This window comes from Phoca vitulina, unplaced genomic scaffold, assembly GCF_004348235.1.
Source record: "Phoca vitulina isolate PV1807 unplaced genomic scaffold, GSC_HSeal_1.0 scaffold102, whole genome shotgun sequence".
Taxonomy (NCBI): domain Eukaryota; kingdom Metazoa; phylum Chordata; class Mammalia; order Carnivora; family Phocidae; genus Phoca; species Phoca vitulina.
In genome coordinates this window covers 828,895-899,592 of record NW_022589805.1, presented here as the reverse complement: position 1 = coordinate 899,592, position 70,698 = coordinate 828,895, and the positions used below count along the sequence as shown (strand labels likewise).

General features: G+C 47.9%; 3 protein-coding genes and 1 non-coding gene across 5 annotated transcripts in view; 2 read left to right on the top strand and 2 right to left on the bottom strand.

Moving 5' to 3' along the window:
- The window catches only part of HMOX2 (heme oxygenase 2), a 29,094-nt gene extending 8,368 nt beyond the window's left edge, over positions 1–20,726 (bottom strand). The window contains exon 1 of the mRNA XM_032397686.1: positions 20,605–20,726. The gene's annotated coding sequence lies outside the window, so the exon portion shown is untranslated. The remainder of the gene's footprint in view (positions 1–20,604) is intronic.
- A 2,841-nt stretch (positions 20,727–23,567) lies between these two features.
- On the top strand, positions 23,568–35,658 carry NMRAL1 (NmrA like redox sensor 1). Its single transcript, XM_032397748.1, has 6 exons — positions 23,568–23,939; positions 24,091–24,721; positions 28,454–28,692; positions 30,691–30,940; positions 32,023–32,213; positions 33,513–35,658. The coding sequence occupies exons 2-6, from the start codon at positions 24,253–24,255 to the stop codon at positions 33,690–33,692; spliced, it is 1,329 nt and encodes a 442-aa protein (XP_032253639.1). The 5' UTR covers positions 23,568–23,939; positions 24,091–24,252; the 3' UTR covers positions 33,693–35,658.
- Positions 35,659–39,967: 4,309 nt separating this feature from the next.
- DNAJA3 (DnaJ heat shock protein family (Hsp40) member A3) lies at positions 39,968–67,753 on the bottom strand. 2 transcript variants are annotated; one of them, XM_032397729.1, is made up of 12 exons: positions 67,475–67,753; positions 64,053–64,186; positions 60,054–60,137; positions 59,092–59,292; positions 57,900–58,052; positions 51,394–51,541; positions 50,280–50,344; positions 48,642–48,770; positions 48,003–48,118; positions 47,068–47,165; positions 40,957–41,072; positions 39,968–40,316 (listed from the first exon to the last, which is right to left on the bottom strand). In XM_032397729.1, the coding sequence occupies exons 1-11, from the start codon at positions 67,683–67,685 to the stop codon at positions 40,969–40,971; spliced, it is 1,443 nt and encodes a 480-aa protein (XP_032253620.1). In that variant the 5' UTR covers positions 67,686–67,753; the 3' UTR covers positions 39,968–40,316; positions 40,957–40,968. The 2 variants fall into 2 exon arrangements, with proteins under 2 accessions (XP_032253620.1, XP_032253621.1); XM_032397730.1 differs by lacking the exon at positions 40,957–41,072 and having other exon boundaries at positions 67,475–67,750.
- Positions 57,032–57,137, top strand: LOC116627828. Its single transcript, XR_004298545.1, has one exon. It is a non-coding gene; the product is annotated as a U6 spliceosomal RNA (small nuclear RNA).
- Positions 67,754–70,698: the final 2,945 nt, after the last annotated feature.

Genomic DNA, 70,698 nt, shown 5'->3' with positions numbered 1-70,698 from the left:
AAAACAACAAAAAAACATTCCACTCTGGGAAATACACTTGAAGATGTATTAATAGTAATCTGTAACAAAATGGTAGGTAGCCATACTATGATGTTACAAAAAAAGTCACACAGCCTAACAATACAGGGTAGGATTGCTCGAACGACCGTAAACAATAGAATCTTGGCACAGATGGGAAAAGTTGATAGGCTGCATCCACTATGGAAAAGTCTACATACACTTGTTTTACCTAAAAGACTCAAAATACTGACTACAAGTATGTGCAAAAGTATGTAAGTAAAAGTGGCACCTGGATGGCTCAGTCAGTTAAGCATCCGACTCTTGATTTCAGTTCAGGTCATAATCTTAGGGTTGTGAGATTGAACCCTACATGGGTGTCTGTGCTCAGCCGGGAGTTTGCTTATGGATTCTCTCTCTCCCTCTCCTCCCACTTGCACACGTGTTCTCTCTCAATCTCTAAAATAAATAAATAAATCTTTAAAAAATATATATATCTATATATACAAAAATGAAAAAACAAAGTATCTAAGTATACCGATAACAGGAAGGTAGTTTGGAAAGGTATAAACACGATTTGTTTGACTTTTTAGCTAATTGGCTCCTTCTTTTATATAAAGTGGCCCAATTCTCTTGAAAAGGCGGGGGGAAGACAGGGAGAGAGACAGACAGAGGAACTGGACCAAGCAAACCAGCTAAGGTAAGATACTGCACTAACTAGTCCATAGGAAGTCACCTGGGCCTTTACTTTGCTCTTACAAATTTCAGAAAGGTCCATCTGCCCTCTGTATTTTAATTCCAGAAAACTGTGACCCTCTGTTTATAAAATCTACCTCCATAACTCCCGTACTAGCTGTTCACCTGACACAGGTTTTTACTCCCGCACCAGATATGATAGAAGTAACAACAATGTCCCGTCACCAATGTTCCTTCCAGCAAAGGAAGTTCCTGTGGACCTGCCCAGCAGATCCACAACACTTACTTCAAAGCCTTTGTTCCTTGTAAATTGCAGGCTCAAGGCACTAGGGCTCTTGAAAGAACAGACGTGTTCAGGACTTTTTTTTATTATAACCTCCTCCATGGACACGTCCTACAAACTTCAGAAAGTGCAGTGCTGCCAGACAGGATTACATTATCACTCATTCCCCATTTGGTAATTCAAAAAGCCACAGGGGCGCCTGGGTGGCTCAGCTAGTTAAGCATCTGACTCTTGATTTCGACTCAGGTCATGATCTCAGAGTCGTGAGACCAAGCCCTGTGTCAGACCCCCACTCAGTGGGAAGTCTGCTTGAGATTCTTTCTCTCCCTCTCCCTCTGCCCTTCCCTGTGCTTGTGCTCTCCCTCTAAAATAAATAAATCAAAAAACAAAACAAAAAGGCACAAAAAAGATTTAATCTATAATAATTCTTTTCCATTTTGATTCTTTTTCTTTGCCCTGGAAAACCACTGAAGAAGGGAGCAGGTTGCTGAGCTCAGCCAGCACTAGACAGCAAGGTGGGGGAAGGGGTAAGAAAACGCATGGCAACCAGCTCCCTGAAATTAGAACTACCCTCCCACTCCGGAATTGACAGTGACCAGCTACAGATGCCCACATGAGCTAGTGTTGTTATCCTAATGTGCAGAGGAGGAAACCGCCACAGGGAAGGCGTAAGCAGCTGCTCAGACTCCTGTACTGGGTCGGCCATAGCTCCCACCCCTCCCCACTAAACAGCCTGTGGTTGGGCACCAGGAGTCCCTGCCTGCTTACCAGAAGGCTGTTCCCAGCTCAGAGTTTACTCCTGTATAGAACTGGCATCACATTAATAAGAGGTGATTATTCTTCAGCTTTCACAAGTGCTGTCATCGTGTTTCCCCAGTTAAACCAGAAGCTTCCTACAAGACAGATCATCAAAACTCCCTCAGACTCAGTTTCTCAGAGTCCAATGCCATGTTCCAAATTACTTACAAGTCAGTACCCTGGGCAGTCTCCAACTTGAGTTGTAACTGATGTAGATGCACAAACAGAATGCCCACTGAGAATGCTAGCTAAATGGAGGTGGGACAAGAAAATATTGGTTAAATTCTAAAATACCGGGGGTGCCTGGCTGGCTCAGTTGGAAGAGCCATGAGGCTCTTGATCTTGGGGCCGGGAGTTTGAGCCCCACTCTGGGTGCAGAGATTACTAAAAAAATAAATAAATAAATACCAAATAAAATAATAAAAATTTTAATTGGGGAAAAATTTTTTGATTGGGTATTAGGCCTCTAACTGGTATGTAATCTGGTTTTCTTTCTTCATATCTCCCTCCCTTCCTCCTTCCCTTCCCTCTCTCTCTTTCTTATGGTCTGAATTTTCTACCTGATGACCTGTTTGTGTTTCCCATGCCTCTAAGCTGGCCAAGGCCATTCTCATCCCAGAGGGCCCAGTTAGGCTGGGTTCTGCATTTACCCAGCTATGTTGTGTTTTCTCTACTGCTCCCCTCCCGGGGCTCCAGAAGGCCTAGGGTCTCCCCTGTCGTCCCTGCCTCAGCTGTTCTCTTCACATCAGAGCTAGGCACTGGCTCCCTGGACCCCTCTAAGCCCTCTGAACAGGCCCAGTTCAACGTGCACTCCCCCACCCCGGGAGGCTGCTTCTCACCCAAGTGCCTATGAGGGTAGGCACTCCACTGGCCTCTGCTTACTTTTCTTAGCCAGCACTAGAAGTAATGAGGACTCCAGTTTCTTTTCTTTCTTTCTTTTTTAAGATTTTATTTATTTGAGATGGAGAGAGAGCCACAAGCAGGGGGAGCAGCAGAGGGAGAGGGAGAAGCAGGCTCCCTGTTGAGCAGAGAGCCCAATGTGGGGCTCAATCCCAGGACCCTGGGATCATGACCTGAGCCGAAGGCAGATGCTTAACGGACTGAGCCACACAGGGGCCCAGGACTCCAGTTTCTTTTATCTGAAGGCCTACCTCTGGTCACTGGTACAGGTTCCTTCCCACTGCCCATGGTTTTGTGTGTGTTTTCTACTTTTGCATTCAATAAATACCTTTCAATTGTATACATCTTTGTCTATGATCTCACCTAACCCACTTATATTGTGACATTCAGGAGGGTCACAGTTCAAAAATAATATATTACCTCTCACAGAAACCATGTTCATTATGTGCCCCATAAATGTTAGAATACAAGAATCCCAGACTCTCTCTTTCCTGGATTATAGGATCTGTTCCTTCTCTATATGCCCTAAAGGCTTTTCATATTTAAGTGAGAGAATACCTGTTCCCATTTACCAATACCATAAATCAGGCCATGTCAATTCTTAATGATGCCACATAGTCCCATGGGGCCTCAGCAGATATAAATAAATAGATTGTTTACCTAAAAATTCTTTTCTGAATATGTGTCAACATAAAAAGAGTAAATTCTAACATCCTACGTATAAACCCTTTATATGATCTGGGAACAAAGAACCCTAGAGCTACTATTGAGAGAAGAAACCGGGGACAGGAAGGTACATCTCTTCAGAGCCTCCAAATCTCTCTATTTTTCACCTGTAGGAATGAACACTTGCCCAGTGTTCCATACCAAAAGACCACTGGGAGGATCAAATAAGATGATGACTGTGAAAACACTTGATAATAAATGTTAAATTATACAAATGCTACAAAAGGAATTGAGTATGAACCCAGAACTATTTACTAGCTGGTCTGCCCTAAAAGACACTCCAGGTTGAGCTTTTCAAACCTTACTAAGACACCAAGAAACTCTCAAGAGGAGGAAAAAGCCCTGTTCCTGGATGTGGTGTGGACAAGAATTTGTTCTCCTTGGCACGGTTTACAATCCAGCATTGATAAGGGTAAACCCCGCACCAAGGGCCAGTTTTGCATGCCATTCAATGAATGGACATGCAGAAGTGCCATCTGCCTTAGGTAAACAGCCACTTGACTGGCCCTGCTCTGCTCCCAGACCTCAGGGAAGCTGGAATGTAGAGAGGGGCAAGGGAGTGACACTCATGGACCTGTCAGTTTACTGGGGCACTTCTGGGCTCCTGCTAACTACTGATTATTGCTATAGACTCAGCTCACCTTTGGGAATGGAAAGGCAACTGGGCCTTGCACAAAGGGCATGGTCTTTAGAGTTTTAAAGATTTGGGATTGAGATCTGGACTCCCAATGTTTAGTAGCTGCATGGCTGTAGTAAGTCATAACTCCTTGAAGGCTGAGTCTCCTCATCCATAAATAGGGTAACTCCCTTTGCCTCACATTTTCAAGTGCGCTATAAGGACTAAATGAGCTAATGTGCATATGTTTCATGAAATGTAAGGCTGCCCCAAATGTTGATGGTCTCTTACTGAAGAAGCTGCTGAAGAAAATGAGCAGCTAAGGGGTGCTTGGGTGGCTCAGTCGGTTAAACATCTGCCTTTGGCTCAGGTCATGATCCCAGGGTCCTGGGATTGAGCCCCCACATCGGGCTCCCTGAGGGAGCCTACTTCTCCCTCTCCCTCTGCCTCTGCCTGCCACTCCCCCTGCTTGTGCGCCCTCTGTCAAATAAATAAATAAAATCTTTAAAAAAAAGAAAGAAAGAAAAAAAGAAAATGAGCAGCCGAGTGATTATGAAACACTGAGAAAGATAACAAAATCCCAGTGAATCAACAGATAATTCTGAGCAGGTCACACCCAAGGTCTTCTGAGTTGCCCCTCATTCTCTGGCAGTGCCAGAAAATGGGAATACCTGTTCTTTCCAAGGAGAGACATGTGACCACTGCAGCTAGAAAATCCTCATTGCAGATGCTGGCTGAGCCAGATGCTGGGAGCAGTGGATGGGGGTGAATCCGCTCTAACCCAACAAGGCACCTGGTAAGAGGTGCCTCCCAAAACTCTGAGGAAACCATATCATCTAGGTCAACAGCTTTTTAGTTTATACAAGGAATGGCCTGGAGTCTCTGCTGAACTCTGGTGCTGCCACTCCTTAGGAAATCTTAAAACCTTCATCCCTTTCATTTTAATCACTGGGTGAATTCAATCCCACAGTTCACTGACTGGATGATTATTAACCTCTTGATAAAGAGCGAGTTTCAGACAAGGAATCCTGGGAAAGTATAGGCTCCAGGGACACAAAACTCTTGCATCAGATTTACTAAGCACACATTTGCACATCTGCACAATAAGCAACCCGAAAACAAAACAACTACTAGTCCAAAGGCACTAGCCTCTTAGTAACCTCAAAAACTGACCGCTCAGGAAGTCCAAAACTTCTTGGGCAAGCTCTCTTTTTACCGGGGACGGGGGTGTACTCATCTCCAGCGTGTTAAAATACAACTGAGCAAGCATTCAAAAGCAGACATTGGGGATGAAACCTGAAGCACTGAAAAGAGCTCAGAGTAGGGGCCAAGAGTCTACTGTTGCTGCTGCCAAAGAGAAGTCCTGGTAAAAAGACTTCCTACTATGAATGAAATAAGTATGAGACTCTCCTGTTCCCTGAGCGTCACCCCACCTCATACGAGAGGACCAGGACTCAGGGCTGAGAAGAGGAAGACTTTCCCATGAGAAGCACCTGGGGTGGGGGCTGAAGCCCTGACTGAATTCTAAAATGGATAGGACCACATTTTATAAGAATAAAGCCTAGGCACCAGACATCCCACAAGGGGCTGGTTTTATTTTTTTTATTTATTTATTTTTTTTTTAAGATTTTATTTATTTATTTGAGAGAGAGAGAATGAGAGACAGAGAGCATGAGAGGGAGGAGGGTCAGAGGGAGAAGCAGACTCCCCGCCGAGCAGGGAGCCCGATGCGGGACTCGATCCCAGGACTCCAGGATCATGACCTGAGCCGAAGGCAGTCGCTTAACGAACTGAGCCACTCAGGCGCCCAAGGGGCTGGTTTTAATAGAGGAAATGCCGACATGACCATGAGTCACCCCTAGGTACCATCAAGTGAAAATTATTCCAACTTTGGAACAATCCTGCAAACATGTCCTGTGCCTTAAGCGGAGTCATTATTCCCTTTTTTTTTTTTTTAAAGATTTTATTTATTTATTTGACAGAGAGAGAGAGAGACAGCGAGAGAGGGAACACAAGCAGGGGGAGTGGGAAAGGGAGAAGCAGGCTTCCTGCCGAGCTGGGAGCCCGATGTGGGACTCGATCCCAGGACTCCAGGATCATGACCTGAGCCGAAGGCAGTCGCTTAACCAACTGAGCCACCCAGGCGCCCCCATTATTCCCTTTCGCTCAGGTGTAACAGTTGTCACATGTGGCTTCAGCTTCTCTCATAAATACGATGACTACGAACAGCATTTGGGGGTGGAAGGAGAGTGGCTAATTAGGATGCTTCTGTGGAATCTTCATTTTGGAAAATGAGGTGCTATCGGCTCCCAGGTGCTTTCCTCTCCACAAAGAGACTCAACAGAGGCTCAGCAGCACCCCTGTAAGAACAGAAGGTCCTCGAATCCACCCTGGGAGGATGGTAGAGAGGAAGAGCGCCAGACTGAACTCTTAACAGACCTGGGCACACCAGGCTAAGTCACTTTCAAGCAGTGTCCCAATGACCGGGAAGAAATGAAGATTCAGAGATTTAAGTAATATGGCCAAGGTCACTTAGAAAGTTAATAATGGAGTTGGGACCAAGTCCTTCCTGAATTCAAGCTCATTCCTCCTGTGTCCCAGCTAACATGCACGTGCAATTAGTATGATGTCACCACAGAATACTAGCAAAATGGAAAATGAGGCTATACTACACTGCATTTACGTGTGCAATGGAAGGGTTTTCTAAACCACTGAGTGCCATTTGTTTTTTAGTATGAAAGTTAGCTCAATCCTATGATTTCTGAGAAGTAAATGCTCAGCCTCCCATTTGAAGCTTCAGAAGCTGGTGCTGCCCATCCCACAACACTCACCTTCACTTGCTCAGATTACACGGCAACCCAAGAAGATTGTTCCCTGGCGAGTCCTGCTTTTGTTGACTAGCAGGGCAGGCCAAGGCTGGAGATAGCTGGTCCCAGAGGCGAGGACAGCACCTCTACCACTCAGTGCATGAAGGGAAGCAGCCAGATCTGCCAGGCCTTGGTGGACAATGAAGCCAGAGACTCACGGCATCCCTGCACCAAGGAGAGGTCACAATAGGATCTGCACATCTCTATAGCATCTATCACCATAGTAACTACAGAGAAATAGAAGATCTGGTTTCAAGAATCTAAAAGCATGTTCTCCATGTGCTGAGTGTTTAAAATCTATTCAGTCCTGGGGTGCCCGGGTGGCTCAGTCGGTTAAGCACTGGACTCTTGGTTTCAGCTCAGGTTGTGATCTCATGGGTCGTGGGATGGAGCCCCGCTTCTGGCTCCACCCTCAGCAGGGAATCTGCCTGGAGACTCTCTCCCTCTGCCCCTCCCCGCCTCATAAATAAATCTTTAAAAAAAATCTATTCGGGGGTGCCTGGGTGGCTCAGTCGTTAAGCGTCTGCCTTCGGCTCAGGTCATGATCCCAGGGTCCTGGGATCGAGTCCCACATCGGGCTCCCTTCCCGGCAGGAAGCCTGTTTCTCCCTCTCCCACGCCCCCTGCTTGTGTTCCTGCTCTCGCTATCTCTGTCTCTTTCAACTAAATAAATAAAATCTTTAAAAAAAAAAAAAAATCTATTCGGTCCCATCTTTGCCTACTAAAAATATATGTCTAACTTGGGAACAGTAGTGCAATGGATATGAAGTATGTCAACATAAACTTCATGTAAGGTTAGGAACTCCACAGGCCAAGGTACTGGTCAATTTAACAAGGTGGTTCCTATATCTCACTTTGGACCTGTAAGGGATCTTAACATGTTCCCACAGGCCTACAGAGTTAGGTATTATTCCCAGGCTTTTTCACAATGACTGCCTAGATTCTGACAGCAGGGGGGAAGGGGTGGGTGAGTGGAGTGGGGGCAAGGAAACAAGCCCGGCCTCAGAACCGGTAACTCCAAGAGGCTGACTCCATCCTACAAAAGCTTTGTCTATGGCAGCAGAGGACCAGCAACAGCAGCTATTGGGACTTTGTCTCAGAGTAAGGAGTTCAGCTTTCCCAGTGAGCCCTACCTCCACTGGTAGAGGGGTCAGGGGCACAGAGCAGTCTAATAGCAAGCATATGCATACAAGTCCTTTCTGCACAACACAATGCTGATATGCTGATGTGACACGGGAGGAGGCGAGGCAACGGCTGCACTGCATGGATGACCTGTGGCAGGCACCCAACAAATGTTACTTGAACTGAGCTCAGCCAAGAAAGAATCCACTGGCCACACAAGCCAAAAGGAAAAGCAGGGAAGTGGTTAAGGCCCAAGCTCTAGTCAGGCACAACTGAGAACAAAGCTTGGTTCTGTCACACACCAGTTGGGTGGCCTTGGACCGGCTACTTCTCAGAATCTCAGTTTCTTCACCTGTAAGGATAGTAGTAACAACTCTGCAAGGTAGATATGAGAATTTAATGAGATAACTTATAGAACCTCAACATATTGTATAATGTTAATTGAAGAAAGTGTCCCTTAAAGTTTGAAGTTAACGAATGTTCTCATATACTTTTATTTTTATTTTATTTTTCTTTAGATTTTATTTATTTTGTCCGAGAGAGAGAGTAAGCAAGTGCACAAGCAGGGGGAGTGGCAAGCAGAGGGAGAAGCAGGCTCCCCGTTGAGCAGGACCCTGGGATCATGACCTGAGCCAAAGGCAGACACTTAACTGACTGAGCCGCCCAGGCAACTCCCCATATACTTTTAGACAAGAAATGGAAATACCCTTGTCTCAATGAAAACCCTTACAGGCAACATCAAATCTGTACTGGGGTCCCACACTTTGTGTTGAAGGCTCACCGTGAAGAACCTCTGTTTTCATTCTGATAACACCAGATACCAAGAAAGGAATAGAAAAATCTTGGAATTTCTAACAAAATAAATTTTGCAAAGGATCTAAAGGAAGATGATCACCTAAGTTCAAACTCTTTCAGGGACACTGAACATGAGTTAGATGAAGGTCCCCTTCATGCTATGATCAGGATGGAGGACAGGGCATGTTGTTTTGTTTCTTTAGATTAGCTCATCACTATAAATAAAGGTTTAGGTAACTGAAAAATTTACTTGACTTTGTGATAAATCTGATTTGCACTTATATCTCATGACACTCAATCCCCAACCCAATCAATGGTTGTCAGCTGGGGACCATTCTGGCACACACCTGCCCCCATAGGTTATCTGGCAATGTCTGGAGACATGTTTGGTTGTCACAACTGGGGGGTGGGCCATTCAACTGGTATCTAGTGGGTAGAGGCCAGGGATGCTGCTCAACACCCTGCAATGCACAGAAAGCACAAACGCAAGTGCAGGTATGCACACACATACACACGTGCACTCACAGACCCACCACCACCACAAACCATTATCCAGCCCAAAATGTCAATAGCACCAAGGTTGAGAAACCCTGCTTGAATCTCAGAAGCAGCACTAACATCATTCAAGAAAGGACATGCATCTAATACCCTTCTTATCCCTTCATCAGTTTACAGAGACAAGATGAGATTTTGGCACTATGCTTCATACTGTTTGTCACACCTTTATCAAATATCCTTTACAGAGATTTCTGGGGAAACTGAATTTACACCAGAAAACAGAAGAGGCTGTTACTAGATAGGGCAACTTGGCACTGCCCACAGATGACAATGAAAGGGGTCACAGTACCTTCCTGGGAATAGGACTGATTTGTATTTGGATCACTAGGAGGCAAAACCTTTAAAGCTTCAAGCTCAGTAACAAAGCCAGGTAGAGGTAAAGCCCCTGACAGTACTGACTTCTTTGTGGAATGGAACAAAATACTGGAAGAAATCTAATGATCATTTATCAGTCTGGTGCATGACTGACAAGCAGGCTAAAAATCAGGAGAACTAAGTTTTATTACAAGGCCTGCACTGGCTAGCTGTATTATAGGACTTTCCGGAAATTCCAACATCTTCATTTATAAAATGAGAGGCAGGCGCCAGGGTGGCTCAACCGGTTAAGCATCTGCCTTCAGCTCAGGTCATGATCCTGGGGTCCTGGGATCAAGCCCCACATGGGGATTCCTGCTCATCAGGGAGCCTGCTTCTCCCTCTCCCTCTGCCCCTCCCCCATCCATGCTCTCTCTCTCAAATAAATAAAATTAAAAATAAATAAATAAAATGAGAGGCATTCCTCAGTAAGGTGCAGGAAGGATGGTATTTAACATGACGAAGAGCAGGAAAAACTGTGGGCTTCCCCCAACTGTTTCAGCCAGAGCAGCTCCCCTATTCCTTGCTACTCTTCCTTCAAAAATGGGGTTGTGCTACTTCTAAAAATAAGGTATAGAAAACAATGAGCTTGATGATCTTGGAGGCCTGATATTATATTAAGAGTTACCTAAACAAGACTTTTATGATCTATTATAGCACTCGTATCCCATTACAGTATTTATTTTTTAGTATTTATTTATTTACATTCCAGATTATTGCTCATTTACCTTTTTCTCCTACTGCCCAACACAGGGCACCCAATCAGGGTTTGCTGAGTCAATGAATGATTTCCAGAATTTGAGGTATTCTCAAAATTAAGGTATTCTCAAAGAGCAGATGACAAAAATGAGTCCCAGAGGGGTGCCTGGCTGGCTCAGTTAGTAGAGCATGCAACTCTTGATCTCAGGGTCCTGAGTTCAAGCCCCACATTAGGTGTGGAGCCTACTTCAAAAAAATAAAAAAAAAGAATCCCCAAAATAAGAAAAATGGCTGGCTAATGAGTAAGCATTTTTACTACAGAAATTTCTACTGATGGGGGTGAGGGATGAGATTGGCCATGTCGGAGAACCAAACATGTGATGCGTTGTGCTCAACTAACAGTTTCATATTTGAAGAAGAAATGTTGCATTGTATTGGTTTCAGGGACTGTGAAAGCCTCATTGGAAGCAGAACACTGCCTTATGGCATCCTCCCCCCCCCCGCCCCCCGCCCCGGGGCTTTCTTTTTAAAAAAATGGATTGGCAAAATTAATAGTCAAGGTAACAAATGCTTGCGGGCATTCCTTCACCCCAGGCAAGCACAAACCACCTGACACTTCCTGATATCTACCACTGTAAAAACCCTTTGTTCCTCCAGCTGGCTTTAGAGAGAAGGGATACACAGCAGCATTTTCATGTTTGTTACTCTAGGGAAGGGGTAAACCCAAGCAACAGCTGTAGAACCTCCTAACAAGCCCATATCCTGTCTCTAAGCACATTTTGGAGGAAATACACCAAGGAATAAGATTATCATATTACCAGGGGAAAAAGCAAAAATGCTACAGTGATCACAACTTACTGAAAGAAAACAAAGAAACAACAGTTTGCCACTGTAAAACTGAATAACTTCCTTTTCCATGGGCAGCCCCCACAAACTACATGAATTAAAGATACATGAAGTGGGTGCCTATAATTCCCAAAAGTTCCCAAGAACTGGTCAAACATCATTGTCTCTATTAATCATTATCAAGAAAAAATTCAAATAGCCCAGAACATCTACTGTTGCCTAAGGACATGATTAGGCAATAATGAATGAATAACTTTAGGAAAAAAGAAGGTAGACAAGGTGGGGAGGGCAAATATTCAACAACTTATAGGCAAAGAAAGGCAGGGAACCATGTACTCCAGGGTTCTGTGAGGTATCTCAGCCCCCCCACTTTTTTTTAAGATTTTAATTTATTTGAGAGAGAGCATGTGCACACACACACACACACACAAGAGCAAGAGAGAGGGGCAGAGAGGGAGGAAGGGAGAGAATCCCAAGCCGACTCTGCACTGAGCACAGAGCTCCATGCGGGGCTCAGTACCACAACCCTGAGATCATGACCAGACGCTCAACCAACTGAGCCACCCAGGCGCCCCTCAACCCTTTTTCTAAACCAAACCCTACACAAAAGGCCAATACATAAAGCAAATACAGTGAGTGGAGCATCCACAGTTAAAGTGGTGGCAGGGGGCACAGGACTGGCTCAGTAGGTAGAGCATGTGACTCTTGATTCTCAGGGTCTTGAGTTCAAGACCCATGGTGGGTGTAAAGCTTACTTAATTTAAAAAAATAAATGGAAAATAAAGCCAGGCCAGGTACTCAGGAGCTCAGCTCCTCCAGCATCCTTAGGAACTCTGAGCTCAGCCTAGTTTGCGGGCTGCGGTCTAGGGAAGCTAGGTCATTTGCTTTGAAACAGATGGCTTCCATTTCCTGCTGCATGTGCTAAGTGACAGTGGTTCTAGGGCAGTCTCTTAGGCTAGTGCTTCCAAGCAACAGAAAGAAACTGGTCCTGGATTAGCCACTGTTTGTGGACCTGCCCAGGGCTTTCTGGCTGCTGCACTAGGGCTCCCTATACTCTTTCACACCTTGTTTCCAATAGTCCAGAAGCTTCTTGAAAATGTCCTGACCTTCCAAAAAACCTGTGGTTTCTGTGTCCTCAATTCACCCCATCCCCAACACTCTTACTTAGCTCTAATTCTGTATCCACTACACTTGATTCTAAGGTCCCTGAGGGCAGACCTAGAGCCTTAACCACACCAGTAAGGGAGGGTGCATTACCTGCCCTGTTCCTGAAAGATTAGACCACAACTTCTGTGGGAACACACTGTCCTTTGCATGAGCACTCGTGCATATCCCATGACGGTGTTTGGTGAAAGGCTGTTTGTTTACAAAGGAATTCTATGGTTTGTCTCTAATCTTCCACTCAAATACTTCCTCATCTGAAGACAGAAATTCAGAGACATGCACTTCTGAAGATGGGTAGGGAAGGGTATTTGCCAGAACAGAATATAATCATTAACCTTTTTTTGGTTGCAAATCCCTTTTGAGAATCAGATGACAGCTGTAGACTCTCTCTCCAGGATAATTACATATAAAAAATGTTGCCAGTGACATTCCAGAGCATCCACAGGCCCCTAAAGTTTACCCACAGACCCAGAATTCAGGTTAAGAATCCTCATTCCAGCAAAGTCTCTTTATAAGAGACATTCTCATTGGAGTATGTTTTCAGTGAGACCCTGAGTACTGATTAAAGAGGGCTTCCCCCTTTCTTTGGCTGCCTTCTTTTAATATTCTTTCACCTAACCCCAATGGGTTCAGTTCAAGTTCTTCAGTCTTTTCTGTTTCTCGGCACTTCACTTCGCTGACCTCCCAAAATACTGTGTCGGAACGACAATCATAAACCTTACAAAGCAATTTTACTGTTTCGAGTTTCCCCAAGGTGACAGCCAACTCCATGTGAACAAGGACTGTGCTGGGTTTGTTGTTGTTTTGCACACCCCCTCAGTGCCAATACTCCGCACACCACAGAGGCAATACATACTGCCTAATACGCAGATATCACTGCTTCTTTGCCCTTCTACTTTTAGGCATTTGCACTTGAACGTTAACTTTAAAACTGGACAATATGCCCTAGAAAAGCCAAATGCAAAGGCAAAAAAGAATAACCTACAGCAGCTAGTCACTCCACTCTTCTCCTTCTGGGTCCTCTAGTATGATTTTGCAAACACAGAGAGCAAGACAAATATGACACTGAAGACACACACTTGGAAATTTCGCTGTAGCTGTCAAAAAAAAAAAAAAAGTGTGTGGTATAGGAATGGAGTGTTTTAGAAGTTATTTTCTAGGGGGTACCTGGATGGCTCAGTCAGTGGAACATGCAACCCTTGATCTCGGGGTTGTAAGGTTTTTTTCCCCCTAAAGATTTTATTTGTCAGAGAGAGAGAGAGAGCGAGCGAGCGAGCAAGCGAGAGCGAGAGAGCGAGCGTGCACAGCAGAAGCAGCAGCAGGCAGAGCAGGCAAAGGGAGAAGCAGGCTCTCTGCTGTACAAGGAGCCTGACATGCTGGACTTGATCCCAGGATCCCAGATCATAACCTGAGCTGAAGGCAGATGCTTAACCAACTGAGGTACCCAGGCATCCCTCAGGGTTGTAAGTTTGAGCCCCATATTGGGTGTAGAGATTACTTAAAAAATTTAAAAATCTGGGGCGCCTGGATGGCTCAGGCATTAAATGTCTGCCTTCGGCTCAGGTCATGATCCCAGGGTCCTGGGATCGAGCCCCACATCGGGCGCCCTGCTCGGCGGGAAGCCTGCTTCTCCCTCTCCCACTCCCCCTGCTTGTGTTCTTGCTCTTGCTAACTCTCCCTCTGTCAAATAAATAAATCTTAAAAAAAAATTTTTTTTAATATAAAAAATTAAAAAGTTATTTCCTAATTAGTGGGATACCTGCTATTACTAAACAAAGAGAAAGCCTGACTCTGCCCTTGCCTTCCAAAGAAAACCAAGGTAGTAAAGGTCGACACTTCACTACATCTGCGTGTTTTTTTTTTTTTTTAAAGATTTTATTTATTTATTTGACAGAGAGAGACACAGCGAGAGAGGGAACACAAGCATGGGGAGTGGGAGAGGGAGAAGCAGGCTTCCCACTGAGCAGGGAGCCCGATGCGGGGCTCGATCCCAGGACCCTGGGATCATGACCTGAGCTGAAGGCAGACGCTTAACGACTGAGCCACCCAGGCGCCCCCACTACATCTGCGTTCTAATACTACCTAGACTCCTTTCCCAACCCACACACAGTTTTGCTCACCAATTCTTTCCCTTCACCTGTGTGCCCTCCTCCAGACTGCCCTGGAAATAATTCCTCATGACAACAGTTCCTCTGCAGCAGTGTGTAATGGTCTTGCCAGAGAGAAGAGCAGATCCAGTAACTAAGGAAGAGGATGGCTACACTTGGACACGTGACATGCCATAGCATCACCAACAAGCATTTATAATGCTCATGGGCTCTATGACTACAAAGAGGCCTAAGACCCTGTTTTGGACTTTAAGCACCTTTCAATCAAGACAGAGACAGAGAGAGAAATAAAAAAGACCTTTAGTGCCTTGTATAAATATTAATTGTACAGTACAGGCAACAGTCTAAAGATTGAGCCTTATGTTCCACATTTTCCAAGACAGTTCTGATTCAAATCAAATATCCTGTCCCATCAATTCCTTTAGTACACTTGTATGCTCAGACTATGGGTCCCAGTGTTTGGCATAGAAAATATGACCATCATAGCAACTGATGAAGAAGGCCAATCAACTAGGTTAGCTAAAAGCATGATGGCAGATTGTTTAAATCACTCTAGTGCCTTCCCACAGCCCTCAGATAATTGTGGTGTTGAACACAAAACAGTGAAACTTGAGTCTTCTGAGACTAAGGGAGCTCATCAGGAGAAAGGCAGGAAGCTGGGAGTATTTAGAAAAAGTCAGACAAGCAGGGTGCAAGACACCTGTCTCTGTTATGCCATTATTCTCCAAAGCCCTTTTAAAGTTACTGAGAACTATGGCAATAATTAGGCCTATGATACTCCTGGGAAAGAAACAAATCTATTCATGTGACAAAATTAATTTTTTTCCCCTAAGCAGAGAGAAGAGACCATCTGCTTGCTCGGCCTCTGGTGTACAAGCTGACAGCAGTCACTGCCATGCAACAATTACCCCTTTCTTTCCTCTTCTGCTGTCCACTCCCCCATGTACCCTAGTCACTGACTTCTCTACCCTCTTGTCCGTCCACTCCCACTTTGGTCCAGCTTGTGCTTCAGACAGGGGGCCCTAAACAAGAATCACACGGGAAACCTTAAAAACACAGATTCCCTGGCCCAATCCCAAACTTACCCAAATAGAAAGGTTTGAAAACCCCTGTCTTAGATCTATAAACACCATTCAAGGCACTAAAGGTCTTTTAAGGTGCTAACCTTAACCTCATTAAGTATTTTTTTTAAAGATTTTATTTATTTATTTGACAAAGAGAGATACAGCAAGAGAGGGAACACAAGCAGGGGGAGTGGGAGAGGAAGAAGCAGGCTTCCCACCGAGCAGGGAGCCTGATGTGGGGCTCGGTCCCAGGACCCCAGGATCGTGACCTGAGCCGAAGGCAGACGCTTAACGACTGAGCCACCCAGGCACCCCAACCTCATTAAGTATTAACCCCATTCTTCAAATACAGAAACTAGCTCAAAGGGCTTAAATGTTTTTCTCATGGTCAAAAATATACCATCACAACTTCCTTTTTTGGGAGAAACCAACCATTTATATTTCACTCTATTATAAATGAGTATGTATTTAGATACACAGACAAGTAAAACAAAACTGTCTAATGTTGAATAGCTGTGAATGAAAAAAAATGGTTACAAATTGACTAATCAGCTTAATCTTGTACTTAAGGATTCAGTTTTTTTTTTTTAAGATTTTATTTATTTATTTGAGAGAGAGAGACAGAGAGAGAGAGCATGAGAGTGGGGAGGGTCGGGAGGGTCAGAGGGAGAAGCAGACTCCCTGCCGAGCAGGGAGCCCGATGCGGGACTCCAGGATCATGACCTGAGCCGAAGGCAGTCGCTTAACCAACTGAGCCACCCAGGCGCCCAACTTTTTTTTTTTTAAGTGAACTCTATGCCCAACATGGGCCTGGAACTCATGACCCCCCAAGATCAAGAGTTGCATGCTCTACCAACTGAGCCAGTCAGGCGCCCCAACAATTCAATCACTTTGAAGTACAAACAAAAAGTCTATCTGCAGACTTTCACTGAGCGAGATATTCAAGCACACATCTGAAGACAGAAAATTCCTCAACATCCCATCACTGAACAGCAAGAATACACGCACTGACGTAATTCCTATTCCATAAATAGACTAGTCAGCCCTTGGATTACTATTACAGTATTTGCTTAAAGAAATCTATCACACAGAGAAATGCATGTTTGCTAAAAGCCTTTGAAAATTACATCAAAGCAAGAGAAAAAACCTGTTCACATAAGAGCCTTAGGAATTTAATTGCTGTTTTGAAATGCCTAGTTAAGAGTTCAGAATATTGCCTTGTGAGGTCTGAATATAAATGTGTTGATATGACAACCCAGAAAGAGTTCCTGGCTCCATTTCAGTCCCCCATGATTGCAAGTTCTTTGATGGGCTGTTTGTTAATGGATTCCTTTTACAATAGCTATACACCTTTACCTTATCTGTAGTGAGCTCCAAAAACCAGTGTTATTTCTTAAATGGAAAGACAATGGTCATTCAGAAATGCAAGATTTCTTGCAATCTATATAAATGTAACTGCATATTCATAATTATATGTAATGTTGCTAAACCAGACCATCAGTTATGGGCTGCTGTATGTCAGAACTGTGTGTCAAATTTATTAGAAATTTAAAAATGAAATTTCTGAGGGCCGCAGCTGCCTTCATTAGTTGGCTTTAAAATGTGTAATACAGGGGTGCCTGGGTGGCTCAGTCGTTGAGTGGCTGCCTTCGGCTCAGGTCATGATCCCAGGGTCCTGGGATCGAGCCCCACATCGGGCTCCCTGCTCAGCGGGAAGCCTGCTTCTCCCTCTCCCACTCCCCCTGCTTGTGTTCCCTCTCTCGCTGTGTGTCTGTCAAATAAATAAATAAAATCTTTAAAAAAATAAAATAAAATAAAATGTGTACTACAATGGGAGATAATATATTATGGTAAATAAACAGAGTCAATGTAGAGAAGTAAACCATACAGTGAACAATATTACAGAACACCTGAATGGTCACCAGAGTAAAATATCTTCCAGTATTTAAAAAAAAATAAAAGAGGGCGCCTGGGTGGCTCAGTCGTTAAGCGTCTACCTTTGGCTCTGGTCATGATCCCAGGGTCTTGGGATGAGAGCCACGCATCCGGCTCCCTGCTCAGCGGGAAGCCTGCTTCTCCCTCTCCCACTCCCCTTGTTTATGTTCCTTCTCTCGCTTTGTTTCTGTCAAATAAATAAATAAAATCTTTTTAAAAAATTAAAATATTGGGACACCTGGGTGGCTCAGTCTGTTAAGCAGCTGCCTTCGGCCCAGGTCATGTTCCCATGGTCCTGGGATGGAGCCCCACATCGGGCTTCTTGCTCAGCGGGGAGCCTGCTTCTCCCTCTCTGTCCCTCTGCTTGTGCTCTCTCTGTCAAATAAAATCTTTAAAAATAAATAAAATAAAAAATTTTAAAAATTTAAAAAATTAAAATATTAAAAAATTTTATTTTTTTAAATTTTCTTTTTTTTTCTTAAGATTTTATTTATTTATTTGAGAGAGAATGAGACAGAGAGAGAGCATGAAAGGGGGGAGGGTCAGAGGGAGAAGCAGACTCCCTGCTGAGCAGGGAGCCCGATGCGGGACTTGATCCCAGGACCCTGGGATCATGACCCGAGCCGAAGGCAGTCGCTTAACCAACTGAGCCACCCAGGCGCCCAAAATATTAAAAAATTTTAAGAAAACCTCGTTACAAGCAGTTACAGTAACTGTTCCAATTAAAGATTCCCCCTCCTACTTTTCTCTGTCCCTTCCTCTCCCTCCCTTCCTCCCAAGAATTAATCATAAATGGCATGGCTTCTCAGTACTGCAAAAATATCCTGAGAAATCATTCAAGTTACAACAAAAGAGCTTTCATCTATGTTTTTGCAAACTTAACAGATATAATAAATTTAGTTAAAAAGCATATAACCCTTATTGCGTTGAACACAAAAGATGTAATCCAGAGCTCTTAATTCTCTCACTGATTACTGTAAGAACAAAAGATTGCATTAAATGTCTATTTACAACTTTTCAGTTAACTGTGGCCAAGAACATAGCAGGAGGTAACTTACAGTCCAAATTTTTCATCTTTTTTTTTTTCCACCAAGGAGTTAACAAACTGAATTCTCAACTTTACAATAAATACACATTTCCAGTTGTTTTTTTGTTTTGTTTTGTTTTTTTATTTGAGAAAGCAGAGGGGGGTGCAGAGGGAGAAGCAGACCATGAGGCTCAATCCCAGGACTCCGGGATCATGACCTTAACTGAAGGCAGACACTTAACCGAATGAGCCACCCAGGTGACCCCACAATTCCAATTTTCAAAAATATCTTTCTCCTGAAGGAGTGATACTCTTTTTGATACAATACTGATGCAGTCCAACTGTCCTACGAAGAGAGTAAGCTATTAAAAGAAAACCAAAAAAAAAGAAAAAATCAAGGTAGCTCAAAGGCCCCAGCTGTCCAATTTTGCATTTCAACAAACTCAGTAAGGCGTGAGCTAAGGGCAATGAATACTTTCTGTAACTCATCTTTTCATTTGGCATTGTCATTTCTAGAGTAGCTCATACACCTGACTCTGGTGACTCACAGCATCTCACCTTATTGGCCCAAGCAGAAGAAAAAAGCGAATCAAACCAGACAATAAGAGAACCCGAAGATTTTCCTCCTCGCATCCCCAGTTAGATGGGATTACTCAGTGAGCGTTTCCAAGGCCCCTTTAATTCCCACACTCTCACAAGTGTTTTGGCTTAGGTGCTGTATTTAAAAGTGTTTCCAATTCCACCAAGTAAATCTGCAAATACCCAAGTGAGCTGTGAGCTTCTGGTAAGCTTGTGATGTTTCTTGAAAAAAGAAAAGAAAAACCTACAGAATAAAGCACATATTACTAAAGTGTATTCCTTAACCCACTCCTTGCAAAAAGAAAAACTAAAATTTTTAAATATGGGAGTTAAAATTTTAATCAGAACACACCAGCTAATGTCATACCAGAAATTCAAATACACAAAACCAGTAAGCTCCTGTTCCTTCTACTTGGAAGACAGTTTCCCGGGAGAGCGAAAAGAGAGCTTAAACGACATAACCCGTTTCCAATCTCTAAGACACTGTTTAGGAAAGATCATCCGATCTGTAGGCAGACGACTAGAATCAAAACCATCTGTGGTGACTTCTCCGTTGTGGGATGCAGGTGAAGTCATTGAACCCGCGTCTCATCATTAATTCCATTTTATAAGGGGAAAAACCTATCAACTCACAGGCTTTTGGAAGGGGCTGACAGTGAACTGCAGAGCATTATACGGTGTTCCCCCCGACCCCCCAATCACAGGCCGCCTTGTCTGGTTCATAGAGCCATGAACATGAACTGCTACAGGCCACAACAAGCGGTTCATCAAGAATCCACATAAATCCCATGACACAGACAGGCCTTGAGCATAGAAAGACTGTGCAAGGCGCTCCTGGAGACCCAGGGCAATTAATACACCTACAGCAGTGCGCCGACGAGGTGATTGGTAAACTCCCCGCCCGGACTAACCGGCCGCCCCGGGCGTCGGTCCCTCCCGACCGGTCTGCGCCCCGGCGGCCGCGGGTCACTCATGAAGTCATGACAGTGACTCAAAGCGCCCTTCCGACTGAGGTGAGTCAGGAGGAAGCGCAGAGCCCGCAGCAGCCGCCACGCGGGGCACAGACCTCGGGCGCCCGGGGACAGGCGGGGGTCCCGGTGGGCTCACGGCCGTCGGAGGCTGCAACCCCCTCCGGGAACGCCAAGACGGCACGCGGCGCCCCCGGGGTCACCTCGCCCTGCACACTCGTGACGCCGCGAGGGGCTGGGCCCAATGGGGCCCAACGCGGACCGGCCGCTCGGGCCTGGCCGGCCCGCCGAAGCGGCGCGTAGGAAGCGGGGACCCTCAACTCGGCCCCATCCGCGCTCACCCCGTTTCCGGCCGCCCCCCGCCCCGGCCCGCCGCGTCTCCCTCAGGCCGGCGCCGGGGCCGCAGAGTGCCGCCGCCGGTCCGGCCCAGGTCTCGAAGGCCCGGGCCGGCCGGACTCGCCGAGGAGCCCAGAGGAGGGCCGCGGAGGGCGCGGGCCACTCACCGGCCTCTGGTCCGCTCGGCCGTCCGTCCGTCCGTCGCCGAGTCCGCGCCTCAGTCAGCGACTCCCTGAAGTGCCGCGGCCGCCGCAGCCGAGCGGGCGGTGCAAGGGCGGCCCGACGCGCGCACGCCGCGGGGGCGGAGCCTGCGGCGGACACGCCCCTGCGGCGGGCACGCGGCGCCTCCCGCGGGGCACCTGGCGGTAGGGGAGTCTGGGCGCTCCCGAGAGAGCGGGTTAACAAGAGCAGGTGTTAATGAGGGTGCCTCGGGGCTACGCGCTCTCCGTGCCCCGTGTCACCGCCTGTCCGGGTTCCTCTTGCGCTGGGCTCCACCTGCCCTTTCTGTTCCAGCCGCACTGGCTTCCCGTCATTTCCTTACCCTTGGAGCTGGCTGCAGATTAAATGACCCGTATTGTCCGGTGTTGACAAAGGTGTGCGGAACGTGCCGTGTTCGTGGGAGTTACAGGGGAAGCGGGGACAATTTAGCGAGATCTGTTAGAATTAAGAATGGGCCTTCACTTTGCTCAATTCCACTTCTCGGTAGCTTTCGTAGAACAAGGCGTGCAAGAACCCAAAGAGGCATAAGCAAGGAAGGTCATTGCAACACGTAAGGGGATGCGTACGTCATTTGGGTGAAAATCTTGAAACAACCTAAACGTCCATTAAAGGAGGATGGGGTGGGGGTTGACAGGGGCACATCTATTCAACGGAGTTGTGCTTCCGTTAAAAAAGGAAGGGCAGGGGCGCCTGGGTGGCTCAGCCGGTGAAGCCTCTGCCTTCAGCTCAGATAATGATCCCAGGGTCCTGGGAAAGAGCCCCCGCATTGGGCTCCTTGCTCAGCAGGGATCCTGCTTCTCCATCTCCCTCTGCCTGTCGCTCTGCCTACTTGTGCTATCTCTCTGTCAAATAAATACATAAAATCTTTAAAAAATGAAAAAGGAAGGGCAGACGCCACCTTAGGGAGGATGGTTAAGCACAAGGGAAAAGCAAGATGTAGGAAAATACAAAAATACATTTGACAGTGTGTAAGTTTAACCTAAAAAGTATTGAACTCTATTGTGTATGTGAAGTGTTTAAGAATGAAGGGCACTGATGTCTGCAATTTACTTGAAACATATCAAAAAATAAGATAGTTGATGGATAATAGGTGTCTGATAAATATAGCAAAATGTTAACTGTGGAATCCAGGTGGTAAGTATATGTATGGTTGTTCACTATATAGTTATTTCAAATTTTCTATATGTCAAATAAAATTTGGGGGAAAATATATTCAGTATGATCCCTTTTATTTTTTAACTACAAAAATGTTCTTTCCACATGTTCACGTTTAGATATCTAAATGCATGCAAAGGCCAAGAAAGTTTACAGACTAGAATGTCAGAGGGAGGTCAAGGGTCACTTGCTTGTGCTTTATCTGTACTATTTAAATGTTTTTACGAGATGCATAAATGCATTATACGTTACTTGGCTGTCAAAACCAAATTTAAAAAAATGAATTTTTAAAAAGTAATAATTGGAAATCACACTGTACTGTCCCTGCCACAAATACATACACATAAAATTGAATTAAATCCAGTGACACTGATTGAAGAGGGGTTGCTTTGAGGGTTTAGATGAGATAATGTGGGGGGGGGGCGCCTGGCTTGATTTCCTGAGTTTGAGCCCCACATTGGGCGTAGAGATCACATAAATAAAATTCAAATGAGATAATGTGGAGCTTATCTGACACATCAGAGGAGCTCAGAGAAGGGTGTCTCCCACCCCCCCGCCCCGCCGTTATCATTACTACCACAAGTCACTGAGCTTGGTGAACTGGCAAGAGCTTTGGAGGAAGTCTTCCGTCAGATATAAAGTCCCACAGGAAGTGCGGAGTCATAGCTGAGCACACCAGTCAGTAGCCAAATCTTTCTCCTCAGGCCTCAGGGGACCACTGTGGTGTCGTGGGCTGGGTGGGGCTTCAACAGACAAGACCTTTGCCCAGGCTGTCAATACCTACCCACTTCCAGACAGAACCCCTGGCACCAGCACCAATGACCAGAAGCCCAGGGGCAGAGATGCCATTCTGCCACTCATTGCCTGCACTGATTTCCAAGCTGTAGGTTGGAAGGCCAAAAGGCGTGGAGTTCCTTGTGTCCCTTGAGTTCCTTGTGTCCCTGGGATGCTACTCAATTAAACCTGGGCACCAGGGCTGGCTTCCTGGGCTTGTAACCCCAGCATTTGCACGGGGTCCCTCTGTGAGAAGGACTTCACACTTGGTTTAATGCTCTGCTGTTGCTTTCTTGAAATTCTTGATAATTTTTGAACAGGGAGTCCTGCATTTTCATTTTGCACCAGGCCTTGCAAACTCTGCAGCTGGTCCTACTACATGCCTTGTGGTTTGGATTTATTTCCTTAAAGTGGAGACCTTGAGACATTGGGTTTTGTGCTTTATCCTTATGTAATTGAAGAAAACCCTCATCCTTTAACACACTACTATGCACTTGGGTTCCATTTAGTAGGTATTAATTGAGTTCCTAGTAAGTGCTGGATATGGTGCCAGAAGGAAGAGATACAGAGAGAAACATGACATAGGCCAGATCTCAGGAAGCCCTCCTACTATGGTAGACAATTTTACCAGTGGGATAGAGATGGGAATAGAATAGGAATAGTTAGCCTAGCTTAGGGGTCCGGGAAGCGCTTCCTGGAGGAGGTGATGGCTATGTGGAATCTTAAGGAATGAGTAAGGATTAGCCCTATCTATCTAACGTGGTGAGTCCTACCCAGGCAAACGTTACAGTCTCAGCATAGAGACATAACATAACAGGATGTGGTGGAGACTGCAAAAGATTTATGCAAGATAAACACATAGATGAAATCTTCATTTATAAACACCAGTAAACATAATATGTATTAAAATAAATACATGCATTTTATAATAAAGACCAATATTTTACATAAATAAAATACATATTACCCTGTAAGTTATCTCCACCACTAGATTTGGGAAAACAGCACCAGTTTTAGTTGGGTTTCCGGGGAACTCCAGTGTCTAGATGTTTAGACAACGGGTCAATCAGCAAATATTTATTGAGCGCCTACGTGCCAGGTGCTGTGCTAAGTGCTGGAAATTCAGCAGTGAATACAGAGATGTGCCTGCTGTTACGAAGCTGACATTCCCGGATGGGTCAATACACATTTTGAAATGAATGAGTAAACGAAAGAAAAAAAAAATTATTACCCAGTAATACGTTTTCAGGAGAGGAGCAACAGGACCATTTTTGAGTTTTAGTTGAACACAGAGAAATCTCACTTTTTCTGCTAAAAATAACTCAAATCCGTGCAACTAGTCGCAACCTCAAAGGTGAGTCAGGCTTGCAAGAACTCAGAGCCTTGGGGGTTGAGAGTCCCAGATGCTGTTTAATTATCTTTAGGTGACACCCCGTATCTGCAAGTTCCAGATGTTCATGCAAGATAAAGCCATGTGTTTTGTTTCTGTTTTTTTGCTTTCGTAGGCCTCACCGCCAGCCGCCCGCCAAGCTGCTCTGCACGTGCACTTCGGGGAGCCCAGGAGGCCCGCAAATCCAGTTGCCGCAAGCCGCCGGGGCTGCGCAGCGCGGACGCACGCCCAGGCCCGCGCGATCCGGGACGAACCATCTGTGCCCGCCGAGGGGGGGATGGCAGCTCAGCTCCGCGCGGAGTCAGGGCCCGGACGCTGGGAGTCCCGAAGCAGCGCGGCCTGGGGTCCCTTCTCGCAGGACGGCCGGGGAGGGGCGGCTTTGCCAGGGCGGGGCTGGAGCTGCGGGCGGGGTCAGCCTTCTCGCAGGTTCCACACCTCCCCACACCCCCCGACGGTGAACTCGGCTGCAAGGCCCGGGGCCCACCGTTCCGGCTCCAAGGTTTCCCACCGGGGCTGGGGCGTGGAGATCGCGGCGGCCGGGGGTTCCGTGCGGGAGGTGGGGGACGGGGTCGGGGTGTCTGGCGCCCGTTGGGCCCACGCGGTGCGCGCTCGGGGTCGTCCCAGGAGGGACCCGTGGACGCATCACAGACCTCGCGCGTCCCACCGCCCCCTGGCCTTCGGGACCGCACTTCCCGCGCCGGCTCGCATGGCGGACAAGAAACTGGTGGTGGTGTTTGGAGCCACAGGTGAGCGAGCGCGAGCGCAGCCCCGCGGAGCCTGGGAGACGTCCCCAGGGTGGGTGGATGGGGCCTGGAGGGAGGGTCCTGCGTCTCGGACCCCTGACCCGGCCAGGGCGGGGGTGTGGGGGGGCCGGGATGGAGGCAGCACCTGGGCGCACAGCCCCTTTCACGTTTTAAAAAAATTAACTTTTTCGAATAAGTGGCACGTGCACATAGTACCAAAACTAAATCTCCCTCCCACCTCCGTCCTGACAACCCCATCCATCACTGTCATCAAGTTTCTAGAGTATCCTACCAGACAGGTTAGAGAGACACAAAGATTATTTTTTTAAATGGTAAAGGGTCTAGGGCGCCTGGGTGGCTCAGTTGGTTGAGGGACTGCCTTCGGCTCGGGTCATGATCCTGGAGTCCTGGGATCGAGTCCCGCATCGAGTCCCGCATCGGGCTCCCTGCTCAGTGGGGAGTCTGCTTCTCCCTCTGACCCTCCCCCCTCTCGTGCTTTCTCTCTCTCATTCTCTCTCTCAAGTAAGTAAATAAAATCTTAAATAAATAAATAAAATCTTAAATAAATAAATAAATGGTAAAGGGTCTTATTTTGCCCCCATCTGTTTTTTTTTCTTTCCTGTATATGTTTTTAAAATCATAGAACAACTTAAGGTATAAAGCACATATCGTACAATTCACCCATTTAAAGTGTGCAGTTCGCTGATGTCTAGTTTATACACAGAGCTCTGTGGCCATCACCACAGGCCGTTTTAGAACATTTCGTCACTCCCAAAGGAAACCTCATACCCACTAGCATTTCTCCTGACTTTCCCCAGCCCCTGGTAGCCATCAGTCTACTTTCTGTCTGTAGATTTGCTCATTCTGGACATTTCCTGTAAATGAAATCATACAGGATGTGGCCTTTTGTGAATGGCTTCTTTCACTTGGCATCATGTTTTTGAGGTTCATCCACTTTGGGTTTTTTTGTTTGTTTTTGGGTTTGGGGTGGGGAGGAGGAGCAGAGGGAGAGGGAGAGAGAGACTCTTAAGCAGGCTCCATACCCAGTGCGACCCTGGAATCACTACCTGATCCGAAATCAAAAGTCAGACGCTTAACCCACCGAGCCACCCAGGCGCCCCAAGTTTCACCCACTTTTCAGCATGTGTCAGTACCCCACTTCTTTTTATAGCCGAATAATATTCCATTTTATGGTAGACCACATCATGTTGATCCACTCATCCATTGATGGACATTTGATTTGTTTCCACCTCTTGGCTATTGTGAATAATGCTGCTGGGAACATTTCATATACAAGTTTTCCTGTAGACATGTTTTTAATTTGGGGGGTACATGCTTAGACTGGACTTGCTGGATCATATGGTAACTCTGTGTCTAGCCCTTTGAGAAACCACCGGACTGTTTTTCAAAGTGACTGCACAGGGGCGCCTGGGTGGCTCAGATGGTTAAGCGTCTGCCTTTGGCTCAGGTCATGATCCCAGGGTCCTGGGATCGAGCCCCACATCGGGCTCCTGGCTCAGGGAGGAGCTTGCTTCTCCCTCTCTCTCTGCCTCTCTCCCGGCTCATGCTCTCTCTCTCTGTATCTCTGTGTCTCAAATGAATAAATAAAATCTTTAAAAAAAAAAAAACCAAGTGACTGCACCATTTTACGTTCCCACCACTACTGTGTGAGGGTAGTTGTACTTCTGCAACTTACCTTTTCCACTCCAGGAGAGTTCATGTTCACCTGTGCAAGTCGTACATACAGATCTGCCACATTCTTTTCAGTCACTTTGGCATGGATCGATCACTTATTTAACCAGATTCTTTTTTTTCTTTCTTTATTTTTTATTTTTTATTTTTTTAAAGATTTTATTTATTTGACAGAGACACAGTGAGAGAGGGAACACAAGCAGGGGGAGTGGGAGAGGGAGAAGCAGGCTTCCTGCGGAACAGGGAGCCCGATGTGGGGCTCGATCCCAGGACCCTGGGACCATGACCTGAGCCGAAGGCAGACGCTTAACGACTGAGCCACCCAGGCGCCTTCTTTCTTTTTTTTTATTTTAGATTTTATTTATTTGAGAGAGAGCATGAGCAGGAGGGAAGGGTAGAGGGAGAAGCAGACTCCCGCTGAGCAGGGAGCCCGACTATTTAACCAGATTCTTACCCAAGGACACGTCATTTGGCTACAAATTTCCACTATTGCAAATAGTGCTACAGCCAGTTTTCTTACACATATATTTATGGATGATTTTTATTTTATTCCTTTTAATGATTTTACTTTTTGTCATTTTCTCAGTCATTTTTATTTTTATTTTTTTATTTTTTAAAGATGTTATTTTATTTATTTGACAGAAAGAGAGACAGCGAGAGAGGGAACACAAGCAGGGGGAGTGGGAGAGGGAGAAGCAGGCCTCCCGCTGAGCAGGGAGCCCCATGCGGGGCTTGATCCTAGGACCCTGGGATCCTGACCAGAGCCGAAGGCAGATGCTTAACGACTGAGCCACCCATGCACCCCTCTTAGTCATTTTTAAATCTATTTTAAAGGTGTTTTTTTTAAATTTTTAAGTCAATTTTTAAGTTTAAGCACCGAAAGTGGGGCTCAAACTCACGACCCCGAGATCAAGAGTTGCATGCTCTTTTGACTGGGACAGCCTGGGGGCCCCTCAGTCTTTAAAAAAAAAAAAAAAAAGGAAGAAGATGGTAGGTAATACTGTATTTCTTAAGCTGAGGGGTGGGTACATGGGTGTTGACATCCCTTTGTGTATGCGTTAAATATTGTAATACATTTTACTTATTTATTTTGGACAAGTAAACTCATGACCCTAAGGTTGCTCGTTCTACCACCCAAGCAGCCAGCTGCCCCATAATACATTTTAAACATTTTTTTAAAGATTTTATTTATTTATTTATCAGAGAGAGAGAGAGCACAAGCAGGGGGACCGGCAGGCAGAGGGAGAGGGAGAAGCAGGCTCCCCACTGAGCAAGGAGCCCGATGCATCCAGGACCCCGGAATCATGACCTGAGTCAAAGGCAGCCACTTAACCGACTGAACCACTCAGGTGTCCCACATTTCAAACATTTGATAAAAGGTGTGATGCCTGTTAAAACATGGAGGAACTTTGAAAACAGTATGCTAAGTGAAAGAAGCCGGACACAGCAGACTATATATTGTATCATCCCATTTGTGGGAAACACCCCGAATAGGCAGATGGATAGAGACAGAAAGTAGATGAGTGGTTGCCAGGGCTGAGAGGGAGGGCAATAGGGAGTGAATGCTGATGGGCATGGGTTTTCTTGGGGGGTGGGAGGAATGAAATGTTCTAAAATTGACTGTGATGATGGTTGCATGCTCTGAATATACAAAAAACCACTGCACTGTACACTTTATGTATTTATTTGACCTGAAGCAGTGAGTCTTACTGGTGAAATTCGAGGCAAGTATGATGCGTGCACAGTGGGAGAAGTCTCAGCTGCCCAGTATAAGTATTTGTTTACTCTGGGTAAAATCAGCCAACTAGTATACAGATTTTCCAAAATACTTTTTAAATAAATACAAATTATCTACCCTTTAAAAGGTGGGTGAATTCTATCTCAATAAAGCTGTTATTTTTTAAATGGTGTAAGGCGTTCAGTGAGGATCACAGGTGAAAAGCATCTGGGTGTCTGGCTGGTGTGGAGCGTTCCCTTTGGGGCTTCCCCTGAGCAGGACCCCCAGGCAGGTCCCACCCTGCAGGTCTTTCTGTCTCTTCACAGGTGCTCAGGGAGGCTCAGTGGCCCGGACGCTCCTGGAAGATGGGACGTTCAGGGTTCGAGTGGTAACACGGGACCCTGGGCAGAAGGCAGCAAAGGAGCTGAGGCTGCAGGGTGCAGAGGTGGTCCGGGGAGACCAGGATGACGAAGCCAGCATGGAGCTGGCCCTGAGTGGGGCCCATGCTGCCTTCATTGTGACCAACTACTGGGAAAACTGCAGCCAGGAGCAGGAGGTCAAGCAGGTGAGGGCAGGTGGGAAGATGTGGGGAGGCTGGCCTAGGAGCAGGGCATCTTATAAGGGGCTCCCTGGGAGGCAGCTCCAACTTACTAGAGAGGGGCTGACCCTGCCTGTGACCACTGTCCACTGCAGGCCTTTTCCCTCCTCTTCCATGCAGTCCTCCTGGACTTTAATGAGCGCGGGAGGCAGCTGCTTCCTCTTCCAGTGACTTTTGCTTAGATGTCATTCAGACACCATAGTTTGCCCTTTCAGTGTATAATTCAGTGTATACTCTCAAAGTTGTGCAGCCATCACCACCACCTAATTCCAGAACATCTTATCACCCTGAAAAGAAACCCGTACCTATTAGCAGTTACTCCCGGTTCCTCCCTCCCCCAGCCCCCAGCTGATAATCTACTTTGTCATCCAGTAACTTTTTACACTTTCCAAAAAACCAACTCTGTTGACCTATCATTTTGTGATAATAAGATGCACACATTTTAATTGTACTGTTGGATAAAATTTGAATATGAATATACCCATATTACCAATCTAATCAGAACACATTTCCATCAGCGCAGAGAGTCCCCGTGTCCCCTTTGACGTGTTGTATGTTTCGGTTTATTCTGTTTTCCATGCACGTTCTCTCTAGTTAGTTGGTTATTGAGCCCAGGCAGCACGGGGAGGGATAGGAAACAGAGAACGTGAGACGTGGCCATTGTTCTATCCCACTGAAGATGGGGACACTTGCACAGAGCCCGTCACACACAGGTACTCAGGGATCTGTGGAATGTGGTGGCAGAGGAGAGGCACCTGCTGACTGGCCAGCATATTAGCTTTCAGCCCTGGGTCATCCACAGCCAGCCACAGCCCTGCTTTGGACGTGGGCCTTCCCTGCCCTGGGCTTTGTTAGGAAAAAGGGCCTTCGTAAAATAAAGGGAGATTGGACTGGACCACTGGTCTCCAGACTTGTTTTTAGCCTTGACATTGTCTTTGAATACATCTTACATGGAAGCCCATCCCACAAAGTGGAGAGGACAGCTTTTCTGATGGATGGCAGTCTTGGCTCATTATCCCAACTGCCTGTGTTCACATCCCGTGGCTGCCATTACAAGCCGAGTGGCTTAAAACAATAGGAACTGACTCTTCTCCGGTCTGGGGGCCAGAAGTCCAAAATCAAGGAGCCTTCAGAAGGAGGCTCTAAGGGCGATTCCACTCCTTGCCTCTTCCAGCTTCTGGTGGCTGCTGGCTCTCCTCGTGGCCACATCCACCCAGTCTCTACCTTCATGTGGCCTTCTCCTCTCCGTGTCTCCTCTTCAGTCTCTTATAGGGACCCTTGTCCTCAGATTGAGGGCCCACCTGGGATGATCTCAAGTTCCTTAACTATATCTGCAGATTTTTTTTCCCAAATAAGGTCACATTCACAGGTTCTGGGGGTTAGGATACGCACATATCTTTTTGGAGGGCACCGTTCAATCCCCTACACATTCTTTTGTGGCAGGTGGTGTGGCTGTCCCACTTTAACCGCTGCCAGAAGGTTAGGTCGCTGGTCCAGGATCTCGAGGCTAGTGCATTGCAGAGCAGGTGTGGCCCCCAAGCAGCGTTTGTGCTTCATCCCTGAGCTGTACCACCTCTTTAGTGGCCTGCTGGGGCCCTTCAAGGAGCATGGCTTTGCATGGAGCAGGCAGAGGTGGGAGAGCTCCGTGCGGCCCTCTCCCAAGCAGAAGACCTACCCCCACCCGTCACAGTGCACATGGGAGGGCCGCAGTTGAGCATATCAGGAAGTACAACCACCCGGGTGATCTGGAGAAGTGACGCTAAGACAGAAGGTTCACAGTGGTGTGTGAGGGCGTGGTACCACGTGCGAGCATCATTCCAGAAGAGGGAGCCTTATCAGAGGGTGAGGTGGTGTCAGCCTCTTAGCATCAGGCACAATGGCAACGGGGGTGGGAGAGCCAGGGCTCTGACTGGGGACACACATCCTCCCTCTTAGCTTTGTGGCTTCTCCTTTCCTTCTCACCAGGGAAAGCTGCTGGCCGATTTGGCCAAGCGCCTGGGCCTTCACTACGTGGTCTACAGCGGCCTGGAGAACATCAAGAAGCTGACGGCTGGGAGACTGGCAGCAGGCCACTTTGATGGCAAAGGGGAGGTAGAGGAATATTTCCGGGACATTGGAGTTCCCATGACCAGTGTGCGGCTGTCCTGCTATTTTGAGAACCTCCTCTCCCACTTCCTGCCCCAGAAAGCCCCTGATGGAAAGAGCTACTTGTTGAGTGAGTGCCCTACCTCCTTCCTGAGCGTCCGCTCTCACTGAGGGGAGCTGTGGGTGTTGTAGAAAACGGGCTTGTCCTCAGATGGTTCCCGGTCCAAGCCCTGGTTCCCTCATGCTAGGCCTGTGACTTTGCACAAAGCATGTAACCTCTCTGGGCCTCTGCTTCCTGCTCTGTGCAATGGACGTGACTGACTCTTGCAGGGGCGATGAGAAAATCTGCCAGGAGGCAGTGATGCGATGCTTTGTCCCAGAGATGAGCACACTTGTTACTTCTCCTTCGGGAGTAAGGAGAGGACTTGGAGGATCAGGTCCAGTGGTAGGTGTCACAGAGTAGGAAAGCACTTTCTTCTCCGTCTGTAAATGGGCTACAGGGAGCCTTAGGCAGCTCGTGTCCTGTGGTTGACCAGGGTCCTCAGCCGGCCACCCCTCCCCTGTGCGTGAACAGCAGGGACGGTGAGCAGTCTGGGCCTGGTGTTGGCACACTGGCATCGCCCTTTTATAGTTTGCAGAGCTGGTCGGGGATACCTCTTGTGTTCCAACTCTAGCTGAGCTCTGTCCCCATAAGGTCTCTGAGTGACCTGAATGGGCAGCTGTGGTGGACCCTTCTCATGGGCGCGGAAAGCAGCAGGACCCAAGTGCTCCTGCTCTGCCTCCCCAGCCACCAGACCACCTTGGCAGGTAGTCACCCACCGACTCCACACATTTAGGGGAGCCACGTGCCACTCTGGGCCAGTCCCTGGCCTCGGCATCCGGCATTCCTGTTAGCATAGTTGGCTTTCCAGGGCAGGAATCCCAGATACACAGACTGCACGGGGGCCAGCGGCTCGGGAGCAGCCCCTTCATTTCCTTCCTGTTCCTGTCTCAGCCACGGGAGGGTGGGCAGGCCCAGCGTTCGCCCCACTCTGTAAATGGAGCAACCAGGGCTCAGGGCGTAAACAGGGGCCAAGGTGGCAGAGCTCGGATCGCATCCTGTTTCCTGAGTGAACCCTCCACCACAGACACTGGGGGCGCTGACCTGTGCCCGTGTCCTGGCGGTGGGCATGGCAGGAACATGTGCTAGCACACCCCTCCCCTCCCCCCCAGGCTTGCCCATGGGTGATGTGCCCATGGATGGCATATCTGTGACCGACCTGGGTCCCGTGGTGCTCAGCCTGCTGAAGATGCCGGAAGAATACGTCAGCCGGAACATTGGGCTCAGCACCTGCAAGCACACAGCAGAGGAGTACGCCGCCCTGCTCTCCAAGCACACTGGGAAGGCTGTGCGCAACGCCAAGGTGGGCTCCCGCGGCCCTGGGCCCCGGATGGGTGCCATCCCAGCTCCCACCAGGGGGCTCTGGCAGCCCGTTCTGGTCACTCTCACCCCCAGTGGGGGCTTTATGGGTGGTAGGGAAGCAGTATCTAGGGCGGCCCCCTCACTCCGGGCAGGGTAAATCTGAATTCATCACTGTGAACCTTTGTCATGCTGTACTTGGGAGCTAGGTGTGGCTGCTGAGCCAGGTCTGGCTTAGGCAGTTGACTAACTAGTGAGGAAGTTCCAGGAAGAGGGGATACGAGGGTCCAAGGCAAGGCATGAACACACAGGGGTGCTGGGCTTCTCTGGGGTGTGACTTGAGGGAGGGAAGGGGAAGGAGACCAGAGAGATGGGCCCCACCCGTCTCCTCTTGGCCTGGCTGGGTGGGCGGGAGGCCCTCTGGCCCCCTCTCCCCGCTGACCCTCAGTCTTCCTGTTCAGAACCCCAGGTGCCTTGTTTCTTATTGGTTCTTCCCATTATGGTAGTGAGACTGACTTATTAAAGAAAATCTGGGAAACTCCCAGGTCATTGAAAGATAAAAACCACCCCAGAGCCCCCAGACCCGAGCAGAGCAATGATGGGGACGCCAATGGCAGGGCGTGTTTCAGGTGGGTCAGACTCCCCAGACTCGGATCCTGCTCCCAGCCCTTAACACCCACCAGTGTGTGACCTTGAGGCACAGTCCCAGACCCTCTCTGCCTCAGTATCCTCATCTATAAAATGGTTGCATGAATAGTATCTCCTTCCCTGGTTGTTAGGATTGAACGGAATAATTGATGTTAAGTGCTTCCTTAGTGCAAGGAGGTGCTCTAGAAAACATGCCCTAAATGGCCGTGCATTACATCTCAACAAAGAAAGGTCTGATGCAGCTGTGGACAATTTCAGGAGCTGAGTTTACATTCAGTTTGGTCAGGAAAGGAGAACAGCTTTGGTTTTTGAGCAAGTGATGTTTGCAGAGTTCTGGTTTGAAAAGGGCTGAGAAGTTTCCATCTCATGATCTCAAAAGAACTCAAAAGGATTTATGATTTTTTTTTTTTTTTAAGTAATATCTACACCCAATGTGGGGCTCTCACTCATGACCCCAACATCAAGGGTCGCACACTCTTCTGACTGAACCAGCTAGGCGCCCCTTGAAAGAACAGGATTTAAGTTGACTTAAAACAGTGGTTTTTGAACTTTTTTCAGATGAACTTACTGGAAAGGACTTGGGTCGGGACTGGGTTGCCCACAGCTGAGGTGACAGAGATGCTGACAGACCCAACAGACTCCCCTCTGTTTCTAGACAACCCCGGAGGACTACGAGAAGTATGGCTTCCCTGGCGCCCGGGACCTGGCCAACATGTTCCGTTTCTATGCCCTGAAACCTGACCGTGACATTGAACTGACCCTGAGGCTCAACCCCAAGGCCAGGACACTGGACCAGTGGCTGGAGCAGCACAAAGGAGACTTTGCTGGGCTCTGACCCCGCCACCTCTCAGCCCCGTCTGGGGGCACAGGGAGGTGTCACAGTGATCCGTTCTTGTATTACAAAAAAATTATTTTTTAAATAAAGGCCATTGTTCTCACAGATGGGTTCCAAAAGAAGAGGGCTTTGTTTCAGGGACTGGGGTTGGGGTGGCAGCTGCTGGGGCATGAAAATTCCAAAAGGAAGCATCAAGTGGCTGGGGCTCAGCAGTGCCGGGGGCGGGAGGGCTCAAGACACAGGATGTAAATGCAGTTATAAGTTTCGTCCAGTAGGTGGGAGACAGCGCTGTGACCACAGCTCTGACCGCTGCTTCAACTACATTGGACCATGTAGGGTCCAGGGCACAGAGGGGATTCCCCAAGCCAGCCAGCAAGCCATGCCTGTTGACAGCTGGTGAGGCCAACCGCATGTTCCTTCTTGGAGCTTGAAGGTGTCACCCTCCGGGGTGGGGCCTTCCCCCTGTTGCGGCAGCCCTGAGATGTGGGTGATCTTCAGAACGGCCAGGCAGAACATCTGAAGGGCGATGGCAGACTGGAGCCGAGGTCGCCATGACTGCACACTGCTGAAAACAGGTGACGCGCTTCGAGCAAAGGCTGGGGGAGGCAAAGTCAAGGAAGTGACAGCGAGGCCTCGCTGATGGTGTGCGCACAGGCTGGGATGGCGAGTCTCGTTCGACTTCTCCGGCTCACTTTAGAAAAGAGGAAGGTCAACGCCCAGAGAACACAGGTCACGTACCGGAGGCCCCGTGGCAGGCTTGTTTTTCATCTACGGATTTGCATAACCTCCATCCTACCCAAGTCCCACCACATACATTCGATCCATTGATTACTTCAAAGAGCATTTGTTTGACAACCTAAATACAACATTAACCAAAAAGGTTATGCTCTCCTCCTTGAGCTTAGGTTGGTGAGCCAGATACAAATATGCATGAATACTTACAGATTGACACACGGCTGCAGAGAAGAGGTGGCACAGATAATAATGGGAGGAGGGGGCCTACTTTAGGGGGACAGGGACAGCCTCTGAGGTCTGAGGGGAGGGCTGCAAACCCCCCCTCCCCCACAGGACAGGAAGGAAGACTGACAGTGTGGGCTTCCAAGAGAATGACAGGCCATCTGCGTCCAGCCCCATGTGAGCCAAGTCCCCCAGGTCCCAGGGTGGGAAATTCACCTGCTTGGGGCTGAGACTCACTGTGATGAGATCCGGGAGTGGCCCGAGGTCAGTACGGAGCCTGGGAGGAACACCAGGTGCAGAGCAAACCAGCGAGCCCACACTGGGTTCCAAAGTGACAGGACCTGGGCACATCGCTGAGCCTCGCCAGTCTGCTTACCTGGTGCTACCTGGCCAGTCTGTTCCGAGGGCACCATGAGATCACTTGTGAAAGCAGTGTCTGACACCTCTGGGTCACCCTCCCTCTCCTGACACACATGGTCAAACCCTGCTAGGCTCCAGTGCCCTTCGGCCTGTTCCCTGTCTCTCGTAAAGGGTGGCACCCACTAACCCCATCCCATGTGTGGCCAAAGCAGCCGACCTCAGTGGCAACAGCCCATGTCCCAAAGCCAATGAAGTAGACAGAACTGTGTGCAACAATCAGGATGCTCCACGTGCTATGAACTATCCACACTGCGCACGTAACCCAAATCCTCGGCAGTAAAACTATGATGTTATAATGTCATGATAGATCTGTCCAAACCCACAGAACGTACACCACCAAGAGCGAACCCTGATGTAAACTGTGGACTTTGGGTGATGACGTATCAGTACAGGTTCATCAGTTGGAACAAGTGTCCCGCTCTGGTGGTGGTGACAGTAGGGGAGGCTGCGCATGTGGGGCCAGAGGGTGTATGGGAAATCTCCGTACTTTCCTCTCAGTTTTGCTGAGAACCTAAAACTGTTCTAAAAAATAAGGTCTGTTACAAAACAATCCTAGTATTTTGTTTTTTTAAAGATTTCATCTATTTGACAGAGAGCACAAGCAGGGAGAGGCAGGAGTCTCCCTGCTCAGCAGGGAGCCCAATGCCAGGCTCGATCCCAGGACCCTGGGACCATGATCTGAGCCGAAGGCAGACGCTTAACCGACTGAGCCACCCAGGCACCCCCCAATTCTAGTATTTTAAACCATCTGATCTGTAACGGACTTTCATGTCGACCCTCTTCCCTTGTCTCTTGGCAATAACTAAATGGGGCTGGAGAGAAACCCAGCCCTTCCCGCACCCTGGACACTGAAGTTGAGGTGCCCTGCCTGTGCCGTCACCACAGCAAAGACGCGCACGTGGGTCATACCCAGTGCTGGGGAGTCTGGTTCAGCACCACACAGAGGGGATGACTCCAGGCACCACAACCCCCTGCTGCTGGTGGAGGTGGCCCAGCTGGATGGATGCCATGTGTGCCTGGTTTTCTGAAATCTGGTGCCTGAAATACAGTAGTTAAGTGTCATTTCTCACTTTCCTAACTGTGGTAAAATATAAAGTTTACAGTTTTAGTCTTTTTTTTTTTTTTTTTTTAAAGATTTGAGAGCGAGCAAGAGAGAGATAGGGAGGGGCAGAAGGAGAGGGAGAGAGAAAGTCCAGCAGACTCATGCTCAGAACAGAGCCTGACACGGGCCTGATCCCAGGATCCCGAAATCACAACCTGAGCCGAATCCAACAGTCGGACACCTGACTGAGCCACTCAGATGCCCCCCGTTTTAGTCATGTTTAAGTGTATAGTTCAGTGGCATTAATTATATTCACTGTTGTGCAGCCCTTACCACCATCCAGCTCCAGAACTTCCTCATCTTCCCAAACTCCGTTCCTATTAAACACTAACTTCCCATTCCCTTCCCCACCCCACCCACTCCGTGGCCCCGCATGAACCATTCTACTTTGTGTCTATGAGCTTAACTACTCCTAAGTACCTTATCTAAATAGCTGCCAACATTTTAAAATGAGACAGCTTTCATAGTGTTATTGATAATAGCCAAAGACTGGAAATAACTCAGATGCATATCAGGGAATGAATGGAAAACAAATGTGGTCTATCCACAGAATGGAATTACTCAGCCATAAAAAGGGGAGTAAGAACTGATTCATGCTCCAACAGGAATGAACCTTGAGACATTATATGAAGTGAAACCAGAAGGAACCAGAAGAGGTCACATACTGTATGATTCCATTTATAGGAAATGTGCCAAATAGGCGGATCATAGAGGCAAGAAGCAGATTCGTGGTTGCCAGGGTCTGGGGGACCTGGGGAAATAGGGAATAACTGCTAATGGACATGGGGTTTCTCTTCGGGGTGATGAAACTGTTCTAAAATTGTAGTGATGGTTGCACAGCACTGAACTAAAATCCACTAAATTGTACACTTTAAATGGGTGAATTGTAGAATACAGGTAACCTCAAAAATGAAGTAACTACAATCTCCACATAAAAATCTGGATGCCCAGGGTGCCTGGGTGGCTCAGTCGTTAAGCGTCTGCCTTCAGCTCAGGTCATGGTCCCAGGGTCCTGGGATCATGACCCGCATTAGGCTCCTTGCTCGGCGGGAAGCCTGCTTCTCCCTCCCCCACTCCCCCTGCTTGCATCCCCTTCAGACAGGGCAGCTGGTCTCCACCACTCCCTACGGTCTCCCGGCATGGGGGAAGCAGGTCAAGGCCCATTCACTTTATGTAAAGTTGCTGACTGGCTCATCTGCAACCCTTCATGAGGATCATGCCAAATAGACATAACTTCTCATTAAAAAAGATATGGGTTTGGGACACCTGGGTGGCTCAGTTGGTTAAGCATCTGCCTTTGGCTCAGGTCATGATCTCAGGGTCCTGGGATTGAGTCCCACATCGGGCTCCCTGCTCAGCGGGGAGCCTACTTCTCCCTCTCCCACTGCCCCTTCCCCTGCTTGTACTCTCTCTCTGACAAGTAAAATCTTTTTTTTTTTTTTTTAAGATTTTTATTTATTTATTTGACAGAGAGAGACACAGCGAGAGAGGGAACACAAGCATGGGGAGTGGGAGAGGGAGAAGCAGGCCTCCTGCTGAGCAGGGAGCCTGATGTGGGGCTTGTTCCCAGGACTCTGGGATCATGACCTGAGCCGAAGGCAGATGCTTAACGACTAAAGCCACCCAGGCGCCCCTAAATAAAATCTTAAAAAAAAAAAAAGATATGGGGCGCCTGGCTGGGTCTGTTGGTAGTGTGTGTGACTCTTGATCTCGGGGTTGTGAGCTCAAGCCCCACCATGGGTGTAGAGATTACTTAAAAATAAGATCTTTGGGGGCACCTGGGTGGCGCAGGCAGTTAAGCGTCTGCATTCAGCTCAAGTCATGATCTTCAGGTCCTGGGATCGAGCCCTGCATCAGGCTCCCTGCTCAGCGGGAAATCTGCTTCTCCCTCTGCCCACCCCCCATTCATATTCGATCACTCCCACTCCCTCTCAAATAAATAAAATCTTTAAAAAGTAAAAAAATTTTAAAAATTAAAGATCTTTAAAAAAAATAAGAGATACAAAGTACAGGTTTCCCAGCGCTAAAACATACCTCAGCAAGAGCTATTAGTATCCGAATTCAGTGACAGACCCCAGTGCAGCAGAAGGGCAGAGCAGTCTCTGGACACCTAGGTAGCCAAGAAGCTTGTGAGACTGGAGGGGATTGTTGTCTTTGAGGAGGGGTTTTCATGACAGAGAAGCAAGCATTCAAGTCCACCCAAACCCAAAGGCCTCAAGAGGAAGAGAATGGCTCAGGTGGGAAACAAATCCAAGCAGAGACCTGCCAGTGGGTCGGAGCCAGGCTCCAGTGCCCAGGTCAGCCTCACCCATGTGTGCACCTTTCCCTCCCCACCTACTTCTCCACTCCTCTTTGTGCCCACCAGCTCTTCCCAACCTCTTCACCCAGCCCCGCAAGGGCTCCCACAGCTCACCTGCTCAGCCCAGAGCTCTGTGCTCAGGGCCACTCTGGTTGTGCCAGGAATTGGGGCTTTTGTGAGACAGCCTCAGCTGGGAGCCCCAACTAGTTAAACTACAATGAGCAAAAATTTTAACAAAATAAATAAGTAAATAAATAAATAATCACTGTTGCTCTGAAAATAATAGAGAGAAAAATCTAGTGAGGGAGACAGTGACATGCACATCTTCTCGTGGGCTCTCTGAATTTCAGAACATTCAATCCAATCAGCACACTGTCCCATGGCAAGCTCCCTGCTCTGGGATCCGGGCTGGAAGGTCAGGGCTTGTCAGAGCACCACCCAGCCACCAGTGCGTGTATGTTCCTGGGCCGGTGCAACTCTGGACAAGGCCAGCTACCTCTCCAGCCGGCCCCAGGAAGGCCAGCGGTGATGTGGGACAGCCCTGTCAGTAGGCAGAACACCAGCAACCCCACTGCTAAGCCCCCTGTAGAAAGTGGTTTGAATTCAAATTTCAAAGAAGAAATGACCACAATTTATGTTTTAAGTATCTTTTTGCAGTAATATCTTATTTACATTGATACAGAATCATTTTACATTCTTAGATCAGACAGTAATAGATACTTTGTTTTAGTAAATTATGAAGGAAAGCAAAAAGGAAAACTATTCATAAGTTTTCTCCATTAGCCTGTCTTACCACAGGGGGAGGACCTGGAAACATATGGAGCCCGTATGTCCTACAAGCCGAGGCTGGGGGACTGTGGTTCGCTCTGGCTGGACGGTGAAACCTGCAACTGCTCAGACTGTGCTTTCCTTTTCTGAACAAACATTTCTACAGAAGACAATGATTCTCAGCATTGAAAAATTTACACACACTTCTGAAAACAGACGTCAACAGTGTGAGTGGTGAGAACCAAGCCCCTGGCAGGCAGAGGGGCCAGGGCACTGGGTTAACAGGCTGTTAGCCTGCTGGGCCCAGGCTGCAGCCGTGACCACCTGTGGTCCAGCAGAAGGGCAGGAGCCCCACACCTGGCATAGAACAACAGAACTCAAGTCGGGGACGAGAGGTCATCCCAAACGCGGTGGAAGGAAGGACTATCCGTCCTGATAAAGATCACGGCCCACATGGTCAGGAATGGCATCTCCAGGGACGCCCTTGGTATGTGCCTCCCCAGGCCCCAAGGTGCCTACGTTCCAGTTGCTTGGGATCTTTGGGAATTAAAACAAACTCCAGGAAGGAAACAGGATGTCTCTGCTGAAGGATGGATGATGTGGTGGGGCATGCAGGCCCCAGGTTCCTCAGAAAGACAATCTGGAAGGAAAGACTCATTCCAGAACCTCCCGGAGGTTTGCTCAGAGGGAAATTAATCACTTCATGACTCGGTGCAGCTTAAGGCTTCATTTTTAAGCTGTAAGCATGGCCTTTAATTCTTTAACTAATATCTCCACATTTGATTCCAAATTAGAGTTTTAGCTCTGGAAGAGATGTCCAGTTGTTTTATTCCGCCTGAGCCAGAAGAGGCCACGTTACCTACCCATGGACAGGACAGTTCTACCATCCCTTACGCATGCCACACCCTACTGCCCAGGGGCTGTCCCATGACCGTTCCGTGGAGACGTATGTTGTCACATGATTTTGCTGTTGCCCTCTGCAGAAAGGGGCCTGGTGCTGCTGTTCTGGAATCCTTCTGGTGCCCTGGCCATGAGGAGGGGCTGCTACTCCCAGCCTAGTTTCCAGTGGACCGTTTTCCTGAGCCAAGACACAAATGGTTACGTTTCACCAGCATCCCAGGAGGAAGACACCCTGTGGGTGAGCTTCTGTTATCCCTGGGAGGGGGCTGCACCAGGAGTCCCAGCCACCAGGGACCAGAAGAAGTGAAAACCAAGTCCCCAAGACATCACAGTGAGCAAGCGTGACTCCCGGCAGCCCCCTGAGGTTTACATGGCCCTGTGCCTCCCAGGCAGGATGGGTGCTATGAATCAGACAGGAGGCTGGGGAGATCTGAGTTCTAGGCCTGGCTCTGCTATGACTTGCCCTCTGTGACCGTGGGCAGCCTGGTTCCCCTGGCAGCTGGTGGAAGGAGGGCTGTGAGGCGCCCCCCCTCCCACCCCCGTGCAACCTCTCCAGAAAGTGGGCATGACAGAAGGCCAGCTGGGGCAGTTGGGTTCAGCCCAGCGCTGCTGGCTGAGGCTGCCACCTTGCCCTGATGCAGGCATCTGCACAGACCAGGAGGCCTGGTTCTGAGTAGAGCCAGATACACCACACCTAGATTGGCACCTCTTCTAAGGCTGGGGAGTAGGGAGCAGGGGTACGATATTGGTTAAAGTGAGGGAAAACAGGGATTAGTTCACAGGGATACAAAGGGGAAGAAACCTCAGGGTTTTCCTACCTCGGCTAGGTATCAGGAGGTAAACATTTTCTTAAGTTTGGAAAGGAATCCCTCCTTGTCCTCCCCAGCCTCAGGCCTAGCCTTGCCTCCTGCGGAGCTATCCATGGTCCTGCCACCTGGGCACAAACAGCAGAAAGAACTGGGGTGAAGGGCACCACCTCCAGGAGTCCCATCCCTGGCCCCGCCTACCCACACCTGGCCACCCAGGGGCTGGTCACTCAAGAAGCCACCAAGCACCACCCTGAAAGGGGAGGGGACCACTCCCAGGCTGGCCAGGACAGCCTCGCCTGTCAGATGACTGAAGCAAATGGGCCACTCCGTGCTTTAGTGTATCCCAACTGCTCCTCAAGTCACTGGCCCACAACAGGGAAACAAGACGCAGAGAGGGACAATGACCAGCTATCTCCATCGTAACAACTGTCACAACCGCCAAGTGCCAGATGCCATCCAGGCCAGGCTACACAGATTTCACGGGAGCTCATTTAATCCTTTACAAGTAAATTTCACAGATGAAAAAAAATAAAACACAAAACACAAATGCAGAGAGGTTAGGTAGTTTGCCCAAGGTGACAGAGCTGGTAGGTGGGAGGGAGAACGGAGTTCAAACCCAAGCAGTCAGGTCCAGAACCCAAGCTCTTAAAAACCTTACCAGTGACTCTTGGAAGGTGAAGAACACGTGCCAAGACCAACCTACCAGCTTCCATGCTCCATACATGTGCACCTAACGTCTCCGGGACACTCAAGGAGGGGACTCACTGCCTCGTGGAATCCCACAACATGTGTGATTCTTCTAACCTATAACGATGGCAGCGGGGGACCCTGTATGTCACTGGGCAAACTCCCTATCAAGAGCATCTGAGGGGCACCTGGGTGGCTCAGTCGGTTAAGCCACTGCCTTCAGACTAGGTCATGATCCCAGGGTCCTGGGATCAAGCCCTGTATCCAGCTCCTTGCTCAGCAGGGAGCCTGCTTCCCCCTCTCCTCCCCACTCATGCTCTCTCTCGCTCGCTCTCTCAAATAAATAAATAAAATCTTAAAAAAAAAAAAAAGAGCATCTGAGCCAGATGCTCCAGACAAAGGGAAGCTGCTCTGCTGTTTCTTCAGGGCCCAAGCAGAGGCTACGGAGATCAAGGCTGCTGCATAAGCACGTCCTTTTCAAGATCTGCCAACCAGTAGGCAGGTAGGGCATGTGAATGCCATGAACTAGACTATGCACCCATACTCAGCATTTTAAACTGTAGGGCACGTCACTGATGCGCTAGGACGCATATGCCAAGTACAGTGTGCGGCAGAGGAAGAAATGGTCACGGTCCCCAAGGTCTCAGCCAGGGTACCAGGCCCCAAGAAGGGGTGGGCAGGGCCGTCCTGGGTTCAGCCCCCTGGGCAGTCCCATGCACCTGGCATGCTCTCAGAGTTTAGAGAGAGAGCAGTGGCCCGAAACAAGGATGTGCTAACCAAGGTCGGAGCAATCACCAAAGCCAAGGAGGCCAGGTGATCCCCAACTCCCAGGGGCCCCCCCACGGAGGACCTAGGCATTGAACAGTCACCACAGCAGAGGTGCCACTACCACAGATGACAAGGCCATGTGTGCCTTCCCTTAGTCCCTTCTGTCCCCGTTCTTACATAAAGGCTTAAGTAACAAAGACCCTCCTAACACAAAGCAACACACAAACCAGAAACTTCCCATCACTCCTGGGCCTCCTCAGACACAGGAGAGCAAGAATACTGAATTTCGTCATGTTCTTGTTACGGGGATGACAAATCTTTATGTGTGTGCATGCGTCGCTATGTTAGAGCTGGTAGAGCTTTTAACACGTGCCGAGTACCATGTCAGATGCTTTCCCTACTTGATCTCATTTGATCATGTAAGGACCCCGTGAAGTACGTGCTATTATCGTTTCCAACTTACAGATGCTACTGCTGACGCCTGGAGAGGGAAGTGATTTGCCTAAGGCTTTCCAGCTAATAACAGCAGAGCAGGGCCCTGCATTAGCGGACCTCAGAACCCAAGCTGTTAGCTACCAGTCACGATGGGGCACAGAAACACTCAGACTGCCGTCACCCTCCTCCCCCAACTCTGCTGTCCTTGTCACCCGGAAGGCTGGAAGCAGTTATGCCCCATGGCGACAGGCATGTGAGCCACGGTGGCCAAAGTCCCCAGAAAAAGCATCTAGTTAACTGGTTAATGATTCACAACAACAAAAAAACAAAACAACAAAACACAGACACACGTCCAGAAATTCTCACCCCCTACAACCAGGAACACCATCGCATCTATTTTATGTTTTTAAAGATTTTATTTATTAGAGAGAGAGAGAGAAAGCGCGCGCGCAGCTGCAAAGGGAAAGGGAGAAGCAGACTCTCCGCTGCGCAGGTAGCCCAACATAGGGCTCGATCCCAGGACCCCAAGATCATGACTTGAGCTGAAGGCAGACGTTTACCCAACTAAGCCACCCAGACGCCCCTCATCTCTATTTTAAATTTGGATATAAGGACTACAGTCTCCTTCAGGAATAAGGTTTACTGGCAGGGACATCAAAGGATATAAGCACTGAATTTACAATTCTGAACCAAGCATCAGGAATAAACTATGTACATAGATGACAAAGTCTATAAACACATGGCTTTTCTAGCCTGGGGTAGGAGGAGGGATGTGTCCTTACAGGATATCCTGGACACTCAGGTGCCTGCTGATCTCAGGACTAGGATACCAACAAGGGCACTTGGCTTCCGAAGCTTCTGTAAATACAGCCAGTATTTGACTTCTGCCTTTAGAAGAGGAAATGCCCATGGTGGAAGCCCACTCCAGCTGAATGGGCATTACACGAGCATTTCTAGTCTACACCTTCAGAAGGTGACCCCAGCCAGAGGGGCTGCCCAGCCAACACAGACAGAGGTCCAAGCTGAGGCCACAGGTCTCCTCTTTCCTGAGAAGGGCTTACACTCCCATCCCTCAGAGCATCTCTCAGCTGATGGTTAGGAAAATGAATTCAAATAAACTCAGCCAACATTTACTATGAGCAGCCTTGCACCAGGTGCTATGCAAGGTATTGGGGGATTCAAAGAACATGCCAGCTTACTACAGGCAGGGATCCCAAGTCAGAACTGCTTGATGGCTGTTTATATTTAAGGTGATACCAGGGGAAGAGTAACAGGTAATGCTCATCCCATGAATATGTGCCACGTTTTGGGGCCAAATTGTTTTCTCCATAAGCACAAAGTCCTAGTGTTATGAGGAGGGTCTGGCACATATCTGGGGTTCAGCGCTTGCCACCTTCTCCCGTTATCTGTAAGCTGGCTGAAGGCAGGGACCCTGTCTGTGCACGTCATTTCTTAGCACAAAACAAATGCTCAATGAACATATGTCTAAAGAAACCGGGCAACGGGATTCCAGGATCTGATTTCTGAGGACTGGGTCACCCTACAGGTGGAGGCGCAGGTCTATATTGACAGCCTGACTCCCTGAGCCATCTACACGCACAGGCTGAACCAGCAAGAGTACCTCTCATTCTGTTAAAATGTCTTTCCCTTCATCTTCTTCCTGCCTCCACCCTGTGTAAAGGTCAACACCGTCAACTATGTCAGAGAAGAGAAACAGCAGGTGGGATACCCAAATAATGAGCTCTGGAACTGGTTTCTACACTTACAGTTAAACGTACGTATGTCTGTTGTCACCAAGAATTAACGATGATCCAGAAACATAAATAAGCCACACTGTCTTTAACTCAAAAAGTCACACAGTAACATCAGACTGTCCTGATTCCCCGTGTCCTACTGCTTAGCCTTGAGTCCTAAAAGTCCCTAAGCACACCACGACTTTCTGGACTTTCTGGTTCACAGACTGGGAAAGAAGTTAGGCTCAGCCATTAAGGTTTTCACCAGCTGCATTAGGAACCAAAAATGATCAAGGGATACTAAATCCCCCCAAAACTTTAGGTCAGTTTCCTATGTAACTGTTATCTATCCCAAATGCGTTCCAGGTGCCCCTTCCCCTAACGAAAGCAGACACCCAGGAATCAATTTGTATCTGTGATGACTCTCATCAGTCTCCAAGGACACCCTGACTCATGTGTATTGGAGGCTGTTAAAAAAGTGATCTGAGGGGCACCTGGGTGGCTCAGTTGGTTAAGCATCTGCCTTCAGCTCAGGTCATGATCCTGGGGTCCTGGGATTGAGCCCCATATTGGGCTCCCTGATCAGCAGGGAGTCTCCCTCTCCCTCTGCTGCTCCCCCTGCTTATGCTCTCTCTCTCTCACTCTTTCCCTCTCTCCCTCTGTCCCAAATGAATCTTTTAAAAAAAATAAAAATAAATAAAAAATTATGTCTGGGAGCCAAATTTTCCACTGGAATACAACTCTGAAATGACAATGAAAGTGAATGGGAAAAGAAAAATAATTTGACATACCTACTATACTTTATAAACAACTTTTAGAAACGCATCCAGTGCATATATTAAAGTTAAGCTACACTCAGCAAAATTATGTCAATAAAAATTTTAAAAGAACTGGCAAAGTGTCTGGCACACATGAGGTTCCCAACAAAGCCTGGCTGAACATGGGGAAGGGAACGAGCTATCAGGACAAGGAACCATGAAAGCCACAAGGGTCAGAAGGACACTCATAAACTGACTCTATGACCAACTCTCAATTTAAACGACCAGAGAGGAACTGATAAAAACACCAACATTCTAATATAGTGAACAAGGCCCACGTCACCATCGTGGGCTCACTCAGGCAGATGTCAAGCTCCCCGTAGGTGGTGAGAGGAGGAAAGCTAGGGTGTCTGCAGAGCAAGTCATGCTAGGTGACTGGGAACGGTTGCAATTCAGGAAGACGCTGAAGGAGCACAACCAGAATTAGGTGGAAGAGCTATTCCCACTTCTTTTTAGTTCAAGGGATGTTAACAAGAATATAAAGGTTCAGGCACCAAACCATTCCGTTTGGTCAGGCTACAGACAGGAATTGTGGTGGCTGCTTTTGCACAGAGGACTTGGTCCCCTGGACTCAACGAAGCTCAACAAAGTCCATGCAGAGTCCGTTGCCGCTGGGACCGCCACCCCTGGGCTCCCAGGCCAAGCCCTCCAACTCCCTGGGAAACTCCCACCACCTGCTCCGAGTGACCATTCGGGCTCTGAGGACATGGGAGGGGCGTGCAAGACCCAGACAAAAACACGATGAGGCAAAGAGGAGGAAGCATGGGCGGCTGAAGCCAGCGCACCTGCACAGCCCGTCCCCACCAACAGAGGACCAGCACTCCTCCGCAGCGCACCCCCACCTCCCATGGGAAGAGGTGCCACGGCCACAGTGTCCTTCACCGAAGCTCCCACCTGCCAGCATTTCGGTGTCAGATCACTAACATGTAGATACACTCCACAGACAGAGCATGACACTGGAGTGCAGAGTGAATGAGGCATGTGCTCATGGCCAGACGAACTCAGAGTCAGACCTGCTGTGCACAGGCGGATCTGCAGTCACGTGACCAGCTTTTTTACTGAGGTCTCGGTGAGGCGCTCTGGGTCAGGACTGCAGAAAGCCTTCCAATCCATCTTCTCCTTCAGCCGCTACAAGGAATGTCATGTAGGGTTGTGCCCAAGGTCACAAGGCAAGTGGCAGAACCGGGGATAGAACTCAGCAGAGCAGCTCTGGGAGACACACGGCTGCTCTCTGGCAGGAGGCAGGCTGGCACTCTCTGACCTCCTGACCTCTGCGCACACAGAGCAAGTCAGGGTGGCTTCACTCGGGAGCGCGGCTGGCACTCAGCTCCTCCTAGCTCACAGCTCCCCTCTTTTTTTTTATAGTTTTTTTTTTTTAAGATTTTATTTATTTATTTATTTGAGAGAGCGAGAATGAGAGAGAGAGAGAGCACATGAGAGGGGGGAGGGTCAGAGGGAGAAGCAGACTCCCTGCTGAGCAGGGAGCCTGATGCGGGACTCGATCCCGGGACTCCAGGATCATGACCTGAGCCGAAGGCAGTCGCTTAACCAACTGAGCCACCCAGGTGCCCCAGCTCCCCTCTTTCTACCCTGCTCCCTGCAAGCGGAAACCCCAACATGCTCCGGAACCGTGTGTCCGACGACTGAGAGGACGTCCGCACGCTGCCGTGCCGCCTTACCCGTGCTGGTGTTGGTGATGCCGTTCACTGTCCCCTCCACGTCGGTCTCGTCCTCAGCGTAGCTCAGGATCAGGCTCTGCTGCCGGCTTGTCAGTCTCCTGTGGACCAAACACAGTTGAGTGTTTCCTCCAGGCAGCCCTTTAATGACGGGCTTGGCCAGTTCCCATGTCAGCATGTGGGAAATGTGGGGCCCCCGACCCAGGCAGGGAGATACACCCTGAACCTAAGAGCCACACCCTCGAAGCTTCAATCAAGAAAATGGAAACTGCTATGCTCATCACGGTGAGCACCCCATCACCTATCGAACTGTCAAATCCTTGTTGTTCACCTGAAAATTAGCATAGCATTAAGACAAAAGAAAATCTCCTAAAATACCCTAAGCTGTTTTTAAACAGCTGCCATAAATACTAAACAGTTTACTTAAAGGGGGGGGGGGGCCTCTTACAAGTGTCTTATGTAGGAAGTTAACTAACTAAAAGGAGTCCCGTTAAGCCAGTCTTCCCCAGAGGGGTGGGAGGCCCCAGCACTGCGCTCAGATCTTCCTCCCAGAGGATGCAGATGTCACGAGCCATGATCCAGTTACAGATTTGCCTCTCCCAGCAGACCCCCAGTGCCCTGACAGCAGTAATAACAAAAATGACAGCAGCTACAGCCACATATGCCCGATGTATTACTCAATTTTGGGGCAGCTAATGAGTCCACTTTTTTTTTATTATGCCCACTTTGCAAGGGGGAACTCGGGCAGGACACACCTGGCTAGAGGGAGGAAGCAGCACAAGCCTGCACAAGCCTCCGTGCTCACAGCAGCGGACAGCGGGCCCAGGCCGGGGGGCTCACCACAGGGCCCGGCAGGTAAAAAGCCCTCACCCGGGCCCTGCTGGGTGGGGAAGGTGCGGAGATCGGGCGGACCTCACCATGGCTACGTGGGCACGCACTTTGGAACTCTTATCTTGATGTGAATGTAGTGATCTCCATAGCCGTAGCTGTTAATCCGGGGGATGCCCTTCCCACTCATCCGAATCTTCTGGTCTGTCTGAATCCCAGGGGGGATCTATAAAGAAAGGAAATCTGTGGTTTGCCTTGGTCTCCAGTTACTCAAATGGAAACATTTCACTACATAAAGACTTACTCCTAGGAAAGAACTGCCATTCAGGTTTCTAGACAACCACATGGAAACTGGCTAAACTGAGGTCCGTCCGGAGCAGAGCCCGTGACGGGGACTTGCAGGCAGGTGGTTTGGGGAGATGAGCCCACAAGGAGGAGTGCGGGAGCACAGGGAGTAAGAGCAGGGAGGAGGCAAGGCCCACACAGAGGCATGCTGCTGAGGCTGGTGCCTGGTGCCCGTAGAGGAGCAGATTTGACCCAGGAACTGCCTTCCCTGGCGATTCCACAGTCAAGGCCCACGGTCTGTGATTCGAACCCAAGGAATGGCCTGACGTTCCTCCTGCCTCCCCCAGACCTCATCTCTGAGTCCCTGACATGCTGCTTGCTCACAGGTTCTGCCACTTCTCAGCTGTTTCAGAAAAAAAGAGTGATGAAGTACAAGACTGGCAAAGACATCCCCGCCCTCTTACCGTCACGGTAATGGTCTCGTATAGGCCCTGCGCTCTGGCTGTCCCTCCAAGAAGAGCCTGAGCTATGGAAATAAAGAGGTCGGAGTGGATGTCTGCACCGTCCCTCCGGAACACAGGGCTTTTCTGCACCTAGGGTCAAGCACAACAGATGCAGTCACGGGTGGAGAAGTCCTCCCTGAGAAGGACAACAGCCCCACATCCCAGCAGCCTGGGCACAGGCCCTGACATGTGTTACGGTGACGCTGCTTCTGTGTGAGGAACAGAGTAACGAGGGAGAGAATGTACTTTCGCCAAAGCAGAACATGGCCCCAGGCTCCAGGAGTTACATCAGATTTGTTTCTATGCTGCAATGCAAGAGTGTCAGTCTCAGATCAAGCCGTTCAACTGACAAATAAAAAAGTAAAATTGGCTTTTTGAACATTACAACAAAAATCTTACTCTAATGGAAGGTTTACACAGACTAGTACATCTACAAAGGCAAACAGTTTATTCTCCTAACAGTCATTTGGTATAAACTACCCTCAAGACAGATGGGCAGCACGGGAATGACTCCAACTTTGTAAGCACTTTTGGGCATCAAAGATACTCCTTGCCTCGCAGCCATGCCCTCTCTGTGTTCTTGTCTATTATCACATGGGAGTGGGGCCTACCTGTCGTAGAGCCTGGCTTCCAGCAGGTCACCTTTGTCTTGTATCTCCTGGTCTAGCAGTTCACCCTTTACTGTATTTTTATCTTTCTTTTAAATTATGAAGTATTTCACACACATACGAACAGGCAAAGTAAGTAACATCACACACACACACACACACACACAGTGCCCACAACCCAGCTGAGGTACCAACCCTCCGGCCCCCCCCCACCCCGAGTGACCACCACGATGAATGGAGGAGTGACCGTTCCTACATATACACACGTGTCCCCAAATAATACGTGGCACCATCTCACGTGTGAACTGTTGACCGTGTCCCTCCCTGCCTCTGCTTGCAATCCGCTTTCCTTCCCTCACTGGTAACTGAGAAGTCTCCAGATGTGTCGTGCTGACACGTGTGGCTCTGGTTTCTTCCTCTGGCTGCTCTGAGGCACTATGGCCCCTGTGTGGTGCCCTCGGCCACGCTCTTCTCCCTCTTCTCCGAGGGCTGTTGTCGGAGCAGGCTGTTGTCAGAGTCTCGCTGCTACGAGCGAAGGAGTCTCGCACGCAGCCTGCGCGGCCTTCCTCAGGCGTGCACCTGGCGGGGCTGCCAGGACAGGGCGCTATCCCCCTCACCATGCCCCCGTTCCAGAAAACCAGGTCTGCTCCTGCACACGGTATGTAAAGCTGTACCTTTGGCACTTGCTATTCCCACAAACAATTCAATACATAAGTTAAAAACACAAGGAGATGTGTTCTGCATTTTTATGTGTGCTATGTTTCCAACCTGTAAACATCTTGAGGAAACTTTGCTCCGTCCAAACCTAGCACGAAGGTTTGACGTGACGGATGTTTAACAACCCTACCAAGGTGGCCACTGTTGCCCTTAGAAACGCAGATGGCCAGATATGCTCCCATGAAGCGCCAACCTCTCTCTAGCGAGAAGCCCGGGCTGCACCCACACCCAGAGGGAGAGGGCTGGAGAGGAGCCGTACAGGCAGAGCACCTACCCTGAATGTGATGAAAATTTCCCGTTTTCCTACAGGCATCCGCACAGTCTGGCCATCCTCGACTCCTATAAGGAAGAACAAAAGTTCAAAAGGGAAGAATTATCTTGGGACCTCCCAAGGAATTTTCTGCCCTAGATCCATTTATAAACCACTGACTTGCTTACTCATGCCTGTGAGGAGCAACACAATTACACACAGTACATCCAACGAGTGTAACTTTTCAAGGGTGCAAATACAGCAACTGATAAACAAACAAGAGCACCTTCTATTCCTTTATCCAAGTGTACTGGACCCCTGCTCCTACCAGTCTGTGTAGTATTTCAGTGAGTTCAGAGTCTAGTAGGGGAGACAGCTATCGACCAAAGAGTTAACACTAACAAACGCATCATTACAAAGAGGATCATGTTCTTAGAAGGAAAAGACAAAGGACGTGTAAGGAACAGGGAGAGTTCCAGAAGGCTGCCCCGGGGAAGCGACACTCGTGCTAGGAGCTTGGGGAGAAGAGTTAGCCTGCTGAAAAGAAGGTGGAAAGTGAGCTTGAGACACAGGGAGTGGTATACGCTGCTCTGTCCTGGAAGGCATCACGGCCTGTTCAAGGAGCTACGTGAAAGTCACGCAGGGCAGGCAACCAGGGGAGACTAACAAGACGGAGGCTGCAGAGGCCAGTAGGGGCTGAGACTGGAGGCCTTACTCCACCCCAACAGTCACAGCATGTTCTGCAGGGCGGGTGACATGATCACCCTGCAGGGGAAAGCCCGCCCCAGGAGAAAGAGCCAGTTGGGGAGAGCAGTCATAGGCTGCCCCTGGGGGCCAGGAGGGAGGAGTGGTGGTGCAGACTGGGCTGGCAGTGGGGACCATGCTGGTCTCGTTGATGGAAGGTGGAGGAGCCCCACAGGAGCAGAGCAGACGTGTCAGGTCCCTTCTGCCCAATGTCGCATGCAAGGGTAGCCTGTAGCAGAACTAGTGCAAAGATGAAAATTCAAGGAGATTCTAGTCCGCCCCTCCAGTCCAGGGCTCCAGGCCCTTAACCATAGCTTCTCCAACAGCCCAATCACAAGGAAACAAAGGCCTCAGCTCTCCCAGCCCCCAGTGCATGGAGGAGCCCAGGACCAACCGGCAGGCACGGGGATCACCACTTTCTTCTTCTGCTTGGCTTGTCCTGCTCCTCTGCATACCACGCAGGGAGTCGTGATGATGGAACCTCGGCCCCCACATCTCCGACACGTGGAGCGCATCACAAAAGGGCCTGTATTTATGGTTTCCTAATAAAGAGAAGAAAAATAGAACCTTAAGCACACAGGTTAACTCTAACGGCCAAGCCTCTGGGGACACAACATGCATCAGAGAAATGTCTCACTGAAGACTCAATGTTCTGTGTGAACACGCACTAAAACACGCCGCCTCAGAGCACAGGGGCAGGGGCTCACGTTGTCAATCTGATCTTCTAGAACATGCTAACTTCTCAACGCCAAATCACCAAGCTGATTATATGAGCTCAGAAAATGAGATAGTGCCTCTGTAGAGGTTCCTGAAATCCCCGGGGAGGTGAACAAATACATCTTAAAAAGAGCACTGCTCTTTTTGGGCGCCTGGGTGGCTTAGTGGGTTAAGCGTCTGCCTTTGGCCCAGGTCATGATCCCAGGGTCCCGGCTCCACGGGGAGTCTGTTGCTTCTCCCTCCCCCTGCTCTCGCGCTCTCTCTCTCCCTCTCAAATAAATAAAAATCTTTTTTTTTTAAAGATTTTTTAAAATTTATTTGACAGAGAGAGAGAGACAGCGAGAGAGGAAACACAAGCAGGGGGAGTGGGAGAGGGAGAAGCAGGCCTCCCGCCAAGCAGAGAGTCTGATGTGGGGCTCGATCCCAGGACCCTAGGATCATGACCTGAGCCGAAGGCAGATGCTTAACGACTGAGCCACCCAGGCGCCCCCAAATAAATAAAAATCTTAAAAAAAAAAAACAAAAAAACTTATGTTTCAAAGCTACAGAAAAAAACCTCTACACATATACCCTTCTGTTCTGATGCTTCTACTCTATAAGACAGAACCCCAAAGGTGGAACTGCTGGGACAAATAATTATTATATTTAAAAATTTATGTGTCAGAGACTCTGGACTCCGGGAAACAAACTGAGGGGTACAGAAGGGACGGGGGAGGGGGAATGGGGTAGCTGGGTGATGGGTATTAAGGAGGGCACATGATGTGATGAGCACTGGGTGTTATATGCAACTAATGAACCGCTGAACACTCCATCAAAAACCAGTGATATACTCTATGTTGGCTAACTGAACATAATAAAAAAAATTTAAGTGTTATATTTACTTGCACATGGTACAAAATTCTAAAGTAAGAAAAGGAGGTACAGTGAACAGTTAAATGTCCCCCCACCCCCGTCTCCTAGTTGTTCCAGGCGCCCTCCTCAGAGGCACAGCCACGGTGATATGCTTGTGTATCCTACTCTATCCGGCCGGACACACGCATTTCGAGCCATCTATGTGCACATTACGGGTTTTCAGTCACCCAAGGCAGCACTATGCACACGGTGCTACAGCGTTTCTTTGGGTTTTTACAATTAAATGATCTCAGAAAGCACTTCTCACCAGTGTACAGCATCCTGTGACCTGGATGCACCACGATTTCTCAGGCCACTCACTCCTGGTGGTCACTGAGGCTTCAGTATTATACACAAGGCTGCAGGGGACACCCTGTACACACGTTGCGTCCCGAGTGTGGTCTGTAGGGTAGCTCCCCACAGAGACGCACACACGAGGGTCTGACGGCTCCTAGAGTTGCCATTCCCATAAGCCAGAGTGCCGTCAGGGAGTGTGCACACTCATGTCCCACAGGCTTGTTGGCACAGACTGCGACCATCTTTGAAACGCCTGCCCCCCTGGAGGGTGAGCCAAGGGCATCTGGTTTCCACCTGCAGGTCCCTGCAGGCTGCTGAGATGTTCACCACCCACCCACATTTCCTCTACGGTTCACCTCGCCCAGTTTTCCTGATGAGCTGCTGGCCTTTCCCCCATTATTCTGAAGGAGCTCTTTACATATTAGGAACACTAATCCTTTAGCAAACGTGTTACAAATATTTTTTCCTAGTCTTCAACATCATGTTTTTAGAGAAATATACTTTGGCTTTACTACCTTATCTCAATCTCTTCAGAAAAAAAAAATTTTTTTTAAAGAAGTTACAGCAATTCAGGGCATTGGAGAAAGGACCTTTGAAGTGAGAGGGAATTGGGAACAACCAATGAAAACTATCCGTAACAAGTGGCAGCAACTCAGCTCCCAAAACTGTAGCCACGGAATGCACGTGCTCCCCAGGAGCACCCTCTGGAGGACTATCTGCTCGATTGCACACTGAGCAGCAAGCTGGTCCTTTTCTCAACAGGACCAGGTATAACTTTGGGTACACCCATCAGTGGACTCTTATCTGGCCATCAAAAATAATATTTAGAAATACTCAAAGACATGGAAAAATACAACACATGAAAAGTGCGGGAAAACTGCAATGTATGATCCTCAACTGTTGAAAATTACACACATACAAGCAAAATCATTCAAAATGACATGACAAACTAGAAAATACACAATTCAAATCGTTGACGAAGGACTAATTTACTTAATTTAGAAAGAGCTTCTACAAATGCTGGGGCGCCTGGGTGGCTCAGTCCATTAAGCATCTGCCTTTGGCTCAGGTCATGATCCCAGCATCCTGGGATCGAGCCCCGCATCGGGCTCTGTGCTCAGCGGGAAGCCTGCTTCTCCCTCTCCCTCTGCCTGCCTGCCTCTCTGCCTAATTGTGATTTCTCTCTCACTCTGTCAAATAAATAAATAAAATCTTTAAAACAAAACGAAACAAAATAAGAGCTTCTACAAATGCCTCAGAATAAGACCAATTACCCAACAGTGAGAAGGAAAAAAGGCTGAAGAGACATAAAGGAAAACTGGTCCTCAAATTCTCAAGATGTTCAACCTCACACGTGACAGATGCAAAATGAGCATGAGAAATGGGGTTATGTAAAGGTACTCAGTGTCTGTACCAGCACAAGATCAACAGGTGCCTGGCTAGGTAAGGGATGGCGCATCTGTGAAGGAACCGCTGTGGCCATGCAGACTGGGGCAGCTATGTACACAGAGTGTTTGCCAAATACACTGAGAAGTAGAAGCAAAATAAAATACTGAGGTACAAACAGAGCTAATTGTATTATAAAATTATAATTTTATAAAATTATATAAGTATAAAAAGTATAAAGTATAAAAAACCGTGCGTATGTGTACACGCATCTAAGACAACAGGGGATGCTTCTGAGGAGTGGAAACACAATGGCTGAGAGCTGACAATGGGAGGGACACTTATTTTACATTATTTACAATTGTACCCACTAACTTTTTAATGATTTGCATATATTACCTATTCGAAAACTAATTTAAAACAAAAATAAAGTTCCATTTTTTTGATTTTTTAAAAAAGATTTTATTTATTTATTTATTTTAAAGATTTTATTTATTTGACAGAGAGAGACACAGTGAGAGAGGGAACACAAGCGGGGGCAGTGGGAGAGGGAAAAGCAGGCTCCCCGCGGAGCAGGGAGCCCGATGCAGGGCTTGATCCCAGGACTCTGGGATCATGACCTGAGCCGAAGGCAGACGCTTAACAACTGAGCCACCCAGGCGCCCCAAAACATTTTATTTATTTGAGAGAGCGAGCATGAGCGGTGGGGAGGGGCAGAGGGAGGAGGAGAAGCAGGCTCTCCACGGAGCAGGGAGCCCTATGTGGGGCTCAATCCCAGGACCCTGGGATCATGACCTGAGCCGAAGGCAGATGCTTAACCAACTGAGCCACACAGGTGCCCCTAAGATTTACTTATTTTAGAGAGAGAGGGAGTATGTGTGCACTGCATGTGCGTGTAGGGGGAGGAGCAGAGGGAGAGAGAATCTCAAGCAGACTCTCCGCTGAGCACAGAGCCCAATGTGGGGCTCAACTGCTCGACCCTGAGCCTATGACCTGCGCCAAAATCAAGAGTCAGACACCTAGCCAACTGAGCCACCCAGGTGTCCCCAAAAATGAAGTTCTTAATCAACTGGACAAAAACAAACTTAAAATGCTAGAGTGGTGGGATTATCAGGGACTTCTACTTTTTAAGAACTTTTCTGCTCTCAAAGACAACTTCTACCTCATACCAGCATACACACACAATGACTGATTTTAAAGGTGGGTAGTAGAGAACTTCTCAATCCCCTCAAACAGGAATCCATCTTAATGGAATACAAACATAATCAATGAAAACCTAACTACAATTAAATATATAGAGATATAATCATAGTGAAAGGGGAGAAAAAGAATTGACCCAAATAACTTTTGAGCACAGTATTTTAACTATACACCTTCAATCAAAAGATGAAAAGAACTCTAAACAGCAAATGCCAGTAACTAGGACTATTTTTCACAGTGGTCTGAGTAACAATCCTAAAACTCCTTTTTGTGTTACAGGGTTGAGCAAATGAGTAAATATATTGAGGATAATCAAAGCCAGACTTCTCTTTATCAGAAAAAAGTTTCATATACAGACAGGCAGAAGACTAGATGAACCTTGTGGTATTGGGCTAGAAGTGGAACTATCACGTTGAACTCACTGGTTTGTCAGAGCAATAGTGGGTGGAGGGATAGGTGTGTGCGTGTACATGTCTACGTATAATGTGAATAGTATGGAAGGAAGTACAGATATGGGTATATACATGCGTGTTTGCACACAAGCACACACATATGTTTTTCCCAGGCCTAGTCTGTGGGAGGGCGTAGAAACAGCAAACCTCCAGACACAATGAGCACACCCAGAGCACACGTCTTGGTTTCTAAATCCCAGGAGACACTAGAAGCAACCAGGACCCCTTGGAGAAACGACTGGCTCAAGGGTATGGCAGGAAAAGCACAAGTTGAGTCTAGAACATCCTACTGTGATAGGAAGTGCTCAAAGAATGAGGGGGACCTGTCAAAGGATACACGAGCCAGCTAGAAGGGACTCTACAGGCCAAGTCAAGAACAATTTGAATATCGAAAGCAGTAATTATACCGATTACAGCCCAGTGAATAAAATAAGAATACCTGAGTTCATACTGCTATAAATGAATGATAAATACATCAATGGAGAATAGAAAGTTCTTCCTTTCAGAAGAATGCCAACTAAGACACGCAGAGGGATGCTGGGATCAGAAAATCACCATCTTGCGACTGTTCCAGTAATAACTAATTGGCAAGAATGATCAATGGACACTACAACTATTGGGTGAAAGTTTGATGAGGAACCGGAGATTTATAGAGTATTAGGGTACCTCACCACAACTTCCTCATTAATTTCAAAGGGAAAATTAATAACTTTACAGTGAAGAAAGCTGGTGGACACTACCTTAACTAACTACTAGTGATCAAATGTCACATTACCACTAACGGGACAAACGGACACCTTATGACTCCTGACATGATCCACTGGAAAGGGATGTGGTGTTTCGCCAAAAACACATAATCTGAATCTTATCATGGGAAAATATCTGATGAATTCCAAATAAAGGGCATTCTACAAAACAGCTGGCCTGTAATCCTAAAAAATGTCAAGGTCATAAAGAAAAAAAAAAGCTGAGGAACTATTTGATATTAAAGGAAACAAAAGATATGACAACCAAATACTACACAAGATCCTAGCTTGGATCCTGGACCAGGAAAAAAAGGACACCATAAGGACAATTGAAAAAATGTGAGTGCTTGCTTCAGCAACACATATACTGAAATTGGAATGATACAGAGGAGATTAGCATGGCCTCCGTAAAGGATGACATGCAAATTCGTGGAGCGTTCCATATTAAAAAAAAAAAAAAAAAAAAAAAGGAAGAAGAAGAAGAAAAAATGTGAATAAGTACAGATAATGGTATTGTATCAACATTAAATTTCCTCATTTTGACAACTGCACTAGGGTTATGTAAAAGAACATTCTTGTTCTTTGAAAATACATAACACAGATGACAAAGCAAATGGGACAGAATGCTGACAACTGGTGATCTGGCTAAGGAATAATGGAGTGACCCTTTATACTGTTCTGTAAGTTTGTATTATATAAAAAATTTATCAGGATGCCTGGGTGGCTCAGTTTGTTGGGTGTCTGCCTTTGGCTCAGTCATGATCCCAGGGTCCAGGACTGAGCCCCATGTTGGGCTCCCTGCTCAGCAGGGAACCTGCTTCTCCCTCTCTCTCTGCCTGCCGCTGCCCCTGTTTGTGCTCTCTCTGTCAAATAAATAAAATCTCAAAAAGAAAAAAAAAAAAAAAGAAAGAAAAAATGATGATGCTTCAAGCGAAATTTAAACCTCCCTCCCTCCACCATGGTTTCAAATTACCAAAATATCTCCAAGTGTATTTTCAGAGAGGACAGTGCAGTACCACTGACCAAGACAGAGCACTCAGGGAAAAAGAAGGTTACAGCTAAAACAGTCCCAGCAAATTACGGCCTCTCAAAGCACTAAGTACTGCCAGGTAACCAGCCGTGGGAGCACAGAAAGCAGGATGGTGAGGAAGAGAGTGGGTGGGCCAGAGGTGGGAGGCCCCAAGGGAAGGGGTGGGGATGGGGGCTCTTACCATTCCGGAGCCACCACAGTAGTGGCAGTTCTGCAGCTTGGTGCCAGGCTCATTCCCCTTGCCGTCACACCGCTCACAGGTGTCAGTGATGTTCACGGTGAACTCCTTGTTGACCCCCTTGGCTGCTTGATTAAACGTCAACTCCATGATGTACTAAAGAAATCAGAGGACAGCCTGACATCTTTCTTTTGATAATTACCAACATGATCCTCCACTTTAAAAAGCAAAGGAGGGCAATGGTCAGCAGTTTCCAGTTCTTTTAATTTTTCTTTTAAGGTAGTTTTATATTTACAAAATTGAGGAGGAGGTAGAGAGGTCACCCACACACCCCCCCACCCTGCCCCACACATGTACAGCCTCTCCCATCATCAGCATCACTCACCGGAATGTACATTTTTTTTTTTAATCAAGGATGAACCTATATGGACACATCATAATCACCCAAAGCCCATAGTTTACATTACGGTCCACCCTTGGTGGTGTACATCCTATGGGTCTGAACAAATGTCCATTGTTATAAAATCATAGAGTACTTCCACTAAATGTGAATTGCACTAAAAAATCCTCTGTGCTCCACCTACTCATCTCTTCACCCAGCTACACTACTTTTTAACTATTTTACTTATATATCCTCGGCCTAATAAGAATGGATGGGACTCAAGTGATTCTGCCGTACTCTTCAGGATTTTTAAAACGGAATGTTTGTTTTCAGTGAAAATGTACTTTTCAACAAACCGTTCACAGATAATATTTGGACACAGTCCTTAAAGACAGCTGGAAAGATCCACAATCATAACTTAAGTCATAAAACATTCCCCCTCTCTCTTCAACTCTGATCATGTCTTATTAGGACATAAATATGCCGTGTATCTCCCTACTGGATTGAGCTCTCCTAGAATAATGTAGCAGGCCTTCAAGATAAAATACTTACACCCCGAGAGCCTTAGCCTTAGGCTGCCTGATTAAGCAGCTGCAAGAATATAGTTAAAATGAATGTACACATATTACCTACATGATTTTACTTAAACATTAGAATGATTTCTACCAAAATGGTGGCTTCCAGATCATTCTATTGAGCTGCTATGTCTTTTTCTTTTTTCTTTTTCTTTTTGAGAAAAAGAAACAGATAAAATCTGTTTGCCTCACATTGAACAGCTAAAATGTGAATGATTCTTCAAAACAAGGAGCTTACCTCCTGAGGCTGATTGAATACACTCTGGAAATCTCCAAAAGAAGATGATGAGAATTCCCCAAAGATCTTCCTGAAGAGCTCCTCTGGGTCAACAGTGGGGCCTCCCTTCCAGTAGCTCTGTCCGGAGCTGCCGGCCCCAGGATCGAAGCCAGCAGAGCCGTACGCATCATACTGCTTCCTCTTCACTTCGTCACTCAGCACCTACCGGAAAGGCCCAGCAGTCAGGCCCGCCCGAGTCTCCCAATGCCCAGAACACAGACATGAGTGCACACCAAGTACAGATAAGGGGATTGTAGCAACATTAAATTTCCTGGTTTTGACAAATGTACTGTGGTCATGCAAAAGAATGTTCTTGTTCTTAGAAAACACACACTGGATGACTGAAGAATAAAGAGAGAGGTCTGTGACTTACTCCCAAACGGCCGGTGGCATGCGCGCGCACGCGAGTGCACACACATACACACAAAGAGCAGATATGTGACACTCTATGTATCCTGAACCCCTCAGATGCTCGAAGTCTGGGGAGAAGGTCACTCTGGAATGGCTCAGCAGTCATCCACAAGTACGTGCTTCATCCCTCTGATTACATTTCAAATTCCTCAAGGGCAGCCTTCTACTTTTACAATCCCCACCAGCCCCAGGAGACAGCAATGCCCTAAGTAAGGGGGTCATCAAATAAGTATGGGATTAATTAACCCAACCAGGAGCTCCTAGACCTGACTATAAATCCAAACGACCTGGGAGCTCTGTTAATACAGATGATTAGATCCTGTTTTCTCCTGAGATGCCAAGTGGGATCTAGCGGGAGACCTGGGAATCTTTTCTTCACTGAGGTAATCTGGCATGGGGAACACAGCCTTCACACGGGACCTCATGATGTGTCAGGCCACCCTGTGCCACACACTCGGATGTACACAAGCAGCTAAAAGACGGCGGCTGCACACACAGGTAGGTCGTGTTACCTCATAGGCTTCTGCCAGCTGGGAGAACTTCTCCTTGGCTTTGGGATCGTCCTTATTTGTGTCTGGGTGGTATTTCTTGGCCAGCTAAGGGAGGAAATGGTAAATTACTATGGACACAAGATGATGACTAACAGTGGACCCCAAAGACAGTCACAATCTCACCTCCTTTATAGCAGTTGTTTAAGATTTTGTGACCAACAGCAATACTTAGGACAAGGTTTAAGACGTTAAAATAAACCTGTCTCTTCAAATCTGAGGCATATACACATTTTCCAACCACAACAAATGTCTACCAAAAATAACAACTGATCCTTTAGAACTTGGGCACCTTTATGAAAGCAGTGTAAAACTGTGTCCAACGGACTACCATCTACGTAAAAAGAGAAGACACTAACTACCAGCTGTATAAACTATTCTGAAAGAACACACAATAAACTGGTAGCACTGATTGCAACAGGAGGGATGTAGATAAACGGGAAGGAGGGAGGCTTTCCACTGTATACTCCTTTGTACCTTTCAAATTCTGAATAAAGGAAATATACTGCCTATTCAAAACACAGGTTTAAAATATTAAAAAACCCGCTCAGCTGTCCAGAGCATACATGTGTCTGAGCCGCTCTAAAACGAAGGTGACCTTGTGGCTGCTCTGAGCAGTGCTGTGCACGTAGTAGGTGGTTCACTGTGTGCGCCGTGGCTACCGATGCCTTCCAAGCCTGGCTTACCGAGGTCCCTCACGTGAGGAAAGGAGGCGCACAGAATGCTAAAGCTTACTGGAGAAGCCGCGTGGCTCTGACACCCCGAGTGGCTGCAGTCAGGATGCGGGAAGTTAAGCGCAGAGCCTCAGGATCAGAGTGCCCAGAGCCACTGTCTGCTAGCCCTGGGATCTTGGGCAGAATGTCACTATGCACAATTTCCTCATCCGCAAGATGACAATAACGGTATCTACTTCACAGGGCTGTGGTGGGGATAAAATGAGAATAACGCATATTCTACAAGGAGCAGAAGGCCACTGGGTGTTATACTCAACTAATGAATCATTGAACACCACATCAAAAACTAATGATGTAGTATATGCTGGCTAACTGAACAAAATAAAAAAAAGAAAAAGAAAAAGAAATAAATAAAAATAAAATGAGCACAAGGCATGACACACAGTAACATTCAACATCAGCTATTATTAGAACATAAAAGGGAGCAGAAGGACATGTTCAGGAGGTGGGGGCATCTAATAAGTTCTGACAGGAATTTTAAATTGTCTATGATGAGCCAAAACTTCCTGATTGTTATCAGTATACCCCAAACCATCAGGATGACCACTGTGAAATACAGCACCGAAGCAGACAATCTTAGAGCTTACAGGTGAGGTACTGTGTCCACGGCTTAGGTGAAAGGAATGAGGGGAGATGTCATATTTAAAGATCAAGTTTGTGCCAACTAAAGACAAAACAGCGTCACGGCTCAGAGTGCCAAATGAGGACCCAAAGGAGTTCAAATTCAAGCAAGTTCTCAGACACATCACAGGGCTGTATGACATCACGGGGCCATGCTGGAGACAGAAGGACAAAACAGTCTCATTTTAGACAAACACGATCATGTGAGATTCATATGGTTTCAAAGGGGATTGGGTACATTTTAACGTAATTTTTAAACACCCATCACAGTTAAAAAAAAAAAAAAAAGAGGGGTGTCAGCACATTATCCAAGTCTGAGAAACATGACAGGATTCTTTCCTGTGACAGGGAACTTGCTTTCACCCAAGGTGGAGTGTACCATGACCAAGAGCTCTCGTCAATGGAGAGCTCCTCGTTAGAATAAGTCTAACTCCTGCTTTTGGTTCATAGGTCACTTTAATCCCCTTTTACAAATCAGCCTGGCAAATAATTGACCCCACAGAGTCCTTTCTTTACAATAAGAATCAAACAGCTCTCAATCTTCCATGGTAGCAAAAGAAAGCAATACAAGTCCCTAAGCCTACAAAGAAAGAAATGGTCATGTGCTACCCAACTTTGGTTTCCAGGAGGATGGAGGGTGCTGGCAGGTTGCCAGAAACATCCACCCACTCCCCAAAGTCAGGGAGACAGAACAAAGGCAGCAGCAGGAGAAGCTCCGCCACTGCAGAGTAGGGCTCCACTGGTGCCTCTGAACTCAACCTGCTTCTGGAGATGCTGGTCCTCACACCAGCTCGTGGAAGCAGGCCAGAGGCTGTGTGTTAACCCCGAAGCAGGATCTCCAGGGACAGCCAGTAGATCATCGTGGGCCACAAAGCTGGTCCCAAAAGCCAGGTAAGACAGAGCGGTATACTCATGAGATTAGCTTAAGGAAAAGAGAGATCTTTTGCAGTATTTTAGTCTCGCGTACGACACATATTGACTGATGGGGACTTGGCTGGATGTCATAACCTCTCCAGGCCTGTCAGGAGGATGGAATGATGCAATACACCCAAAGCTTTCATCAAGGTCTGACCCCAGAAATTTCTCTATAAAGGCTACTATAAAAATGTCCATTTTTAAATTGCACAGCTTTACCTGATCTTTTCATTTCCACACCTAAAAACTTGAGTGGTTCCCTACTCTTTTTTCTCATATTATAGATTTTATTATTTTCAAGTAATCTCTACACCCAACGTGGGGCTCAAAGTCATGACCCCAAGATCAAGAGGTGCATGCTTCACCAACTGAGCCAGCCGGGCCCCTCCCTGCTCTCTCTTAAATTAAGTTTCTAGTGCTTACAAACAGCCTCATGTGTCCTGATAGTTTGGCCCCGGAGTTCACTCCTCTCCCACTCTTACATCTGGTACCTTACCCTCCAGCTCAAAACAAGCAGCATGTTATTCACTATCCCAAGCCAGGGTCTCTGCCTCCTACCCCCGTGCCTTTGCTCGTTCTATTACAACCCAGTAATGGACAAAGAATCTGAATACATATACAGCAAATGGCCAATAAGCACATACAAAGATGCTCAACATCATCAGCGACCACAGAAAAGCAAATGAAAACCACAGTGAGACACCACTTCACACTCAGTAGAGTGGCTATAATCAAAAGGACAGACAAGGGGCGCGTGGGTGGCTCAGTCAGTTAAGCGTCTGCCTTCGGCTGAAGTCATGATCCCAGGGTCCTGGGATCGAGCCCCACATCGGGTTCCCTGCTCAGTGGGGAGCCTTCTTCTCCCTCTGCCTTTCCCCCTGGGCTTGTGCTCGCTCTCTCACTCGCTCACTCACTCTCTCTCAAAAAAATAAATAAAATCTTTTAATAAAAAAAAAAAAAAAAAAGGAAGGACAGACAAGAACAAGTGTTGCTGGGGATGCGGAGAAGTCGGAACCCTCCGATGGTGGGAATGTAAAATGGTGCAGCCATTTTGGAATAGTCCGGCAGTCCCTCAAAAGGTTAAACACGGATTTATCATGTGACCCAGCAATTCCACTCCTAGGTATATGAACATACTCACAAGAAATGAAAACATGGGTCTACACAAAACTTATACGTGGATGTTACCAGCAGCACTACTGATAAATAGAAAAAAAGGGGAAACAGGGCACCTGGGTGGCTTAGTCGGTTAAGCATCCAACTCTTGGTTTCAGCTCAGGTCATGATCTCAGGGTCATGAGATCGAGCCCACGTCAAGCTCCACACTCAGCAGGGAGTCTGCTTGAGATCCTCTCTCTCCCTCTCCCTCTGCCCTTCCCTGCCACGTGCGCACACAGGCGTTCTCTCTCTCTAATAAATAACTCTTAAAAAAAAAAAAAGACTTTAAAAAATAAATAAAAATAAATAAAAATAAAAATCTTTGGTTCTTCCTCTCTTTTTTTCTGAAGCATTAACAAGCAGGGCACTATGTGCTTGAGGAACAGTCCAGGAACACCCATTGTTCTCATCTCATTCTACACTGTCAGCCGCACGGGACCCATACGTATGGGTAGATACACCTCACTGGTGAGCAGACTAGACCAACAGCATCCCTTCTACAGTCTTGTCCCTAAAATCTGGCTTCCATACAGACCTGGTAATAGGCTTTCTTGATCTCCTTCTGGCTGGCATTTCGGGGCACTCCTAGTATCTGGTAATAATCCTCTTTGGCCAAAGGGGAGCTCGTGTGGAAGGAGGCAGTACAAACAAAAGGGTAACTTTTTAGTCCTAAAAAAGAAAAAAGGAAAGAAAATCACTCTGGGAATGTGCTCAACAAAAGGAAATTGTGAGTAAACAACCAGCCAGGTTATACCTGTGAAGGAACGGAGATCATAGCTTTGGAGTCAGCTTTCCTCCAAGCCCTCTGGAGACCAAACTCACTGCACTTCAAAAATGGCCAAGTGAAGGGGGGGGAAATCGGAGGGGGAGAAGAACCATGAGAGACGATGGACTCTGAAAAATAAACTGAGGGTTCTGGAGGGGAGGGGGGTGGGAGGATGGGTTAGCCTGGTGATGGGTATTGAGGAGGGCGCGTTCTGCATGGAGCACTGGGTGTTATGCACAAACAATGAATCATGGAACACTATATCTAAAACTAATGATGTAATGTATGGGGATTAACATAACAATAAAAAAATTTAAAAAAAAATGGCCAAGGCCACTGTATATAATGAATATAAAACAAACACCACTGGGCAGGGCTGATTCTGCTGGATCACAATACAGTGAGGGGGTACCCTAATTACACCACCAAAGGACACACAGGGTTAAAAGGCGCTAGGCCTGAACCTGCTTACCCCAGAGCAGCTAATGGGTCAAAGCCCAAGACAGGCAGCCATATGTCCTTTCATGCTTCTGGCATCAGCACCAGGAGGACCAGCCACCAGCAGACACACTCTGCCCCACTCAACTGCCCTCGGGGCCTGTGGTAGAGAACTAAGCTGGACTGGTCTGTCACCAAGTGAAGCAGGGGAGCCACCCCACACCTTGAGCCCTGCCTAACCCCCAACACATCCTGTGACAAATGAAGATAGGCAGGGCAGGGCAGGGGGTGAAAGGGAGCCACGTTAAGGCATAAGAGTTGCGACAACTCCAGGTTTCCAAGTCAGACTTCTGCCTACAGAGAAGCTTCTGGATTCACCATTCATTCATTCAGCAAATACTCACTGAGCATCTACTACTTGCCAGGCACTGGGTTCTGCTCCAGGAATAGGTAGCAGACCATTGAAAGGGAACTGCCCTTCTGAAGCTTACGTGTATTCAAGATCTTAACACTGTAGTAGGCACTGAGGACACAAGATGAAGAAAAAAGCCAAAGCCAAGGAGCTTACAGTCCTGCAGAAGAGTGTGGGAGGCAGTGTGCAAAGAGCTTTTAGTATACAAGGACATGCAGAGTCACAAAGAGTCACCTAATCAGGGTTTCTCAAACTCACATTGTTGATGATGGGACTGGATTCCTCCTGGTGGAGGGATTTTCCTATTGTTATGGGCTAATTCTGTCCTCTTCCCCCAATTCACGTATTGAGGCCCTAATCCCCAGTGCCTCAAAATGTGATTGGAGGCAGGGTGTTTAAAGACAACCCTGCCAAAACACTGATCTTGGACTTCTAGCCTCTAGAACTGTGAGGATAAATGTGGTTCTTTGTTATGGCATCCCTGGCCAATTAAAATACCTGTATGTCAAAGGATGTTCAGTAGCACCCTGGCCAACTATTTATAAGTAGCACACTCTACTCCCCCTCTACCCCTGCCACACGCTGGCAACTAAAAATGTCTCCAGACAGGGGCGCCTGGGTGGCTCAGTCATTAAACATCTGCCTTCGGCTCAGGTCATGATCCCAGGGTCCTGGGATCGAGCCCCGCATCGGGCTCCCTGCTCCACGGGAAGCCTTCTTCTCCCTCTCCCACTCCCCCTGGTTATGTTCCCTCTCTCACTGTGTCTCTCTCTGTCAAATAAATAAATAAAATCTTAAAAAAAAAAAAAAAAAGTCTCCAGACATTGCCAAACGTCCTGTAGAGGGCAAAATCATCCCCAGTCGAGAACCACTGACGATCCAACTGAAAAAGTTCCAGACAGGCAGCTGCTGTTAAGCTGTAGAAATTAACCAGGCTAAGGAAAGGTTTGAATCCGCCCAGAATTACACCTACAGTCCTGATGTTATTTGAAACAGCTTCCCCTTTACTGCTCAAAAGTGCCTCATTTGGCTGCAAAATCATGTATCACCTTTGGTTCACAGGAAAGTCCTCGTGCATTTAGTAACTAGTGATGTAACTAGATTTTATGCATGTAGAGGGGTGGTTAGAGGTAATGATGCTGATGATGATTAATGAGGGCTAGGAATAAACTGAAGGGCCTTTGAGCTATGCTAAGGAGTCCGGATTTTATCATGCAGGCAATAGGGAGACACTGCAAGGGTTAAACGGAATCGATGGGCTTTCCATGAGAAAGCGCTAACAACAACAACAAACTGGAAGCCTGGGAGACCACTTAAGATTAATCTGAACACAAAACACAACCAGGGGTGTTGAGGCTATCCAGGAAGCAGGCAAGATCATCAGACAGGAGAATGACTAGGGAACACGACCAACAGCATAATTCAGACACATGGTTGGTTCAACGTTTCTTCCTTCCTTCTCTCACTATAATGGATGTCATCCAACACAGAACAGAACCATCAATGCTAAACACTTAGAGGCTTAATACATATTAATTCAGTAACGCCTCCAGAAATTAAGAAAGCTGGTTTTGAACCAAGGCTCCACCATCTTTCTGCTTTGTCACATTATACAAGCTGTTTAACATCTAGGCTTACGTTTCTTTATCTATACAATGGAACAGCAACAGTGTCTATCACATGGGAAATGATCCATGCCTGGTACATGGAAAGTGCTCAATAAATGTTAGTTTGTATTTTTATTACAATTACCCATTTAAGGACTTAGCAAAGACTGTTAAGTGTGCCCTTCAGTTAAAACCATGTGGTGGAAAGAGCTTAAGCTATTAAAGGACAGCCCTGGGTTTGGGACAACTCTTCTCATCTAGCTTTATGACCTCAGGTTCCCGTTCTTTAAAATGAGAATGACGACACCCTTCTTGCAAGATTGTTACCATCAAGCGAAATGGGTCACAAAATGCCTAACACCATAACAGGTGCTCACCGAAAAGTAATTACCTTCTCCCTTCCGGCCAGAAGGTGAAGGGAGAAGACGGGAACGGAATAGGGTAACGGAGCAGCGGCAGGCCGGAAAAAGGCTTCTAGAAATGTTGACAGAGAAGTGAAGGTTGTAGGCCTACGGAGCGTTTCACTACCGCCGCCGGGCTCCATGTAGCTCTCCCCTGTTCACGACTTCTGAGAAGCCATTTGGGCCTCTCTGCCTCCTGCTTGCCAGTCTCTCCAAGCAATTCCTCTTACAGGTCAGAAGACACCCTCCACCCCGCCACCCCCGCAGCCGGATCGAGCCACTCCCTTCCGGGCCTTACAGCCCCCACACTCGGGCTCTGGAACCTGCCCTCACCTTTGAAGCTGACACCGGGTCTCAATGTCAGCAGCGCCCCGGAACCCCGAGCTCCCAAGGAAGGCGCGAAGGTAGTGACGTTCAGCTTGTGGCCCAGCGAAGCCCCCACCACGCCCCCCCTGGGCGGCCGGGCGCCTCTCCCCGCTGCAGCCGGCAGCCGGGGGGTCCCCACAGCCACCAGCAACCAGCGCGTGGAGCACCGCGCCGCCATCTTGGCCCAGGGACACGGCGCCTGCGCCACCCGGCTCAAGGAGGCCTCGCGAGGACAGCGCGCGGCCGCAGCGACGGAACTTCCGGAGGCGGGGCCTGGTGCGCGCGCACGCACGAACACAGGCGTCACGCACGCGCAGTGGTCACGCACGCGCAGTGGCACTCAATGCGTCTTTTTTGCCAACGCCGAAATGAGATTTGCTCTGAAGAGCGCAACTAGGTATACTGGCCCTGAAGAACCTCGTCATTCTGTGCTGGGTGGCAAGATTGTACCTTATCTGTGTAAAGACGTGTTTGAGGGTAGCCAGGTGTGACTGTTCTGAGGGTCTCGGCCAAGGGCGGGACTACAAATCCCGCCGTGCAATGCGGCCCTCAGTCGCGCGATCCCAGCATGCAGTGCGCGTCTTCCTCCGCCTGACCCGAAACTGAACAGGTTGCGTAAGTGTTACTCACCTTGTGTCCACGCGAGCGCTCGGGGCCTCTGCCCTACTTCCAAAGCCTGGCCTCAGGCTCATCTTCTCTCTGGCTGATTCTTCACGGGGCGGACTTTAATCACTCGATTCTGTCCTAAGCGTGTTAGTCTGCTCCACATCTGTAATGAGCTTGACGGTTGCGGAGAGAAAGCCGAGCCCCGCACAAACCAATGTAATAAACGTTGTGAGCATCTACTATGCGGCACGCACGTTCTTCTAGACTTCTGGGGATACAACGATGAATGACATGCCATCCCTGCTCTGGGGGAGCAAACGATGAATCGAGAGAGACGGGGTCCTTAGCAACTAACCTAACATGACCAATGCTGTCGTCGATATAAAGTGTTAGAGGGGAGGAGTTTCTGAAACAAATTGGGGGGTCTGGAGGGTCAGGGAAGGCATCTGAGCGGTAACATTCCGGTTGGACTTTGATGGCAAGTGTGTCAGATAGAGGTGGAGGGGACAAGTATTCCAAGTAGCAGGAACTTCAGAAGCAGACGTCTTAGAGATGTAAAAGTGCCCAGTATGTTTAAGCCCTAAACTTCGGGTGTGTGACTGGAGATGAGGCTAGACAGGTAAACATGGCCTAGTAAGCCTTGCAAAGGAATTTCAACTTATACACACCCGACTGTCACCCCCAAACAATAAGAAGGGAACCCGAGGTTCACTGATGGGTTTAAGATGATGTGTGCTCCTTGCCCCTTCTGCCCATTGTACCCAAATTTTTGTGGATGTGGATGTTAATCTAGGTAATAGCCATAGCTTTCATTGATAAGATTCACCACAGGCTCTGATATTCAAAGAAGGTTTAAAAACCACTGGTCTAGGGGTGCCTGGGTGGCTCAGTTGGTTAGACGACTGCCTTCGGCTCAGGTCATGATCCTGGAGTCCCAGGATCGAGTCCTGCATCGGGCTCCCTGCTCAGCAGGGAGTCTGCTTCTCCCTCTGACCCTTCCCCCTCTCATGTGCTCTCTCTCTCTCTCTAATCCATCTCATCTGTTTATAACCTAAAAAAAAACAAAAACAAAAACAAAAAACCACTGGTCTAGGTGCGTGGGATTGAGCCCCAGGGCCCCTGCTCAGCGGGGAGTCTGCTCTCCCTCTCCCTCTACCTCTCCCCACCCCCACCCCCCCCGCTTGTGCTCTCTCTCTCTCTCAAATGAATAACTAAAACCTTAAAAAGAAATAAAAAATGAAAACCACCAGTCTAATGAAAAAGTTACAAGACTATTGTAAAATGCAAGAAGTAGTTGAGAGTTTGTGCTAAGGAACCTAGAGAGGAGGCATTTTAGAGAAACAAGGCAGAGGTTGTCATGACATGGGATGTGAAGAAAAGAGTTTATTTAATATGTTCAACGAATATTTAAATGTCTTCAGCATAGTGGTTAAGAGTATGGGCCTTGGAGTCAGATAGTTTGGAGCTGAATCCCAGCCCTGCCACTTACCAGCTGTGTGTCCTGGGGCAACTTCCTTTACCTCTCTGTGCCTCAGTTTCCTTTCTCTAAAATGGGGACATAATGGTAACTACCTCAAAGGATCATCTGAGGAATGAGTGAGATAATCCACATAAAGTCTTCATACAGTATTGGCATGGAGTAAGTACTCAATATATGTTAGCCCTATGTGCCAGGCCCTGTGCTAAGCACTGGGAATACCAAGCACTTGCCCACAGGAAGCCCAAAACCTAGGGGGAAAGAGTGGGTGAGGGTGCTGGGTGAGAAGTACAACTTTCAGGAATAAACGCGGACAAGAGGCAAAGGGACTTTCATTTACCACCTCAGAGTGAGTTAGGAACTAGTGGAGGGCTCACTAATATGAAAACTTTGTCAGCTTTGTAACTTCCTCATATTTTTGGTATTTTAGTTTCCCCCCCATCTATTTCCCCATAATGATTAACAGTAAAAAAAAAAAATCACACTAAAAGGGGGAGTGTGTTTTAGTTTTAGGGGATAGCAGGAAGGCTGATTGCCGGGGAGCCCGCATTCCCTCTCAGGAAGTAGAGAACCCCCAGGAAATGGAGGGGGTGCCAGTGACTACTGAAGGAGAGAAAGATGGGTTTGGGGAGCCACCAGAAAGACGCCCCAATGAGATCAGCCTAGGCATGTATGAGGTCCCTTTCCCTGCTAGTCACTACAGAGAAGCAGGAGATGATACAATTAGTAAACATGGGTAAGTTACAAAGCTGTGGAAATCTTCACAGCAGAGGTCCTTGATCCATGGTACCTGAATTACCTTGATTGGATAGATGGTTGGGGGGACAATGAATAAGCTTCTTTCTGCTCCCCTAACGCCAAGCTGAAAAACCCAGGGAAGGAGCTGGTTTGGGGAGAAAGATGAGTCACTGTTGTTTGGACTCATCATGCTTGAGATGTCTGTGGGACCAATTTCAGACTTGGTGGCTAGGGAGAGATCTGAAAAATTCAGCTGTGTTAAGAACATTCTCTTTCCGGGGCGCCTGGGTGGCTCAGTCGTTAAGCGTCTGCCTTCGGCTCAGGTCATGATCCCAGGATCGAGCCCCGCATCGGGCTCCCTGCTCTGCGG

Excerpts from the sequence above, each read along its gene's own strand:
- NMRAL1 (XM_032397748.1), top strand. The coding sequence starts at position 24,253 with ATGGCAGCTCAGCTCCGCGCGGAGTCAGGGCCCGGACGCTGGGAGTCC. Across the intron at positions 30,941-32,022 it reads TGGAAAGAGCTACTTGTTGA|GCTTGCCCATGGGTGATGTG; the intron begins GTGAGTGCCCTA and ends CCTCCCCCCCAG. Across the intron at positions 32,214-33,512 it reads AGGCTGTGCGCAACGCCAAG|ACAACCCCGGAGGACTACGA; the intron begins GTGGGCTCCCGC and ends CTCTGTTTCTAG.
- DNAJA3 (XM_032397729.1), bottom strand. The coding sequence starts at position 67,685 with ATGGCGGCGCGGTGCTCCACGCGCTGGTTGCTGGTGGCTGTGGGGACC. Across the intron at positions 58,053-59,091 it reads TATTCAATCAGCCTCAGGAG|TACATCATGGAGTTGACGTT; the intron begins GTAAGCTCCTTG and ends TGATTTCTTTAG. Across the intron at positions 47,166-48,002 it reads ATCAAGATAAGAGTTCCAAA|GAGACTGACAAGCCGGCAGC; the intron begins GTGCGTGCCCAC and ends TTTGGTCCACAG.